This window comes from Palaemon carinicauda, chromosome 26, assembly GCF_036898095.1.
Source record: "Palaemon carinicauda isolate YSFRI2023 chromosome 26, ASM3689809v2, whole genome shotgun sequence".
Lineage (NCBI taxonomy): Eukaryota > Metazoa > Arthropoda > Malacostraca > Decapoda > Palaemonidae > Palaemon > Palaemon carinicauda.
Window position 1 is genome coordinate 77,981,916 of NC_090750.1, and position 72,089 is coordinate 78,054,004.

Here is a 72,089-nt window from a genome sequence, read left to right on the forward strand (position 1 = left end):
CCCCGGGAAAATTAGCCTAGGATCGAGTTCCCCCCGGGAAAAGCAGCCCTGGCTGTTATTCCCCCAGCGGGAATTTCAGCCCTAAGATATTTAGCCCTCCCCCCCCCACCCCCCAAGGCCATTTCTCCCCCACCCTCCCATATACAGAAACTATTTTGATGAATTAAATAATCAACGGTAAGTTTGACAAAATATTAGGAATATATATATATATATATATATATATATATATATATATATATATATATATATATATATATATATAGTGAAACCTTACTCTTCTTTTGTACTGTCCTGCAAAAAATAAAAAAAGTACAATTGATGCTAAGAAGCACTATGCATGAGAAAGGAGATGATACCAATTCAGTTGTGTTACCAGAGATTATGGGGGAACCGAGTGGGAAACTGGGGTTTTTAGGATGAGAAAATGTCATAAACGAGTGATTTACAGCAATAATAATGGTCAAAAATGCAAAATAAGAAAAAGATAACCAGTTGGAGAAATATATGGATCATGTAAGTGGCTGAACATAGGCCAAACATGATTATTTAACATAATTGAGATTTGTAAAAGGGTACAGAACCTAACAAACCCCCCTAAACTAACCTAGCAGTTCCCAGGTCACAACCCCTAGCCGGGGCCAAGCCCCCAGACCCCCTTCCCAGATCACAGTCCCTAGCCGGGGGCAAGCCCCAGACCCCCTTCCCAGATCACAGCCCCTAGCAGAAGTCACAAACCTTCCAAGGTCACAGCCCCTTGCCCATAGACCCCCTTCTCAGGTCACAACCCCTAGCAGGGGGCAAGCCCCCAGACCCCCTTCCCAGGTCACAGCCTATAGCCGGGGGCAAGACCCCAGAGCCCCAGACCCCCTTCCCAGATCACAGCCCCTACCCGGGGGAAAGCCCCAGACCCCCTTCCCAGATCACAGCCCCTAGCCAGGGTCAAGCCCCCGGACACCCTTCCCAGGTCACAACCCCTAGCGGAAGTCACAAACCTTCCCAGGTCACAGCCCCTAGCTGGGGGCAAGCCCCCAGACCCCCTTCTCAGGTCACAACCCCTAGCCGGGGGCAAGCCCCCAGACACCCTTCCCAGGTCACAACCCCTTGGACTATCCCAATATCCTAATATAAGCTTCAGCCTGTATCATAAATTCTTTAAACAAACAGGCATTTTTGTTGTTGCATTTGGAGATTTAAACTTACGTCTGCACAAATTTCTTGAATTGAGGATATATATACTAAAGAATTTGATTGTTCCCTCACATCCTTTGGAAATCAGCAAGTTTGTTTTCTAAGCAATATTGCAAGGGGTTTGATAAGGAATCACCAAGAAACTGAGCAGCACGTTTAAAATTCATTGTTCTTTTTATCCACGCAATACGTTGTGACCTAAATTTATTGCTTAAATGTAACCTTTCATTGTCTTACAATTTGTGCAGCTTTTCTATGGAATCCCATTGAATTTGATTCCCATGGCAAACCAAAAAAAAATAATTGCTACCTCCACCAATCAAAGGGGGAATCTTGTCCCAGAGGGGGGAATATTATCCTGGGACAAAGTTCCCCGGGGGGATATATATCCTGGGCCATATTTCCCCCGGGGGGAATTTCGGACAGGGGGGGGGGGGAGCAGACGTTCTGGCGAGTATCTATTCTTATGAAACTGGAATTGAAACCAGACACCTTTACCTCAACCTTTATGATCATTCAAACAATTGTTGTTGTTTCTCTCCTTAAACGTTTAGTTCGCTTGCAAGTCAAATACATCAGATACGTTAAACAATATTATATGAAACGATTCTTTGATTGGTATCCTATGGGCAAATCATAAATAACCATCTCTCTCACTCTCTCTCTCTTTCTCTCTCTCTCTCTCTCTCTCTCTCTCTCTCTCTCTCTCTCTCGCAGTATCTTTCCCAACCTTTCAATTCATCCTTTAATTCTTGGGACACATTATACCGTTGTTTATCAAATATCCTTTTTACGCCTACGCCTATAACCAAATATGTTTCTCAAGATCCAAAATTTCAATAGTGATATTCTTAATGCTTTGTTTTCTGAAATTTCCCGTTAGTTGGTAAACATAATATCTCAGGTGTTTTCTTTTCAAATTTGCAACTTGCCATAATTGAACATTGAATGATAAGTAACACTCCAGTAATGTTTCAGGAAATGATAAAAACTGCAACAATGTTATTTTTTTTCAGATACAACCATTTCATAATACCATAATTGTAGTCATCAAAATAACATAATTTCAATTATAAATTTTGCATGTATCATATCTTTAGTCAAAACTCTTTTAGTACTTTGGAAAAAAGCATGTATACTTAATGGATTCTTTAAACCTGTAATGAAACCAAGAAACAGCTTTACTGACATACATACATTTACTAAGGAAATGATGATAAGGTTTATTTTATAACTGATTTACACTCTAGAACGCACTTATTGACACACAAATTTGCAGGTGGATGACGCAACACAGCCGGGCGTTGGCGAAGACACAGAAATGTGACCATTTTCTTTTTCATTATTCGATTTGCCTATGTTGATTGCGCTGATTATAAGAACATCAAATAACACTAAAGTTATGCTCTTCTGGCATATATCTAATACTCCTTAAATGATTTGAATCTGTAACGAATAATGACATTCACCATTCAAGGAAATTCCATTTGGCAGCGCTCTTCCAAACTCGTCCCAGCAACATTAACTATGCTGATGATTGTTACCGTGGTCACTTGTACAGGGAAATGACCTACCATCCATGTGTTCGGATGTGAAAAGAAATTCTAAACACTTTCATAAGTAAACTCAGGTTGCTTCCGCTAGCATATGAAAAATTCAGACCATTTCCCGATAAAAAATATTTATTCGTAATAGGGAAACAATTGTTGGACAATTTACCAACTACCAATTCTCTAGCCTGTACCTTCCTAGCTCATTTTTTTTTTACCCACGTGTTCGCCAATAATAGTCTATATTAGTTGGAAAACGGTGCCTCTGATGCCATCTATTGGCGGTAAAGTAAAGTAAATGTAAAGGGAGAGGGGGGTGGAGGAGAGAGGTAGGGGAGCGTGTTAAAATGCCATTATGAATGTAACAATATTTTTATTCTACGGAGTTTCTATTAACAATACATGTCATACTATGAAACTTATCAATTATATTTGGTTTCCATCAGAAGGTAGTTGGAAATTAGATCAAATAGCTGTGTAATTACTCCATTGTCTCACCGATTTCAAGACGTGGCACATTATCTGGTGACCCCCCCCCCCCACCCCCCAAATGTAAGTGAACTAACCATTGTTTGCTGAGCTAATATTTCTGTGACATTTATTGTGAAAATTGTAATTTCTTAAGAATTAAGCTGTGGCCAGACAATAAGGAAAACCAAGGTCACGTGCGTCTGATTTATGGCAATTTTGTGCCCAAATAACAACAGATATGAAGTAATGAAAATTATAATGAGGGAACGATGGGGATAATTAGCGATTTCTTACTGTACTACTAAGGCCATCTACTGGCCATGAAAATGAGCAATGTACAGAGCTCTTTAATCCTTGCGTTCTGGAACCTTCCATGACGTCATTTGGGTTTGAAAATAGCCCAAAATAGCTTACTTAATTGGAACTGAATATAACTTATATCTGCCACACATGTTTTTATATAAGTACCAATCTATCACTTTTCCAATTGGATAGCATTATTCACATGAATGGAATAAGGGACATGCGCTGCCATCTTTTGACAAGAAGTAGAAACACTCAGATTCGATCTAAATTTGGAGACATGTGTGATTACTAAAACATGAATTTTTGATAAACTAAATTTTAAAAAACTACCATGACAAGTATAATTCCAATAATACTATTTTCTTTTTATTTTTATTATATAAGATGTGGTAATCATATGTAAAATACAAGTATGTATTCAAAGTATATACAGCAGATTCCATAATCATGAAAGTAAAGAGTTGGAACTCGGCCATGGAAGTAGAAAACCCAAATTTAACCAAAATATATTCATGTCCGCAGCAAATACATTGTTACCCAATCATAAGTCCAATTATAGATACCAATCCCCTATAAAGTATGCCTTGTTACATTGAGTAAAGTTGTACTAGTCAGGGCCACCCATACCAGGCTGGTTTGCTGTGAGTGATCAGACAAAATGCTCCCACCTTCACCAATCGCCCTGGGCAGCGTGGTGATGAAAACTGGTCAAATCGCAGACATGAATAAAGACATATCTGAGGCCTTTGTCCTGCAGTGGTCTAGAAACGGCTGCATTTGCTGTTGTATATGAAAGGTTCCTATGGTATTTTGATCTACTGCAAGGTGATAGTTATGATATCTAAGAATTTCTCCTTAGAAACTTGACAAAGAAACTCGCCTGGCTAGGATATTTTTGGGGCTTTGCTTTCAAACTCAGATGCCAGATAATACTCTTCTAGCCACAATAAATAATAAAAAACACTACACACGAATCAATACAAACTAACTTATAGATAGAAAAAGCTATAACACTTGACGACATAAAGAAAAACAGCACATTTTGAAAACAATGATAATTATGGCCTTGAGAATCCCATTAAAATATGCAGTATTTTTTTTCCATAAGTATTAATTTCCTTATAAGAATGCTGCTTATAATCAATAATACCAGATAAGAACACTATTCCTATTTCATGGTGATACCACATGGAGCCAGTTTTGTAATAAAAGTAGCCTTATTAGTAAGATATAAACTTAATAAGTACATCTATATCAATGCAAATAAGATATAATAAACCAGGCCTCAAAAGAAAACGACCAGAATAGGAGAGAGATAGAGAGAGAGAGAGAGAGAGAGAGAGAGAGAGAGAGAGAGAGAGAGAGAGAGAGAGAGAGAGAGAGAGAGAGAGAGAGCTCATTGGTCAGTAACATCCATAGCAATGACGTCATTCAAATATGCATCCTTTTTTCGAGTCTTTCTGATGGTCGTTTCCACATCTTTTGATCAGAGTCTCTGGCAGAGGTCGCTCGTATTGCAACGGATTCTCAGTGATGCAGAGATAGGCCTCTACGGCAGGCCTGTCAGAGAGGGGTTTTGAACAATGGGATCACTTTCTAAAATATTTTTTCATTACTATGTAAAAGCAATAGAAACAGATTGAATGGAAATTTGATGTATTTATACGTCAATAAAGGTTTTGAATTGAAAATTGTATATGAAAATGAAAGGAAACTAAATACGAAATTAGAGTGAGAAAAAAAAAGATGAAAAAAGCAAGTATAGTTAACTTGATTGCAATGAATCTTGAAACAAGTAGGAAAAAACTAGTGATATTGGTAACGGATTCTTTTTTTTTTTTATTTCATGGTTTATTTTTTACTCTCTATTTAGGTTGTTCATAAACCCATTTTTAAGTTGAGGGTCTGTCATTCTTTATCCAATTTTGGCAATGTACAATTTCTATACTCTATCTTTCTCAATCTTGTTTTCTGTTCCAAGAATAACTGTCCAAATCAGGTCAGGAGGCGCAGCTGCATCTGTGATATCAGACAAATATGCAGACTTTTTTCTGGCACTTTCGATGGTCAGTCTTCACAACATTCAAATGATATTCTCTCTCTCTCTCTCTCTCTCTCTCTCTCTCTCTCTCTCTGCTATGCATTTAGTCAGTACCATCTGCAGTTGTGACGTCAGACAAATATGCAGACTTTTTATGATCTTTTCGATGGTCAGTCTTTACAACTATTCAAATGGTGGTCATGTGAAAGTAAAATGTCCAAAGTTGTATTGCGGCGAAGATGACCAGTGGAAAGACGGCTAAAAACTCTGCATATTTGTCTGACGTCACAGATACATCAGACGTCACGAGCGGAGGAGGAACAAGTGAGTGACGTACCGAGTCTTGGATGTTTCACAGTGGGGGGGGGGGATGTTTAAAGTTCCTTTTAATTTATATTGTAATACAAATGTTGAAGAAGTTATCAATTGTTAGGAAATTGTTTATATTTCTTATGTATGGATCTTAATCTCCCCTATATAATGAAGAGCAAGTGTCTGCACATACATACATACATACATTTATATATATATATATATATATATATATATATATATATATATATATATATATATATATAAAAATTTCCAGTAACGCTCAGTGGCATCACCTCGGTCTCTGAGATGATGCTGAGATTGTACTGGCTGAAAATGAAGTGACCCCAAGAATACTTACAAGATTATTTTGTAGAATATTGCATGAATGGGAGTTAGAGGTGTTGGTGAAAATGGCAAAAAAAGGAGCCCCGATTGATTGCAATAATTAGAGAATCTTCACACCGACGTCAGTTGTCAAGAACATATAAAATATGCTTATTCTAGAGAGAGTAGAAAGAAAGATTGGCGAAAAGCTGAGAGATGAACAAGCAGGATATCGAAAAGGTAGAAGTTGTACTGAACAAATTTTCATCTTAAGACATATACAACATTACACAGGATATAGAAATCCACTTTTGATGGCGTTTGTGGACTATGAAAAGAACTTTGATAGTGTGCACTATCCTGCGATATTATAGAAATCCTATTAAATATGTATATTTGATCAAGTCTGTTCATGAGCATAGCTAGTGCAAAGTTAATGTTAGTGGAGTCCTATCAAATGATTTTAAAGTCAACAGCGGAGTACTTCAAGGGAATGTGTTGCCGCTTTTGTTGTTTATCCTTCTCGTGGATTTAGTAATGCGTAGAACAGTTGGAAATAGGGAGAAGGATTGGAGTGGATTGGTAATAGGAAATTAGCTGACCTAGAGAATGCTGACGATGCTGTCTTTACTAGCAGGACACCACATGATTTACAGTGCTTGCTGACCAGAATGCATGAAATATCACATGAGATTGGGCTCAACATAAATAGAAGAAAGACACGATGAGAACGGAATATGTAATGGAAAATGAAACATCATTGGAAGGAGAAAGGATTAATGAGGTAGAATAATTTAAGTATTTAGGAACTATGATCTCCAATACAGGGCCATTCAAATTGTAGTTTAGTGAAAGATTGAAAAAAAGCAAATCAGACAATGGGTAGGTTAAGTAAAAGTTGAAAATCAAATCGCCTGAAATTACATATACCTAGAGGGGCCTTCAGTATATTTCAGACCTCCGCCACGGCAGCTTATTTCTCGACCTTGACCTAGGACTTTCAATGAATAGACTAACCAAAACCGAAGCACTTCTTAAACATAAAATCTATAAAAAAATATACACCATTATAATTTTTCTGATTAAATACTTTTACAGTATATATAAAAGTCTTTCATCCACTTAAATTGTTGCAACTCAAACCGCCATCAACCTAGTTCATAAGTAAATAATGAGTTTTATACTTATATTTTATTGGATAGATGAAATTCCCTAATATTCTTGTAAATACTACGAAAGTTTAGTACGTAATGTTATTTTTCTAGCAGGAATACCAAGACAGTATAACATCTTTTCTTTTTTAAACCTCTGAATCTAAGTATGATTCTTAATTTAATCCTATGATAGCTATATCGTGCTTTGAAATAAGATCATGGTGATTGATATAAAGACGTTATCATTTATTTTATGGTAGGGATGATATTCAATGGACGATATGTTAAAAATTATAGGCTGAGGCTATCGGTGTTTTAAGTATACATATATATTCATTCCTCTATTCATTTAAGAATATATATATATATATATATATATATATGTATATATATATATATATATATATATATATGTATATATATATATATATATATATATATATATATATATATATATATATATATATATATATATATTGGGGGTAATCAGGAATGGGAAGAAGCCTAAGAGGATAGATCCTCAACCGAGTCAAATTCTTAGGGGTAGATCCAAAGCAGGATTTTCGGAAACCCGAGCCTTAAAATCAAAGACGAACTACACATCACTGCCATTACTCCTCAAAATTTCTTTTCTATTTAAGTAGACTCAAATATTCTATGCAAAGTTTATGAGTTTGTTGATAAATTTGTAATTTCTTATAAAAGTTTTTAATTGTCAATTTAGTAATTTTTAATAATAATTATTATTACAGATAGGCCTACACTGCAACGCCTAAAACTTATAGATGCAGAAGTCATGACTCCGTTTTCTTTCTTTCCTCGGATGTTCGAATCGTATTTCTTATAGAAATTATTTTTCTCATTAGTCTTTTTTATTTTGGGAAAGAGAGATAATGAGAATTATCATCGATCACTTTAATGTTTCTAATTCGTGGCATATGAGAGAGAGAGAGAGAGAGAGAGAGAGAGAGAGAGAGAGAGAGAGAGAGAGAGAGAGAGAGAGCATACATTTACCTACCTAGACGAAAACTTACCGTGCAGCAAATGTGAATTAAATAATCTTCCTTTGGGAGATATGATTATTTTGACAGTGTAAAAGGAAGATGGCATCATCCAGGGACTTTGACACCAGGAAGCAAACCCACCATCACTTCACTATGACCTTCGTCACAACTTGGGTCGTTTCTCGAAGCTCATTGCTAAAGCTTAGGACTAGAGATTTTGGTTAAGTCAAGTTTTACGGATGGTACAGTTGGATCATCAGTCCCGTGATGGTCGAGGGTCTAGAGATGGTGTTTTTGCTTTCTTATTATTTAATCCTCTGTAACCCAGATGGAAATAATAATAATAATAATAATAATAATAATAATAATGCTAAGGGAGAGACCAATAGCTTCAAAAGGGAGAACTTCCATGTACAGAATAGGAAATAAAAAAGGGACAAATGAATAAAGAAAAATAACAGAAAAAGTGAAAATCAAAATTGAAATCTCATCGACGTAATCCTTTGCCCAAAAGAGTTGAAAACATTTAAAAGGAAAACATATCGAGGCTTTTATTCTCTAATATCGCAATTAAATCTTCTTCAACCGAACGAGGAGGCAATTGAGAAAAGACGGGTTCTTTGGACATATGCAAATAAGTTAGGCAGCTGGTTGACTGTTGAGTAAACTTAAGCCATTTTCTAAACTTTCATTCTAGTTAATGTGGCTCTCTCCTTTGAACCTATATATTTCTTCCTCTTTTCCTTCTATCTTTGTTTTTATTCTTCAAGTAGCTTATTTAAATTGTCTATAAATATATGAAACACTTTCTTGTTGCTGCACCTTTACTCCGAGAAACTTCCACAGAAGAAAATTTGCCCCTCGAGTTTAGGGACAAAAGAATTATATAATTAATTAGTTATCCCGTATTAAAATGATTAAATCCTCTAGTAAATATATACTGTTTTGATAAATGTATAATTTACATCAATTTTGAAATAGAATTTAATTTTTAACAGTTTTATAATAAAGAATCACATAGAAATTTAGAATATCGATATATTATGAAATTATTTTGATTGCTAGTGTGCATGCAAATATTTGTAAATTAGGGACTTCTTTCTCGTTCTTCACCTCTTTTATTTTTGGTATAGACCATTTATCTCTTATCATTATAACAATCGTTACTTACACACCATGGCGTAGTACATTTATATATGTAAGCTATTAACCTCTTTGAAGCTTTTTGGACTTACTACTTGTCGTGACTACTATTCTTCATGATAATTGCTGAATAAGATGTAAATTGGTTTAATATCTAGGTCTAGGCTTTTTACTTACAATCCAGAGATAATTTTTAACTTTCCGTTTGACAATAAACAAAAACCTTTATCGTCTTGAGGAAAGTTAAAAATATATATATTTATCCAATTCTATCCTGAAGTCAGTTGCAATAAATCCTAATCGACAGTTTTATAAACAAATTTTTAGTTTTTTTTTTATTTGTTTCTCTTCAGATTCGTTGCTTTATCCAGTATTCGTTCCACAGCTGAACTCTGCTAGGATTTTCCAACATATCAACTCTTTTGTCTCGTTCCTTTTACTTCCCAAAATATTTCGTATTACTTTCTTTGCCCAGGTCACAAACATCATCTCTGTATTTCTCCTGAAATGGGGGAGCCTATAGGTCTATCCACTGAGCCATCAGGTAGACCTATAGCTCCACCACACTCGCCATCCCTAACTCACAAGGATGGTGAGGTTGCAGACACTCAAAGAAACTATTCCGCTTGAGAGGGACTCGAACTCCAGTCTGACAGATCGCCAGGCAGGGACGTAAGCTAGCTTCAACTAAAAAAATTGGGAAAGAATAATGATGGGACTAACACTAATAGGTAGAAAAATAACAAATAGATAAGAGAGCAAGCTAAAGTAGAGGATATTCTAACATGTAAGAAAGAGAAATGAGAATGACAGATGGACAATAAGAATAACAGAATGAGTCCCTAGAAATAGCAAAAAAGCAGAGGAGGGAAGAGAAGACGATGGATTGTGAGCTAAGAAAATTTGCAGATACAAACTGGCATAGAAAGTCTATAAACAGACGGCATTGGAAGGATATGTCTGAGGCATTTGTCCCGCATTGGACTAGCTACGGCTAATGATATATACACAGTATATATATATATATATATATATATATATATATATATATATATATATATATATATATATATGTGTGTGTGTGTGTGGTGTTTATGCCAGTATTTAAGGAAATAAGTTGGTTTGGGGGAACGTGTCTCTCAATGAAGGGAGGGGGGAGGGGAGGAGAAAATTAGATAAGGTTGTAAGCCACTGGATTATGATGTGCTTATTTCATTTAGAGTTCCATCCTCACATTCTAATAAACAAGTTAACAACTCAACTCATTTGACCAAAGTTTCCTCACATTGTCTATATAGACCGTCAAATTTCTCTCTAATTATAAAAGCAAAGTTATTCACGCTCCATGATCATGAGAACAATGATTCTCACCAGAAATATGTATAAAAAGCCGCTAAAAAGGTATTTAGACCAAGTAGTCTATAACCAACTGCTATATGTTGTTTATATTGATACATAGGGGTTTCGTTTATTAATAAAAATGGTTGATACCAAATATAATAGTCTATGGGTACAAATGTATTAAGAAAAGGATGTACCTATAAATTTTATTCATTCATGCAAGCCACAGGCTCTAGCATTATTAATTTGAAATTTACTTTACCATTGAAATAAGGATCCGATTAATAATGCACGCGTAGTACGTATCAAAAGAATTTCATAATATATCGATATTTTAAATCTCAATGTGATGTTTTTATTATATAACCGTTAAAACTTGAATTCTTCTATGAAATTGATATAAATTATAAATTCATCAAAACAATATATTTACAAGAAGATTTATTTATTTCTCTATATAGAATAACAAATTGTAATAGCATTTTGTCCCTAAAATTGAGGGGTGATTTGCATCCGATGGAGTTGCTCGGAGTTCAATGAGCGGCAGCAAGAAGGGAACAGGAAGGAAATCCTAATAGTTTCAAATTAGCTTTAAATAAGCTACTGGCGATAAAATCAGTTACATAAAAGGAAAAGATGAAGAAATAAATAGGTTCAAGGACGAGTACCTTATTAACTAGAAAGATAGATTAGAAAATGGCTTAAGAGAGTTTGCTCAAGAGTCAGCCACCTGCCCAACTTATTTGCATAGGCCTAAAGAACCACGTCATTTCCTAATTACCTCCTCGTTCAGTTGAAGAAGATTTAATTGTGAAATCAAAGAATAAAAGCCTCGTCATGTTTTCCTTTTAAATGTTTTCAACTCTTCTGGGCAAAGGACTACGTCGACATTTCAATTTTGACTTTTTTGCTTTTTTTTTTTGTTATTTTTCTTTATTTATTTTTCCCTTTTTATTTCCTATTCTGTACAAGTGAAATCTTGGTAACTGTTTGTGAATGTTCGATGAATATTCTAGACTGGATATTCCAGTTAAGGAATGGAAATATTTATAGGCCTAACAAACATGGAGTATTGATGTTGAAGGTAATCAATAACTCTATTATTAGTGTTAGCTAAGCTACAACCCTAGTTGGAACCAGAGATTGCTATACACCGAAGCGATCCAACAGTGAAAGATAGCCCAGTGATAAAGGAAATAAGGAAATTATTAAACTATATGAGAAATAATAAACAATTGAAATAAGATATTTTAAGAACAGTAACAGAATTATTACAGATTTTTCATATACTGTATAACATAAAAACATTTTCTACAAGTTTAAACTTTTGAAGTTTACCGATTCAACTACCAGATTAGGAGGATCATTCCACAACTTGGCCAACATATTTCTGACTCATTTGATTAGAAAATTATCTGAAATTCATGAATAGCTGTGATCTTTGATATTATAGGCAACTAAATTTAAATGATTAACCTTTGTAGCAAATTAAGATTATTTTTGTCAACAAATTTCTAAATATAGTATAAAATATTCGAGTCTACTTAAATGTAGGAAATTTTCTGATGAGTAATGACAGTGATGTCTGCATCGACCCAGTGTTCGCTTAGACTCGGTGTCGACAACATCTCTTGGATTATGTGCATCGTAACCTCCCGAAATTTTCACTGTGATTCCCGTAGAGTTCAACCACAATGTCCGTTTTTCATTTAGGAAAAAGGGCATGGAATTACTATCCTTTAAAAAACAGACACTGTGAAGACTACTTTAATGGCCAAGCTTGTGACTGTGATAGCTGTGTGGCTTACCAGCAGCGCCGAGCTTACATCTTTAACACCATAGCAGAGTATAACTATGTTGTAGACCCAGAAGTTTATAATCACCACGTCTCCTGCAACTGTGAGGGTTGCAAAGATGCCTCTGACAAACTTGTCCAGTATGATGAATTCGTTGTTGCCACTGAAGAAAGCAAGAAAAGAAAGAAGACTTCTACATCTTCAACAGCTCCAAATTCAGCCCCACCATCGTCATCAGTGACTCCAAGGACTGAGAGCACAGACTCGTCCTTGTCTGTCCCTACAACTCCTCAGCAATCAGGTGCAACTGCAGTCATCCCTTCTACCAACGAGCCTGAGTCCTCCAACGCCATGGAGACCGAACAAGGGGCCCACTCCATGGACTGCAACTGCACAGATTGCCTCCAAACACTCCTGCAAGAAGCCACTGCCATTCAAGAAAACATTCCAGCTACGCAGCCAAAGAAGCCTCTGCCTAAGTTTCGACTTGCACAGGCAAACCACGAGCTCTCTTATGCCTCTGTTGCTGCCATGGCTGCCAAGCCTGGCATGAAACTCACTGCTAGACCTAACAGGAAAGGTGATCTTATCATCTATCCCAAGGACATTGAGACAGCCAGATTCCTTCAGGAAGACTCCACCTTAACACTGCTGGATCCTGCTTTTATCAGGAAGAAGGCAGTCATTACTAGGTATCCTGTGACGATGCCTATCTCCATTGTAACCTCATGCAGCAATATTGACTGTGCTGTTCGCTGCACAAGCAAGGATGACGTTCCTGTTCAACGCCTAATAGCCACCTTTATAGGTCCAGTTCCTTCCAAACTGAACTTAGGAGTCTGGGGTACTTTCCCCATCGAGGAATACACACCTGAGCCCCTTCGATGTTACAGATGCCAACGCTTTGGACATCATAAAGAAGAATGCAGAGGCCCCATTATTTGCGGTATCTGCAGCCAGCGACATAGCACAGAAGTGTGCATAAAGGCCCATAAAGAAGGGCGACAAACCACATCCAAGTGCCCCAATTGTTCCAAGCCACACCATGCTTGGAATAAGCGCTGCCCAGAGCGACTCAAGAGGATAGCAGCTATGAAGAATACATCCTCTTCAAACCAAAACAAACCAGCTCCATCCCAGCCACCTAAAGAACAGAGAACTCCTCGCCAGAGAAGACCAACTCAGCCAACTCCTGCTCCTACTTCTACATCTACAATAGCTCCTGCATCTACACCTACAACTGCTCCTAAAAAGGACCAGCAACGACCTGCAACTGTTCCTAAGAAGGATCAGCACCGACCTGCAACTGCTCCCCAAAGGGACCAACAACGACCTACAACTGTTCCTAAGAAGGATCAGCACCGACCTGCAACTGCTCCCCAAAGGGACCAGCAACGACCTTCATCCTCTTCCCCTTCCCAAACCTTGACTCAAGCAATTGAGTCTCTCACCTTGCAAGACCTCATACCTATCGCCTTCCAGATCCTTACCAAAGTCCTCTCCCTCTCATCAACCTCCTCCTTCCAGCAACTCCTGCAACAATTCCAGTTCTCAGCCACTGAGCAGAGATAATCCTTCCCTGCTTGCAATCCTCCCCTTCCCAATTCCCTATTCCTAAATGGAGAATAGTTATTACAAGGCTGTCTTCCTCATAAGGAAACAGCTCTTGTTTTTCCTGTCTCCCACCCTCTTTCCCTGTTAACCCTCCTCTTACCTTATCCTTAGGGGGCCGTTCTCGTGCCAGCTGACCGAGCGCAGCACAGTTTTGGCCCCCTCCCCCTTATCCACCACAAGAGCAGGAATAAACTTCTTTGTTTAAACCTACTCCTTTACTCTCCTACTAAAATTTCCTTCACTCCTCTCCCAGTCTCTTTTACTTACTGGCACTTACTACTATCAATACTTTATCCTCTGACTAAAAACTTTCTTTCGTGGACCTAAAAGGGAGACCCCCTTTTCGGGTTACTATCTACCCCTTGTCACGTCTTGTACCATTCCATTCCATTCCATCCTTCATTCATCATCCTTACATATCATTTCCTTTACCTATCCTGTACCTGACATTCCTTTTCCTATTTTACCTAACGTTCCTTTTATTAACATAAATTTTACTCCTTGGAGTATACCTTTTACAAACCCAATCCTCTTACGGGCTGCCCAGCGGCAAGAGCCCGTGTCATGCTATATGCATGGCAATCTACACACACACACACACACACACTGCATCGACCTGGATAATCTAAAGTAAAGAGGCTCGGGTTTCCGAGAGTCCTGGATCGGGTCAAGCCCTAAGAAATCGACTCCGTTGAGGATCCTTCCTCTTGGGTGTCTTCCGATTCAGGACTACCTCTCGGTTTGGGGTTCCGAGACAGGGCAGGATAGAAAGAGAGTATCCTGTCACTGACGTCCCCCGATTATCCAGCAAACCAGCAACAGGCTTCCTTTGGTCTGCTGTTGAATTCTCCTCTCTCTCTCTCTCTCTCTCTCTCTCTCTCTCTCTCTCTCTCTCTCTCTCTCTCTCTCTCTCTCTCTCTCTCTCTCTCTCTCATCAAGTTTTCCTGTTCCTCTACCACATTATCATCACAAACTTTGTTTTATGGCTTTTCCTCATTAAGATTTCTCTAAAAAGCAATTATTTAACAACAAACAACTGGAAAGTAGGTCCTACTGCTAATGAGGAGGAGGAGGCTATAAGAAAAAGCAATAACTTTTCTTCATTGGCAAGATCTCTGGCCATGCCAAATGAGGCATGGCTATCTTAATCAACCATGCTAATGAGAGAGATGAACTGATTAGATTTTATTTCGTAGAATTTGCAGTACAATAAGAAAAGTTCCTGTTAAATTATCATGTATGTGTTCCAATAATGACCCTACAAATTAGTTAAGACTAATATCATTTTTGAGATTTCCATATACAGTATAATCTATGATTATGAAAATCAAGACTTGGATAGTGAATGGAATTCCCTTTTAAGTGACAATATTGACATTTTCAGTTCTGACAATATCTACACAGTCATTTCTAGTTCAAGTTTATCATACATATTCTATTCCTTTAAATGCTGACGGTAAATTTATTTTCTCTATGGTAAACTAATATGCAATTTCTCTTTATCTGTGACAAAATCGTAGATTTCTTTTGTCAAATTATCATTATTCTAATCGCAAAATAATTTTACTGAATTGGGAAGTTGTTGGGCTGAAAATATTACGGATCTCAACAGAAGGAATATTAATATCAAAAGACATCTCTTCTATAAACTGTAATCTTAAGTCGTGTTTTTATGAAAATCAATACAAAATATCGAAATTTGTATCCATAATGAATATTTGGTGTTAAAATTAGTCTAAAAGGACTCAGAGAAACCACTGGTTAAATTTCGTATGCTTAAAAAGGAAATACAGGGAAGCTAAGGCATATGAATACAGTAGGGGCCTACACCCAACCCAGTCCTTTGCGTTAAATGATACAGAATCCCAATATTATGTAAAAAGTTTGTTCACTGAATCTCTTTAAACTGGCCTTTTGAACGTGATACGACAATTATATATATATATATATATATATATATATATATATATATATATATATATATATATATATATATATATTTATCAAAATGTGTCAGATATGTCGAGAATTATAAAATGTTGGAAGCCACTGAACTGTGTACTCTCAATTCATTTAGGCTTCCATTCACATTCTCACAATTGACCAAAACATTCAACCATATAAGGTACTTTAAAATTTCTTTCCAACAATAAAATCAACGATAAAAATAAAAGGAAATTTAAGGAGAAAATACAGAGATGCTGTTTGTGACCTGTGTAAATTAAATACAAAACATTTTGGAACGTGAACAGAACGAGTAACTTAACAGGGTATGTTGCAAAATAGGAGAAGACGGCCTTAAATTTGAAACAAGAAATTAGCTAGAAAATCATAAAAGTTGCTAACTTGCTATAACTAATTTCATGGTGAATGTGGATAAAATAATTACTCTTAAACTTCTCTTCAAATGAAACAGTAAAAAAATTCTTTGTGATAAAAGAAAACAATTAAGCCTTGGTTTGGAAGAAGGTCTAAGACCAATTTTATACTATAAATTAAACTCATACAAAGATTTTGCTTAAGATGATAAATTTTGTATTGATTTACACCAAAAATAAATAGAAGAGTTTAGAATATAGGACGGACGAGTAAACTATAATGTTCCTCGCGTAGTACTCATCAAAATAATTTCATTATATATCGATATTTCAAATTTCTATGTGATTTTTCATTTATAAAACCCTTTAAATTTAGATTATATTCCAAAATTAGTTCAAATTTCATATTTCTCAAAATAATATATACATATATTTAATAGGGATTTGACTAATTTCTATTTCTGTACATTATAAGCATTTTATTCTTTAAAATCGGTGGGGAGGGGGGGGGGGGTTAATATTCTTCAGTGCATCTTCCTCAAAAATTTATAGACGATTTAAATCAGCTAATTGAAGAATAAAATCACTTAGATCAAGGCCCGAGATGAAGAAATGAGGAATTGTGCCGCAGTAACTAAAAAGAAAGATTAAAAAATGGCTTATGAGAGTTTGCACAACAGTCAGCCACCTCCCTAACATATTGCGTAGGGCCAATAACCTACGAAAAACGACCCAAGTTATGATGAAGGTCAATGTGTAGTGATGATGGTGATGTTAGGATTGTGCCTGTTGTGAAAAATTTGATTGTACTGATAGATTGTAATTTGTCAATGAGGAATTAAATAGTGAATACAGTGAAAGTGTGTAACTATCACCTGAGAAATATAGCATTTATTAGAAAATATTTAACAGAAGGCAGTACAAAAATTGTAGTGATGAGTCACGTAATATCAATATTTAAGATTTGTTTGTTGACTCAAAAGGCACTTACAAGTGATAAGCCTAAATATCTTTGTGATTGCTTGGTACCTTACCCTCAAGCAACTAGAGCTGCTGTAAGAGTTAAACATGCCGATGACCCATATAGACTATTCGAAATCAGAGTGAATCATGCAATAGGAGGAAGAAGTTTTTGTTATGCTGCACCGAGACTCTTCAACGACCTCCCACTTATGTCAAAAATAGCAAAAATGTGGCAGCTTTCAAGAAAAACCTGAAGACTTATCTCTTTGGAAAGTGTTACAATAGTAATCAGAAAACTATTAAGCCTGAATACAAATGCTAGCGAATAACTAAAAAGATACAGAGCAAAATATAAACTGGAAAAAAAATTATTTTCACACATCAAGGCCCATCTGAACAGACTCTTAGTGTCTAATGGAGGGCGAGAAATAAACCCCTAAGAGTAAAAGTAAAGTATTTTTCTTTTAGACTGTCAGAATAATTATATCTAGTAAAGAAAGAGGAATTGATTTACATTTGCTAAATACTAAGTTTTCGTCTAGCTGAAGGCATTTCCATGATTGATAAGGAGCTCTCTCTCTCTCTCTCTCTCTCTCTCTCTCTCTCTCTCTCTCTCTCTCTCTCTCTCTCTCTCTCTCTCTCTCTCTCTCTCTCTCTCTCTCTCTCTCTCAATCCCATAATTATCAAAAAAATTTTCCAGATGGAAACAGGTAGTCAAATGCTTGGTACAGGGTGGCGAGTGAATTACAGAACACATGATATGATAAGGGTAATTTCAAACAAAATTCTACCTTACATAATGTATCCCAGAGATCTTTTCAGATCGAACAGAAATCGGCTTTTGAAATATTCTCATTTAAAACTTCCCCTTTATCATAATCAAAATAAATAAAAAATCAGAAAATCGTCCTTTAATGACCCACGGTCTTTGAACCTTTTCTCAATTATCTGTTTGTGTTGCACACTTGGGTCGTTTGTTGCTCAGTGAGGCTTACAGTCAGAAAAGGTCTCACCAGAGGAGGCTTACAAGAGTTGCCTCTTTGCAGTATATCGACTCTGCAGATGTTGCAAGGCAACAATAGCGAATCCACTTGCAACGAGGACCTTTAACCGATAACGGCCGCGCCTTTTAAAGTCCGCTGAAGAGGTCCCTTTAAAAGGGTCAGGTAGTTGTTGCTCCGCCAGGATTTGGTAGTCGATCATTGAAGTTTTCAATTCCTACCTAATATATGATTTACTTTTTTTTTTCTTTTTTATTCACGATTAGCGTTCATTGACGAGCTTCAGAGATTCGTTTTACAACATTAACTAAAGTCTTATATTATCTCCGATTCTCCGTAGTTTACAACTTGGATGGAACATTAAGTGCAGACAGTAATACAGAAAGAACATCAATTCAGAGAAACTGTCTGAAAAGTATTTTCACATGGCGAGTATATGACCACTTTGTTTTACTCACACCACCAATGAGCAAAATAGCTCATGCAGTCAAAGATCGAAAGAAAAACGAAAAGTTAGAGAAAACAATGTTGGTAACTGAAAACTGCGGGAAAGCATAACACCGCCTCTCGAGTTATGGAATGTTGCACGAATTACAAAAATGTCTATCGGCGAAAAAGTTCTGGTGACAAGAAGTGAACCAGTTTTATTATTATTATTATTATTATTATTATTATTATTATTATTATTATTATTATTGTTGTTGTTGTTATAAAACAAGAATGGAATTTTTCGCGAGTCCTAAAAGAATTCGGAAGAAAATCTTCTCGGATTTCCAAATGGCCTTCAGAAGAAATAGCCATAGACTTAGCATGGAATTCTGAATGTCTCCGGAACGGAATCTCAGAACGATTCCGGAAGACAACTTTCCCGAATTTCCAAAAGTCTTCAAAGGACATAGCCGTATACTTAACATGGATTTCTGAATAACTCCAGAACTGATTTTTCCAGGAGCAGTCCTGAACAACTCCTCCCCGAGCTTCAAATGACTTCTGAAGACCTGATCTTCATTTTTTCAAACGTAGCCTGCAACGCCTCACATGATCTGTACGTAGGTGGCGAAATCTAACCAAGGAATAGCGCGTCAATAGGAGTACGAGGAAATGAGTTGATGACTGGGAGAAGGATTTCACTTAACTCACAGAGATCGCGTTCCGGCGGAATAGGAAGCTGCTGGTAAGAATTGTGTTACGTCTTCGGAACACCATCAACTACAGATGGTTTTGGTTGCTGCCGAAGTTGCCGATCGTTCGTTTTATATCGCCCGACCTATAGAAAGACACGGGATCTTCCGTTAGCAGCTGAGCTTTGAAGATCATAATGTATGTGCCTTGAAGGCTCCTTTACTTGGGCTTTTGCGACGACGATGTCTTATTAAAGGAGACTCTTGGAAAAAGTACGAGGCTTTGTATCGGTGCAAAAATCGAATTGCGGGGAATGAGGATGGAGGCAGAATGGTTCAACTGAACGGTGAGTGACGAGTAGTTCTTCAACAGGATTGTCCCAAAATTCGCCATTGAAGTAAGGACATATCCAGACGACATTGGTAACTATATCATGTTGCTCGTCAATTACATTGGCATGACAGTGTATGCGGAGAAATCGATAGTATTCATCTCTATACTCATTGCCCTGATAGGTAAAGAATAAATGCCTTCGATTTCCCTGAAGAATCTGACGAAGTGAGGACTCGCGGCACTGAAATCTCTTTTGAAATCTAGAAAGACACTGACGAACTAAGGAAAAGACAATGAAATCTCGAAAGAAACATAATCTAATGAAAGATCTTGAAAACTAGAAGACAGGAGGGAACAGCGAAGAGGAGCCTCTAATGCCAGAGGTAAGACACCTAAAAATAGAGAGCCTCTAATGCTAGAAGTAAGGCACCTCAAAATATAGATCGAAGACCCTCTAATGCTAAATGTATGGAACCTAGAAATAGAGGCCTATGTCAAAGAACTTCTAATGTTAGAGGTGTGGGAGGTATAAAGAAAGGTTAAAGAACTTCTGATGCTTGAGGTAAGGGAGCTGAAAAGAGGTCAAAGAACTTCTAATGCTAGAGGTGTGGGAGCTATAAAGAAAGGTTAAATAACTTCTAATGCTTGAGGCAAGGGAGCTGAAAAGAGGTAAAAAAACTTCTAGTGCTAGAGGTGAGGGAGCTAAAAAGAGGTCAAAGAACTTCTAATGCTAGAGGCGTGGGAGCTAAAAAGAAGAAAAAGAACTTATAATGCTAGAGGTGTGGGAGCTAAAAAGAGGTCAAAGAACTTCTAACGCTAAAGGCGTGGGAGCTAAAAAGAGGTAAAAGAGCTTCTAATGCTTGAGGTGTGGAAGCTAAAAAGAAGTCAAAGAACTTCTAATGCTAGAGGTGTTGGAGCTGAAAAGAGGTCAAAGGACCTCTAATGCAAGGGGTGTGGGAGCTAAAAAGAGGTCAAAGAACTTCTAATGCAAGGAGTGTGGGAGCTAAAAAGAGGTCAAAGAACTTCTAATGCAAGGGGTGGGAGAGCTAAAAAGATGTCAAAGAACTTCAAATGCAAGCGGTGGGGGAGCTAAAAAGAGGTCAAAGAACTTCTAATGCAAGGGGTGTGGGAGCTAAAAAGAGGTCAAAGAACATCTAATGCAAGGGGTGGGGAAGCTAAAAAGAGGTCAAAGAACTTCTATTGCAAGGGGTGTGGGAGCTAATAAGATGTCAAATAACTTCTATTGCAAGGGGTGTGGGAGCTAAAAAGAGGTCAAAGAACTTCTAATGCAAGGGGTGGGGGACCCAAAAAGAGGTCAAAGAACTTCTAATGCAAGGGGTGTTTGAGCTAAAAAGAGGTCAAAGAACTTCTAATGCAAGGGGTGGGGAAGCTAAAAAGAGGTCAAAGAACTTCTAATGCAAGGGGTGGGGGAGCTAAAAAGAGGCCAAAGAACTTCTAATGCAAGGGGTGGGGGAGCTAAAAAGAGGTCAAAGAACTTCTAATGCAAGGGGTGGGGGAGCTAAAAAGAGGTCAAAGAACTTCTAATGCAAGGGGCGTGGGAGCTAAAGAGATGCCAAAGAACTTCTAATGCAAGGGGTGGGGGAGCTAAAAAGAGGTCAAAGAACTTCTAATGCATGGGGTGGGGAGCTAAAAAGAGGTCAAAGAACTTCTAATGCAAGGGGTGGGGACCTAAAAAGAGGTCAAAGAACTTCTAATGCAAGGGGTGGGGGAGCTAAAAAGAGGTCGAAGAACTTCTAATGCAAGGGGTGTGGGAGCTAAAAAGAGGTCATAGAACTTCTAATGCAAGGGGTGTTGGAGCTGAAAAGAGGTCAAAGAACTTCTAATGCAAGGGGTGGGGGAGCTAAAAAGAGGTCAAAGAACTTCTAATGCAAGGGGCAGGGGAGCTAAAAGGAGGTCAAAGAATTTCTAATGCAAGGGGTGCAGGAGCTAAAAAGAGGTAAAAAAAATTCTAATGCAAGGGGTGGGGGAGCTAAAAAGAGGTCAAAGAACTTCTAATGCAAGGGGTGTGGGTGCTAAAAAGAGGTCAAAGAACTTCTAATGCAAGGGGTGAGGGAGCTAAAAAGAGGTCAAAGAACTTCTAATGTAAGGGGTGTGGGTGCTAAAAAGAGGTCAAAGAACTTCTAATGCAAGGGGTGGGGGAGCTAAAAAGAGGTCAAAGAACTTCTAATGCAAGGGGTGTTTGAGCTAAAAAGAGGTCAAAGAACTTCTAATGCAAGGGGTGGGGAAGCTAAAAAGAGGTCAAAGAACTTCTAATGCAAGGGGTGGGGGAGCTAAAAAGATGTCAAAGAACTTCTATTGCAAGGAGTGTGGGAGCTAAAAAGAGGTAAAAAAAACTTCTAATGCAAGGGGTGGGGAAGCTAAAAAGAGGTCAAAGAACTTCTAATGCAAGGGGTGTTTGAGCTAAAAAGAGGTCAAAGAACTTCTAATGCAAGGGGTGGGGAAGCTAAAAAGAGGTCAAAACTTCTATTGCAAGGGGTGTGGGAGCTAAAAAGAGGTCAAAGAACTTCTAATGCAAGGGGTGGGGAAGCTAAAAAGAGGTCAAAGAACTTCTAATGCAAGGGGTGGGGAAGCTACAAAGAGGTCAAAGAACTTCTAATGCAAGGGGTGTTTGAGCTAAAAAGAGGTCAAAGAACTTCTAATGCAAGGGGTGGGGAAGCTAAAAAGAGGTCAAAGAACTTCTATTGCAAGGGGTGTGGGAGCTAAAAAGAGGTCAAAGAACTTCTAATGCAAGGGGTGTGGGAGCTAAAAAGAGGTCAAAGAACTTCTAATGCAAGGGGTGTGGGAGCTTAAAAGAGGTCAAAGAACTTCTAATGCAAGGGGTGGGGGAGCCAAAAATAGGTTAAAGAACTTCTAATGCAAGGGGTGTGGGAGCTAAAAAGATGCCAAAGAACTTCTAATGCAAGGGGTGTGGGAGCTAAAAAGAAGTCAAAGAACTTCTAATGCAAGGGGTGTGGGAGCTAAAAAGGGGTCAAAAAACTCCTAATGCAAGGGGTGGGGGAGTTAAAAAGAGGTCAAAGAACTTCTATTGCAAGGGGTGTGGGAGCTAAAAAGAGGTCAAAGAACTTCTAATGCAAGGGGTGTGGGAGCTAAAAAGATGTCAAAGAACTTCTAATGCAAGGGGTGGGGAAGCTAAAAAGAGGTCAAAGAACTTCTAATGCAAGGGGTGGGGGAGCCAAAAATAGGTTAAAGAACTTCTAATGCAAGGGTGTGGGAGCTAAAAAGAGGTCAAAGAACTTCTAATGCAAGGGGTGTGGGAGCTAAAAAGAGGTCAAAGAACTTCTATTGCAAGGGGTGTGGGAGCTAAAAAGAGGTCAAAGAACTTCTAATGCAAGGGGTGGGGGAGGTAAAAAGAGGTCAAAGAACTTCTAATGCAAGGGGTGGGGGAGCTAAAAAGAGGTCAAAGAACTTCTAATGCAAGGGGTGTGGGAGCTAAAAAGAGGTCAAAGAACTTCTATTGCAAGGGGTTTGGGAGCTAAAAAGAGGTCAAAGAACTTCTAATGCAAGGGGTGTGGGAGCTAAAACGAGGTCAAAGAACTTCTAATGCAAGGGGTGTGGGAGCTAAAAAGAGGTCAAAGAACTTCTAATGCAAAGGGTATCTAGACCAAGTAGTCTATAACCAACTGCTATATGTTGTTAATATTATTACATAGGGGTTTCGTTTATTAATAAAAATGGTGGATACCAAATACAATAGTCTATGGGTACACATGTTTTAAGAAAAGGATGTGCCGATAAATTTTATTCATTCATGTAAAATTGCCTTGCATTATAAAAGCCACGGGCTCTAGCATTATTAAATTTAAATTTAATTTAATTACTATTGAGATAAAGCTAAATATACAATGCACGCGCAATGCGTTTCAAAGCAATATCATAATATATCGCTTTTTGAATATCTATGTGATTGTTTTTATTATATCACCGATAAAACTTGAATTCTTCTATGAAATTAATATAAATTATAAATTTATCAAAACAATATATTTACAAGATTTATTTTTTTCTATATAGAATAACAAATTGTATAAGCATTTTGTCCTAAAATCGAGAGGTAAATTTCATCTGATGGAGTTGCTCGGAGTTAAATAAGCGGCAGCAAGAAGGGAACAGAGGAAATTCTAATAGTTTCAAATTAGCTTTAAATAAGCTACTGGTGATAAAATCAGTTACATAAAAGGAAAAGATGAAGAAATAAATAGGTTCAAGGAAGAGTACCTTATTAACTAGAAAGATAGATTAGAAAATGGCTTATGAGAGTTTGCTCAAGAGTCAGCCACCTGCCCAACATATTTGCATAGGCCTAAAGAACCACGTCTTTTCTTAATTACCTCCTCGTTCAGTTGAAGAAGATTTAATTGTTAAATCAAAGAATAAAAGCCTCGTCATGTTTTCCTTTTAAATGTTTTCAACTCTTCTGGGCAAAGGACTACGGCGACATTTCGTTTTTTACTTTTTTGCTTTTTTTTTTGTTATTTTTCTTTATATATTTTTCCCTTTTCATTTCCTATTCTGTACAAGAGAAATCTTGGTAACTGTTTGTGAATGTTCGATGAATATTCTAGACTGGATATTCCAGTTAAGGAATGGAAATATTTATAGGCCTAACAAATATGGAGTATTGATGTTGAAGGTAACCAATAACTCTATTATTGTTAGTATTAGCTAAGCTACAACCCTAGTCGGAACCAAAGATTGCTATAAACCGAAGGGATTTAACAGTGAAAGATATCCCAATGTGTAAAGGAAGTTATCAAACTATACGAAAAATAATGAACAATTTAAATATGATATTTTAAGAACAGTAACAGAATTATTACAGATCTTTCAAATACTGTATAACATAAAAACATTTTCTACAAGTTTAAACTTTTGAAGTTTACCGATTCAACTACCAGATTAGGAGGATCATTCCACAACTTGGCCAACATATTTCTGATTCATTTGATTAGAAAATTATCTGAAATTCATGAATGGCTGTGATCTTTGATATTATAGGCAACTAAATGTAAATGATTAACCTTCGTAGTAAATTAAGATTATTTTTGTCGACAAATTTCTAAAACATGGCATAAAATATTCGAATCTAATTAAATGTAGAAAATTTTCTGATGAGTAATGACAGTGATGTCTGCATCGACCTGGATAATCTAAAGTAAAGAGGCTCGGGTTTCCGAGAGTCCTGGATCGGGTCAAGCCCTAAGAAATCGACTCCGTTGAGGATCCTTCCTCTTGGGTGTCTTCCGATTCAGGACTACCTCTCGGTTTGGGGTTCCGAGACAGGGCAGGATAGAAAGAGAGTATCCTGTCACTGACGTCCCCCGATTATCCAGCAAACCAGCAACAGGCTTTCTTTGGTCTGCTGTTGAATTCTCCTCTTCCTTCTCTCTCTCTCTCTCTCTCCTCTCTCTCTCTCTCTCTCTCCTCTCTCTCTCTCTCTCTCTCTCTCTCTCTCTCTCTCTCTCTCTCTCATCAAGTTTTCCTGTTCCTCTACCACATTATCATCACAAAATTTGTGTTTTATATATATATATATATATATATATATATATATATATATATATAAATGTGTCAGATATGTCGAGAATTAAAAAATGTTGGAAGCCACTGAACTATGTACTCTTAATTTATTTAGGCTTCCATTCACATTCTCACAATTGACCAAAACATTCAACCATATAACAAAATCAACGATAAAAATGAAAGGAAATTTAAGAAGAAAATACAGAGATGCTGTTTGTGACCTGTGTAAATTAAATAATACAAAACACTTTGGAACGTGAACAGAACGAGAAACTAAACAGGGTATGTTGCAAAATAGGAGAAGACGGCCTAAATTTGAAACAAGAAATTAGTTAGAAAATCATAAAAGGTTGCTAACTTGCTATAAACTAATTTCATGGTGAATGTGGATAAAATAATTACTCTTAAACTTCTCTTCAAGTAAAACAGTAAAAAGGTTCTTTGTGATCAAAGAAAACACTTAAGCCTTGGTTTAGAAGAAGCTCTAAGACCAATTTTTATACTATAAATTATACTCATACAAAGTTTTTGCTTAAGATGATACATTTTGTATTGGTTTACACCAAAAATATATATAAACTGACAAAATTCATTTAATGGTAATGTATATTGTTGCTCGCGTAGTACTCACCAAAATAATTTCATGATATATCGATATTTTAAATTTCTATGTGATTTTTCATTTACAAAACCCTTTAAATTTATATTATATTCCAAAATTAGTTTAATTTTATATTTCTCAAAATAATATATACATATTTTTAATAGGGATTTGACTCATTTCTATTACTGTACAGTATAAGCATTTTATTCTTTAAAATCGGTAGTGGGGGGGGGGAAGGGCGTGCTAATTTTCTTATGTGCATCTTGCTCAAACATTTATGGACGATTTAAATCAGCTAATTGAAGAATAAAATCACTTAGATCAAGGCCCAAGATGAAGAAATGAGGAATTGTGCCGCAGTAACTAAAAAGAAAGATTAAAAAATGGCTTATGGGAGTTTGCACAACAGTCAGCCACCTCTCTAACTTATTGCGTAGGCCCAATAACCTATGATGGGACTTATTGATTATAACGACTACGAATGTTCCACTACTCTTTGTTCTATGCACAATCATTCACTTCTTCTTCTAAGCAGAAACTTTAACCAACTATTGTCTCTCAATCCCGTTGGACTAAGTTTTGACGTTGTTACGGTTTTTAGAATGATTTATTGTTAATTTATTCTCATCATTACTTATTTCCTTATTTCCTTTCCTCACTGGGCTATTTTTCCCTGTTGGAGCCCTTGGGCTTATGGCATCTTGCTTTTCCAACTAGGGTTGTTGCTTAGCTAATAATAATAATAATAATAATAATAATAATAATAATAATAATAATAATATGGATAGAAATTTTGATGTTTTGAATGAGTTAGATGGAAAACATAACCGAGTTTTAAAGTATATAAATAAGAATTCTTTTGATACTTATATTCACAGAGTATATTAAGGTCACATTTGCATTCAACAACTTGAACTGAATACATAGTATGAATACAGTTAGCATTCAGCAAACACTTGACTGATAAAGAAGAGAGTAAAACAAAGGAACTTGCAAAACCTCATACTTCTTGTTTCAGCAAATCTATGCGCAATGAGAGAGAGCTAGGAAGGAGAGAAAGGGGGGTGGGGGTGGATTATTGGTAGAAAACACATTCTTCAAGTTCAGGAACAAAAATGGAAGGAGTGTTAGTTGGAAGAATTTTATCTGGCAATCCTTATCAGATTTTGAAGGATTTATATATGCACAATACCTACAAATGATACGTTAACTTTACGCTATATATAATTTGACCAATTCATTTTTTTTTCTTTTCTTTTTTTATTTTTATTTTGCCGACATCAAAAGCTGCGAAGAGTTGCCCTTTATACATTTTACAATGTATAACATCCTTATAATTCACTTCACTGGGTATTGTATTGTATATCACGATGATCAATAAAAATGTACTTGTCAAGGACACCCATACTAGGTTGGCTGCTGTGAGCGATCAGACAAGTCTTCCACCATCATCAATCTGCAGTAGCCAAGCATGGTGATAAAAATTTGCCGAACGCCAGACATGAGCAAGCACATATTTGAGGCCTTTGTCCTGCAGTGGATTGGAAATGGTTGCATTTGTTCATATATATATATATATATATATATATATATATATATATATATATATATATATATATATATGTATATATATATATTTATATATATATATATATATCTATATATATATCTATATTTATATATATATATATATATTATATATATATATATATATATATATATATGTATATATATATAAATTTTGCACATTTAGACATGTTTTTCATATCTAAATAAGATATATATTTTAATACCTAAATGTCTGGATTCTCTCTTATACCTCGGGATCAGAGATCCAATGGGGTATAAAAACTGTCAAATAAAAAAATCTATGGAATTAAAAGCCAATTTCAGGAGAAAATAAAGAGATGCCGTTTGTGACCTGTGTAAATGAAATAATACAAAACATTTTGGGAACATGAACTGAACGAGAAAAAGACAGGATTCGTTGCATAATATCAGAAGACAGCTGAGATCTCGAAACAAGGAAATAATTGGAAAATCATAAAATGTGGCTTTGACTAATTTCATGGTGAATGTGGATAAAATAATTGTTTTTAAACCCTATATTAAGAAAGAAAATAATGACTTCCTTATCAAAGAATATTATTAAGCCTTGGCCAGTAGAAGGCCTATGACAAGATATATACTATAACATATGATGACGCGTAATTTCCGTAAAGTTCATCATTTTTTTTATTTGTTTACACCAAAAATATGTGTTAAGAAGAATGGTAATAAAACTGTTGGTCGATGCATTGCTTACGCAGTACTCATCAAAATATTTTTATAATATATCCATATTTCAAAAAATTATGTGATTTTTTATTAAAAACCCATCAAAATTTAAATTCTGTTACAAAAATATTATAAATTATACATTTATCAAAAAGATATATATTTACTCGGGGATTTAGATATTTCTGTATGGGATAACTAATTGTATAAGCATTTTTGTCCCTAGAATCGAGAAGGTTAAGTTGCTTCTGTGCAACTTGCTCGGAATGAGAAAGGAGCACAGGAAATCCCAAGTGTTTCAAATATTTAGACAATTTAAATAGGCCAATTAAAAAATAAAATCCTATAGACTAAAGCCAAAGATGAAGAAATAAGGAAGAATCTCATTAACTATCCACAAAAGTTGAATCGGCAGAAATTCTAAAGTTCAAACTTGCAGAAAATGTTTTTATGTTGAACAGGCATAACTCTTTTCATAGTTTATATACGAAAGATTTGCTATAATTTTGTTCATTAATTCTCACATAGTTTCTTTAGTTCCTTATTTCATTTCCTCATTGGGCTATTTTTCTCTGTTGGAGTCCATGGGCTTATACCATTCTGCTTTTCCAACTAGGGCTGTAGCTTAGGTTGTAATAATAATAATAATAATAATAACAATAATAATAATAAAAATATTATACGTAAACAATTCAAAATATTTTGAAGTTTACAGCAGGAACATTATGATTTTAAAGACATTGAGTTGTGCTTCCAAAAACACAATTCAAAACATTATTTGTATTCATAACCTATATTTGATGCTGCTCTTAGACCAAAGGGATCGAAAGAGAACGTTTTAAAAACAATTGAAAACAGGGAAGTCAAACACTGTAGATTTATATAGTCGTTTGGGTTACAAGTGAAGTTTCACCAAGTTTTTAATTAGACATACGAACGCACAAACAAAACTATTCACATGGAAAGGATAATTTTGAATTGAATTTAATCGGGTAGTTGAATCAGTAGAACTTCAAAAGTTCAAAGTTGGAGCAAATGCTGACCAGGCTGACATGAGTCTTTTTATAGTTTATATATGACATATCTGTTTTTGACGTTGTTAATAGTTTATATAGGACATATCTGTTTTGACGCTGTTACTGTTTTTAGAATGATATATTGTTAATTTATTTTCATAGCCTTTGCAACGGCGCCTCCATAGTTTATCTTGTTAAACCGTTTTGTCATTTCCTGCTCATCAGGTTTAATACTTCTTTTTTCTTTTCTTCATTTGTTTCACTAAATAAAAATAATCCTACGATTTTCTTTAGGTCTTCCTCGTATGGTTGTTGTAGCTCAATTACTTCATTCCTTTCTTTTCTATATTCCCGGCAAAACAAACAAAAAAATGCATCAAATCTTCCTCCTCATTTTCACAAAAATTAGTTTACATTTCCTCCCATTGTGTCTATTTACAATATTTAGTTTTAACGTATTAGTTCTTGCTCTAAAACATATCACTGAAGCAAATGCATTGTCATAAAGTAACTTCTTTAATTTCTTACTTCCACATTCTATCTATTTCTAAGCTCACTTTACTTTCTATTCCTTCTTTCCATATTTCAGCATCCCACTTTCTGGTTTCCGACTTTTCTACCTTGTTCATTCTTCTTATTTGTCTTTTGTCTATATTTGATTATTCTAAGCACTTTGCAGGTTATTTCCACCATCTTCTTTCTTTTTCTTGAACATCCAGGATAATTAGAGTTAGAGTTCTCGTGCTTGAGGGTACACTCGGGCACACTTCTATCTAGTTTCTCTTCCTCTTGTTTTGTTAAAGTTTTTATAGTTTTTTATAGGAAATATTTATGTTAATGTTGTTACTATTCTTAAAATATCTTATTTTTCTATATTTCCTTTCCTCACTGGGCTATTTTCCCTGTTGGGGCCCCTGGGCTTATAGCATCCTGCTTTTCCAACTAGGGTTGTAGCTTAGCATTTAATAATAATAATAATAATAATTGTTCTCAGAGGAGGTTGCCTTAGATTGATCACACTTCACTTAGAAGTCAGGTGCGTTGTAGTTTTATTTTATCAAAATTGCAAGATGCAACAGAGATGTTTGGATAACAATCTTCAGATGCACGCCATCTAATAGTTCAATAAGCTGCCCTTGTAATACTAAGAAAATAGAATCGAACAATTGACATTATTTCTATAAACTATTAACTGGCAATCACGCAATTGGATGCTTTCTCTACAGTATTTCTGATAACGTCAAAATTCCATTTCCCCTGGGTTAATATTTGATCCCACTAATAAATTTCATCTTTCCTTCTGTAGATGACTCTCTCTCTCTCTCTCTCTCTCTCTCTCTCTCTCTCTCTCTCTCTCTCTCTCTCTCTCTCTCTCTCTCTACGGGCTATTAACCGGCTACCTATTTAGCTCCCACATTCGCAACTTTTCCTTAAATTGCTCTCTCTCTCTCTCTCTCTCTCTCTCTCTCTCTCTCTCTCTCTCTCTCTCTCTCTCTCTCTCTCTCTCTTTACGGGCTATTAACCGGCTACCTATTTAGCTCCCACATTCGCAACTTTTCCTTAAATTGCTCTCTCTCTCTCTCTCTCTCTCTCTCCTCTCTCTCTCTCTCTCTCTCTCTCTCTCTCTCTCTCTCTCTCTCTCTTTACGGGCTATTAACCGGCTACCTATTTAGCTCCCACATTCGCAACTTTTCCTTAAATTGCTCTCTCTCTCTCTCTCTCCTCTCTCTCTCTCTCTCTCTCTCTCTCTCTCTCTCTCTCTCTCTCTCTCTCTTTACGGGCTATTAACCGGCTACCTATTTAGCTCCCACATTCGCAACTTTTCCTTAAATTGCTCTCTCTCTCTCTCTCTCTCTCTCTCTCTCCTCTCTCTCTCTCTCTCTCTCTCTCTCTCTCTCTTTACGGGCTATTAACCGGCTACCTATTTAGCTCCCACATTCGCAACTTTTCCTTAAATTGCTCTCTCTCTCTCTCTCTCTCTCTCTCTCTCTCTCTCTCTCTCTCTCTCTCTCTCTCTCTCTCTTTACGGGCTATTAACCGGCTACCTATTTAGCTCCCACATTCGCAACTTTTCCTTAAATTGCTCTCTCTCTCTCTCTCTCTCTCTCTCTCTCTCTCTCTCTCTCTCTCTCTCCTCTCTCTCTCTCTCTCTCTCTCTCTCTCTTTACGTATATCATCTGATGCTTTAATAAATTCTTCCAATTCCCATTTCATCTGAAGCTCCGTCAATAGTTTGTGGTAAAATAACCACATGGATAACAATACAGTTGTGCTGATGTATTCTATAGACAATGAAAGTAACATTTTGAGTTCGACGTGCGCGCAGTGAGCTGCTCGGCTTCATACGTATCAAGTTATATGATACGTATATTATTATTATTATTATTGTTAGAATTACTATTATTATTATTATTATTATTATTATTATTATTATTATTATTATTATTATTATTATTATTATTATTATCAAAATTATCATTATTATTATTATTATTATTATTATCATTATTATTATTATTATTATTGTTAGAATTATTATTATTATTATTATTATTATTATTATTATCATTACCTCTCCTAATCGTATAGACCTTGGTGTGAGAGACATGCTTATCGATTTTAAAATTCTTTGTGAGCCAATACCTCCCATATCTTAATTTCACGTAGTACTATTTTCAATCCAATATTTTAGTGTATTCTTTTTACTTGATGCATAATGCTATTTAACGTCTCTCTTGGGTATATAGTCGGGAAAATACACCTGAATATTTCCTATCTCTTGATAGTTTTGAAACAGGAAATAAGGGAGCAAGTGTACAGTTATGACATTAGATAACACGTAAACTATTAGCCTTATTACATACGTACGAGTGAAAACCGAGCTATAGATGAACGTTGGAAGGAACGTATAAACGTTTACAGTCGATTCTCATTAACTTGCATAATGCATTGCGTAATTTAGCCGCATCATGCCAATGGCATACGCAATAAAACTACATTTGCGTAGGAAAGTTTTGGGTGCTATTATAGTATGCTATCTACCGCCGATTTTGCTATCTACCACCCCTTTCTGACTATAGTATGATACCTACCATCAGTCCCTAAGGATACGGTCTACTTGCTAGTCCGCCTCTAATAAGGAGGATCACTACCGACTTGGTAACCTAACCTAGCCTAACCTAACCTACAAACTGCTTATAATTATGCGCCCATGTTGTCCTGCCAATAAATATTATTAAACTATAATTAAAGTCCAATGAGGATAACATACTGGTGGTAAGTAATCCGTTTGATAATCCTCATCAAACAGGAGGATTAACGTTGACGGTAGATAACATACTTCGTGGTAGATACCATACTCTAATAGAAATTCGACGGTAGATAGCATACTATAGTAGCACCAAGTTTTGTTTAGTGTGATCAATCCTGACGCCAAAAAGGGGGACCTTGACCTTCCACCATAAGAGGCATAATGATATTGACTAACTAAAATATAATCTTCCATATTTTGAAATCTTATTGCTCATTGTATTATACTTTGGTTAGTTTAGCATAGTAATTACTAAGTGAAAAATAGCATCTTTAAGTAATGGCTTTAAATGTTTATCGCTATATTTGACTTCTAAATATTAAATTTTCAAAAGTCAGTCACTGATTTTAGTTTGATCTTGTGCTCGATTGGAATTCCCTTAAATCATTCAGTCTTTATAAATAGCTAAGTTCTTCAATTATGTAGATACAAGTAATAGAATGGCAATGAAAGGCGACACACGCACATCTCCATTAACATCAAGAGCCTGGCGAGATTAAATATATAAACACACACACACACACACACACACACACACACACACACACATATATATATATATATATATATATATATATATATATATATATATATATATATATAAATTTTCGTGTATTTTTTTACTTGATACATAATGCTATTTACGTCTCTCTCGGGTATTCTAAGGAATAATAATAATAATAATAATAATAATAATAATAATAATAATAATATTATTATTATTATTATTATTATTGTTATTATTATTATTATTATTATTATTATTATTACTATAATAATGTATCTGTCTTCTTCTTCCTCTTTGTCTCATAAAAGTGGGAAAAGATGTAGACAAAGAAGAAGAAGACAGATACATTATTATAATTATTATCATTCTTATAATTCGTCTTCGTCTTCGCCGTTTTCGTTTTCATCTTCACCGTCTTCGTCTTCGCCGTCTTCGTTTTCATCCTTGCCGCCTTCGTTTTCACCCTCGCCATCTTCGTTTTCATCTTCACCGTCTTCGTCTTCGCCGTCTTCGTTTTCATCCTTGCCGCCTTCGTTTTCACCCTCGCCATCTTCGTTTTCATCTTTGCCGTCTTCTTAGCGAAGCTTTTATTGTCTTCGCAGAAAGACGAAGGATGTTTCAGAGCCTTGTCAGGAATGCATTCAACATTTCTACTGACGATGAGTGACACCTTGGAGTCGAATCCGGACCCGAGAGTGTTTTGAAGACTATTTCGAATCGTGAAGTCTGTTATGGAATTGTCTTCTTCTTCTCCTTCTTCTTCTTCTTCCTAGCGAAAGTCTTATTGTCTTCGCAGAAAGACGTTGAGTCTTTTGAAGACTATTTCGGGGCGTGAAGACTAGCGGAATTCTGATGACTGGGAATGAAGTAAATCAAAATAAGGGTACCTGAATGCACTTTAAATCGTTAACAAGTTAACAATGGAGAAGTTACAAAACTACAATGTATGTTTATTACTGTCACTGAGAGAATTCTCAGAATATAATATGTTATATTATAACGAGAAGGAAGACCTAAAAGCTGCCGAAGTCGTAGAAAACGGGAGTCTTCCGAAAACAAAAAAATATGAGGTAAGGAGTTTCGTTGAAAAAATGAGAAAGGGCTGCCGTATGGCTGCTCTTTCTCATAGCCACCCTTATTTGGGCCATTCCTGCCCTTATTTGTTCCATTCCTACGCTTATTTGGCTACCACCCACCCTTATTTGGGCCATGCCTAACCTTATTTGGCCCATGGCCACCCTTATTTGGGCCATGGCCAGCCTTATTTGAGCCATGCCCACCCTTATTTGAGCCATGCCTATCCTCCCCATCCTTATTTGAGCCATGCCTACCCTTATTTGAGCTATGCCCACCCTTATTTGAGCCATGCCTATTCTGCCCACCCTTATTTGAGCCATGCCTACCTTTATTTGAGCTATGCCCACCCTTATTTGAGTCATGCCTACCTTTATTTGAGCTATGCCCACCCTTATTTGAGCCATGCCTATCCTGCCCACCCTTATTTGAGCCATGCCTACCCTTATTTGAGCAGAACATCTAAAATATCTCCAGAAAAGGAGATCAGAAGAGGACAACCAGTCAATGGAACCTTCATTGAACAAGAAATCGTTGATCATATAAATAATGGTATTCCATCATGGGTTGCATTGAATTATTTTAGTCCACCTTCATCATGGGTTACAGTAAATACTTACAGTTCACGGCAGCATAGATTTGACGATGTTATAGTGGACTTTCACAATAAGGAGGAAGAGCAGGCGAAGACGATAACTGACCCCAATCGCCAAATGGAGCAAGAGGAGATAATAGCAAGACTGAGGAAAGAACTTGAGCGTGTAAAAGATCGTGCAGAGATTATAGACGAAAGGGTGGAGAAAGGAAAGAGAAAGACTAGAAAACAAAGCAAAAGGCCCAAAAGGGAGATTCAACGAGAAGATCAAATATACGCTCGTTTGATGGCACTCTACGGAAAGGAGGAGGATAATAAAATAAAAGAGAACACCAAAAATAAGAAACAGAAGAATGGAAAGGAAAATCCTGAGAAAAAAAATACAAATAAGCAAAGAAATACTCAGAAAGAGAAGAAGAATAGAGAAGAGAAGCAGAAGGAAAATGAAAAGGAGGAGGAGAAGAAGAAGAAGAAGAAGAAGAAGAAGAAGAAGAGGCTAGTACGTAGAAAGACTGTCCACGATAGAAGGGGTCCAGACAAGCTAATAGAAGATTTGAAGAGAAGCAAGAACCGTGCAAAGGATTGTGTAAGGAGACTTAAAAAGAAGCTCATCACAATAACCATAGAGAATAAAAAGAAAATTGAAAGTCTTGAAAAGGAGCTTCTACGAAAACAGCAAATCAACGCTCATTTGATGGGATTTTATGGAAAGAAGGAAAATAAGATAACTGCAAATAGCAAGAATCAGAAGATAAAGAATGGAAAGAATCAGATAGAAAAGGAGATTGGAAAGAAAGGGAAGATTAAGAAAAAGCAGAAAACCAAGAATCAGAGGAATAAGGAGGAGAAGAGGAAGAGAAAAAATAAAGAAAAACCAAATAAGGAGAACGAAGAGAACACAAAACACGAAAAGGTAAAAAAGGACAGACAACAACTGACAGAAAAGAGCTATGCCTACCCTTATTTGAGCCATGCCTATCATGCCCATCCTTATATGAGCCATGCCTACCCTTATTTGAGCTATGCCCACCCTTATTTGAGCCATGCCTATCCTGCCCACCCTTATTTGAGCCATGCCTATCCTGCCCACCCTTATTTGAGCCACGCCTATCCTGCCCACCCTTATTTGAGCTATGCCCACCCTAATTTGAGCTATGCCCACCCTTATTTGAGCCATGCCTACCCTGCCCACCCTTATTTGAGCCATGCCTATCCTGCCCACCCTTATTTGAGCCATGCCTACCCTTATTGGAGCTATGCCCACCCTTATTTGAGCAGAACATCAAAAATCTCTCCAGAAAAGGAGATCAGAAGAGGACAATCAGTCAATGGAACCTCCATTGAACAAGAAATCGTTGATCAGGTAAGTCGTTACATTCCATCATGGAATGCAAAGAATCAGATAGAAAAGGAGATTGGAAAGAAAGGGAAGAAAACCAAGAATCAGAAGAATAAGGAGGAGAAGGGGAAGAGAAAAAATAAAGAAAAACCAAATAAGGAGAACGAAGAGAACACAAAACGCGAGAAGGTAAAAAAGGACAGACAACAACTGACGGAAAAGATAAACAATTCATGTATTGACAAAACATCAAAAATCTCTCCAGAAAAGGAGGTCAGAAGAGGACAACCAGTCAATGGAACCTCCATTGAACAAAAGAACCGAAGATATGACTTTGTTGTAGTGGGCTATCAAAACCCCAAAGCTCCCATCAGAGTCTTACGTATGAAGTTCGACTGTGGCAAGTGCCACTTAAACTACATTATCAATCTAATTATTAGAAGGGTTCATATTCCAGAATTTGATTGCGGTTACGGTATTTTCGTAACTTTCGATACACAAAGGAGTGAACAGTTTCAGAAAGAATTAGAGAAGAGCAGGGAGGATAAGAAGGAGGAGTTAAGGAAAAAGAAGAATGAAAAGAATAAGGAGGAAGAGCAGGTGGAGAAGATAATTGACCCCAATCGTCGAAAGGAGCAAGAGAAGATAATAAAAATATTGAGGAAAAAAATTAAGCTTGTAGATCAGATTGCAGGTAATCTTAACGATAGGATTCTGGAAGAAAAGAGAAACGCTCGCAGAGAAATCGAAAGGCTTAAAAGGGAGATTGAACGAGAAGATCAAATATACGCTCGTTTGATGGCGCTCTATGGAAAGGAGGAGGAAAAGAAACTAAAAAAGAACAATAATCAAAAACAGAAAAATAGAAAGAACCATGAGCAAAAAAAGAAAACAAATAATCAAACAAATAATCAGAAAGAGAAGGAGAATGAAAGGGAGGAGAGAGAGAGAAAACAAAATCCCAAAAATAGGAAAGAAGAGGAGAATGGAGAGGAGGAGAAAAATCCGATAATCAATAATCAAAAAGGAAAGAAGAATGGAAAGGAGGAGAAAAAACTGGAAAACAATAATCAAAAAGAAAAGGAGAAGTAAAAACTGATAACCAATAATAAAAAAGGAAAGAAGAATGGAAAGAAGGGGGGAAAAATAACAATAATCAGAAAGAGAAGGAGAATGGAGAGGTGAAGCAGAAGGAAAATGAAAAGGAGGAGGAGAAGAAAAATAAGCAACATAATAACAAGAATCAGATGGAAGAGGAGGATAAGAAGATAATTACCCCCAATCGTGAAAAGGAACTAGACAAGAAAAAAGAATCATTGAAGAGAGAAAAGAACCGTGTAAAGGAGTGTATAAGGAGACAAAAAGATCATGAAAAAAAATATGGAGAATAAAAAAAAAAAATTGAAAGTCTTGAAAGGGAACTTCTACGAAAACAGCAAATCAACGCTGGTTTGATGGAGCTTTATTCATATTAAATCTGGTACACAAGGTCGAAAATGGGAAAAAACTCATTGATCCAACCTGACAATTTAGAGGATTACAAAGTAACTTCTTTCCTGGTGGAATAAGTAGAGGAAAGATGTCCCACTTGTTCCAGCATGCAGTGTTCCTTGATAAAGATTCACCTGTACTGTTTCTTTATCATGTGGATGGATGCAGAAAAAACAAGTGTGACCTCTTTTAGTATGCAGTGTCCTCTGAAGGAGATTCCACTGTACTGGAATAGGGGATCAGGAGTTTTTGCGAATATGATAACTAAGGACCTTAAGAATCAAGAACTTTCAAGAGATAAACTGTCAATGGCAAGTGCATTCCAGCCTTCCAGGTCAAAAGAAATAATCTACAAGAAGGACTCAGCAGAGGGAAGAAGTCCCACTTGTTCCAGTACGCACTGTTCCTTGATAAAGATTCACCTGTACTGTTTCTTTATCATGTGGATGGATGCAGAAAAAACAAGTGTGACATCTTTTAGTATGCAGTGTCACCTGAAGGAGATTCAACAGTACTGGAATAGCAGATCAGGAGTTTTTGCGAATATGATAACTTAGGACCTTAAGAATCAAGACCTTTTAAGAGATAAACGGTCTATGGCTAGTGCATTCCAGCCTTCTGGGTCAAAAGAAATAATCTACAAGAAGGACTCTTCTTCTTCTTCTTCTTTGTCTATATCTTTTCCCACTTCTATGTGGGGTCGATGTTTCTGGTCAGCTTTCTCCATCTACCTATGTCCCACACCTCATCACCGGTTAATCCATTTGATGGAAGGACTCAGCTGAGGGAAGAAGTCCCACTTGTTCCAGTATGCAATGTTCCTTGATAAAGATTCACCTGTACTGTTTCTTTATCATGTAACAAATGCAGAACAAACAAGTGTGAAGTCTTTTAGTATGCTGTGTCCCCTGAAGGAGATTCAACAGTATTAGAATAGTGGATCAGGAGTTTTTGCAAATATGATAACTAAGGACCTTAAGGATCAAGAAATTTCAAGCGATAAACTGTCAATGGTAAGTGCATTCCAGCCTTCCGGGTCAAAAGAAATAATCTACAAGAAGGACTCAGCAGAGGGAAGAAGTCCCGCTTGTTCCAGTATGCAAAGTTCCTTGATAAAGATTCACTTGTACTGTTTCTTTATCATGTCAACAAATGCAGAAAAAACAAGTGTGAAGTCTTTCAGAATGCTGAGTCCTCTGAAGAAGATTCCACAGTATTGGAATAGTGGATCAGGAGTTTTTGCAAATATGATAACTAAGGACCTTAAGAATCAAGAACTTTCAAGAGATAAACTGTCAATGGCAAGTGCATTCCAGCCTTCCAGGTCAAAAGAAATAATCTACAAGAAGGACTCAGCAGAGGGAAGAAGTCCCGCTTGTTCCAGTATGCAAAGTTCCTTGATAAAGATTCATTTGTACTGTTTCTTTATCATGTCAACAAATGCAGAACAAACAAGTGTGAAGCCTTTTAAAATGCTGAGTAATCTGAAGAAGATTCCACAGTACTGGAATAGTGGATCAGGAGTTTTTGCAAATATGATAACTAAGGACCTTAAGAATCAAGAACTTTTAAGAGATAAACTGTCAATGGCAAGTGCATTCTAGCCTTCCCAGTCAAAAGAAATAATCTACAAGAATGACTCAATAGAAGGAAGAAGTCCCAATTGTTCCAGTATGCACTGTTCCTTGATAAAGATTCACCTGTACTGTTTCTTTATCATGTGGATGGATGCAGAAAAAAACAAGTGTGACATCTTTTAGTATGCAGTGTCACCTGAAGGAGATTCCACTGTACTGGAATAGCGGATCAGGAGTTTTTGCGAATATGATAACTTAGGACCTTAAGAATCAAGACCTTTCAAGAGATAAACGGTCTATGGCTAGTGCATTCCAGCCTTCTGGGTCAAAAGAAATAATCTACAAGAAGGACTCTTCTTCTTCCTCTTCTTTGTCTATATCTTTTCCCACTTCTATGTGGGGTCGATGTTTCTGGTCAGCTTTCTCCATCTATCTATGTCCCACACCTCATCACCGGTTAATCCATTTGATGGAAGGACTCAGCAGAGGGAAGAAGTCCCACTTGTTCCAGTATGCACTGTTCCTTGATAAAGATTCACCTGTACTGTTTCTTTATCATGTAACAAATGCAGAACAAACAAGTGTGAAGTCTTTTAGTATACTGCGTCCTCTGAAGGAGATTCAACAGTATTAGAATAGTGGATCAGGAGTTTTTGCAAATATGATAACTGAGGACCTTAAGGATCAAGAAATTTCAAGAGATAAACTGTCAATGGCAAGTGCATTCTAGCCTTCCTAGTCAAAAGAAATAATCTACAAGAAGGACTTAGCAGAGGGAAGAAGTCCCACTTGTTCCAGTATGCACTGTTCCTTGATAAAGATTCACCTGTACTATTTCTTTATCATGTGGATGGATGCAGAAAAAAATAAGTGTGACATCTTTTAGTATGCAGTGTCACCTGAAGGAGATTCCACTGTACTGGAATAGTGGATCAGGAATTTTTGCGAATATGATAACTAAGGACCTTAAGGATCAAGAACTTTCAAGTGATAAACTGTCAATGGCAAGTGCATTCTACCCTTCCTTCCCCGTCAAAAGAAATATTCTACAAGAAGGACTCAGCAGAGGGAAGAAGTCCCGCTTGTTCCAGTATGCAAAGTTCCTTGATAAAGATTCACTTGTACTGTTTCTTTATCATGTCAACAAATGCAGAACAAGCAAGTGTGAAGTCTTTTAGTATACTGCGTCCTCTGAAGGAGATTCCACAGTACTGGAATAGTGGATCAGGAGTTTTTGCAAATATGATAACTAAGGACCTTAAGAATCAAGAACTTTCAAGAGATAAACTGTTAATGGCAAGTGCATTCTAGCCTTCCTAGTCAAAAGAAATAATCTACAAGAAGGACTTAGGAGAGGGAAGAAGTCCCACTTGTTGTAGTATGCACTGTTCCTTGATAAAGATTCACTTGTACTGTTTCTTTATCATGTCAACAAATGCAGAACAAACAAGTGTGAAGCCTTTTAAAATGCTGAGTAATCTGAAGAAGATTCCACAGTACTGGAATAGTGGATCAGGAGTTTTTGCAAATATGATAACAAAGGACCTTAAGAATCAAGACCTTTCAAGAGATAAACGGTCTATGGCTAGTGCATTCCAGCCTTCTGGGTCAAAAGAAATAATCTACAAGAAGGACTCTTCTTCTTCCTCTTCTTTGTCTATATCTTTTCCCACTTCTATGTGGGGTCGATGTTTCTGGTCAGCTTTCTCCATCTATCTATGTCCCACACCTCATCACCGGTTAATCCATTTGATGGAAGGACTCAGCAGAGGGAAGAAGTCCCACTTGTTCCAGTATGCAGTGTTCCTTGATAAAGATTCACCTGTACTGTTTCTTTATCATGTAACAAATGCAGAACAAACAAGTGTGAAGTTTTTCAGTATGCTGTGTCCCCTGAAGGAGATTCAACAGTATTAGAATAGTGGATCAGGAGTTTTTGCAAATATGATAACTGGGGACCTTAAGGATCAGGAAATTTCAAGAGATAAACTGTCAATGGTAAGTGCATTCCAGCCTTCCAGGTCAAAAGAAATAATCTACAAGAAGGACTCAGTAGAGGGAAGAAGTCCCACTTGTTCCAGTATGCAGTGTTCCTTGATAAAGATTCACCTGTACTGTTTCTTTATCATGTAACAAATGCAGAACAAACAAGTGTGAAGTCTTTTAGTATACTGCGTCCTCTGAAGGAGATTCAACAGTATTAGAATAGTGGATCAGGAGTTTTTGCAAATATGATAACTGAGGACCTTAAGGATCAAGAAATTTCAAGAGATAAACTGTCAATGGCAAGTGCATTCCAGCCTTCCGGGTCAAAAGAAATAATCTACAAGAAGGACTCAGCAGAGGGAAGAAGTCCCACTTGTTCCAGTATGCACTGTTCCTTGATAAAGATTCACCTGTACTGTTTCTTTATCATGTGGATGGATGCAGAAAAAAACAAGTGTGACATCTTTTAGTATGCAGTGTCACCTGAAGGAGATTCCACTGTACTGGAATAGTGGATCAGGAATTTTTGCGAATATGATAACTAAGGACCTTAAGGATCAAGAACTTTCAAGTGATAAACTGTCAATGGCAAGTGCATTCTAGCCTTCCTTCCCCGTCAAAAGAAATATTCTACAAGAAGGACTCAGCAGAGGGAAGAAGTCCCGCTTGTTCCAGTATGCAAAGTTCCTTGATAAAGATTCACTTGTACTGTTTCTTTATCATGTTAACAAATGCAAAACAAACAAGTGTGAAGTCTTTTAGTATGCTGTGTCCTCTGAAGGAGATTCCACAGTACTGGAATGGTGGATCAGGAGTTTTTGCGAATATGATAAGTAAGGACTTTAAGAATCAAGAACTTTTAAGAGATAAACTGTCAATGGCAAGTGCATTCTAGCCTTCCCAGTCAAAAGAAATAATCTACAAGAAGGACTCAGCAGAGGGAAGAAGTCCCGCTTGTTCCAGTATGCAAAGTTTCTTGATAAAGATTCACTTGTACTGTTTCTTTATCATGTCAACAAATGCAGAACAAACAAGTGTGAAGTCTTTCAGAATGCTGAGTCCTCTGAAGAAGATTCCACAGTATTGGAATAGTGGATCAGGAGTTTTTGCAAATATGATAACTAAGGACCTTAAGAATCAAGAACTTTCAAGAGATAAACTGTCAATGGCAAGTGCATTCCAGCCTTCCAGGTCAAAAGAAATAATCTACAAGAAGGACTCAGCAGAGGGAAGAAGTCCCACTTGTTACAGTATGCAGTGTTCCTTGATAAAGATTCACTTGTACTGTTTCTTTATCATGTCAACAAATGCAGAACAAACAAGTGTGAAGTCTTTTAGTATACTGCGTCCTCTGAAGGAGATTCCACAGTACTGGAATAGTGGATCAGGAGTTTTTGCGAATATGATAACTAAGGACCTTAAGAATCAAGAACTTTCAAGAGATAAACTGTTAATGGCAAGTGCATTCTAGCCTTCCTAGTCAAAAGAAATAATCTACAAGAAGGACTTAGCAGAGGGAAGAAGTCCCACTTGTTGTAGTATGCAAAGTTCCTTGATAAAGATTCACTTGTACTGTTTCTTTATCATATCAACAAATGCAGAACAAACAAGTGTGAAGCCTTTTAAAATGCTGAGTAATCTGAAGAAGATTCCACAGTACTGGAATAGTGGATCAGGAGTTTTTGCAAATATGATAACTAAGGACCTTAAGAATCAAGAACTTTCAAGAAATAAACTGTCAATGGCAAGTGCATTCTAGCCTTCCCAGTCAAAAGAAATAATCTACAAGAATGACTCAATAGAAGGAAGAAGTCCCACTTGTTCCAGTATGCACTGTTCCTTGATAAAGATTCACCTGTACTGTTTCTTTATCATGTGGACGGATGCAGAAAAAAACAAGTGTGACATCTTTTAGTATGCAGTGTCACCTGAAGGATATTCCACTGTACTGGAATAGGGGATCAGGAGTTTTTGCAAATATGATAACAAAGGACCTTAAGGATCAAGAACTTTCAAGAGATAAACTGTCAATGGCAAGTGTATTCCAGCCTTCCAGGTCAAAAGAAATAATCTACAAGAAGGACTCAGCAGAGGGAAGAAGTCCCACTTGTTCCAGTATGCACTGTTCCTTGATAAAGATTCACTTGTACTGTTTCTTTATCATGTCAACAAATGCAGAACAAACAAGTGTGAAGCCTTTTAAAATGCTGAGTAATCTGAAGAAGATTCCACTGTACTGGAATAGGGGATCAGGAGTTTTTGCAAATATGATAACAAAGGACCTTAAGGATCAAGAACTTTCAAGAGATAAACTGTCAATGGCAAGTGCATTCCAGCCTTCCAGGTCAAAAGAAATAATCTACAAGAAGGACTCAGCAGAGGGAAGAAGTCCCACTTGTTCCAGTATGCACTGTTCCTTGATAAAGATTCACCTGTACTGTTTCTTTATCATGTGGATGGATGCAGAAAAAACAAGTGTGACATCTTTTAGTATGCAGTGTCACCTGAAGGAGATTCCACTGTACTGGAATAGGGGATCAGGAATTTTTGCGAATATGATAACAAAGGACCTTAAGGATCAAGAACTTTCAAGAGATAAACTGTCAATGGCAAGTGCATTCTAGCCTTCCCAGTCAAAAGAAATAATATACAAGAAGGACTCAGCAGAGGGAAGAAGTCCCGCTTGTTCCAGTATGCAAAGTTCCTTGATAAAGATTCACTTGTACTGTTTCTTTATCATGTTAACAAATGCAAAACAAACAAGTGTGAAGTCTTTTAGTATGCTGTGTCCTCTGAAGGAGATTCCACAGTACTGGAATGGTGGATCAGGAGTTTTTGCGAATATAATAAGTAAGGACTTTAAGAATCAAGAACTTTCAAGAGATAAACTGTCAATGGCAAGTGCATTCCAGCCTTCCAGGTCAAAAGAAATAATCTACAAGAAGGACTCTTCTTCTTCTTCGTCAACATCTTTTCCCACTTCTATGTGGGGTCGATGTTTCTGGTCAGCTTTCTCCATCTACCTCTGTCCCACACCTCATCACCGGTTAATCCATTTGATCGAAGGACTCAGCAGAGGGAAGAAGTCCCATTTGTTCCAGTATGCAGTGTTCCTTGATAAAGATTCACCTGTACTGTTTATTTATCATGTCAACAAATGCAAAACAAACAAGTGTGAAGTCTTTTAGTATGTTGCGAATATGATAACTAAGGACCTCAAGGATCAAGAACTTTCAAGAGATAAACTGTCAATGGCAAGTGCATTCTAGCCTTCCCAGTCAAAAGAAATAATATACAAGAAGGACTCAGCAGAGGGAAGAAGTCCCGCTTGTTCCAGTATGCAGTGTTCCTTGATAAAGATTCACTTGTACTGTTTCTTTATCATGTTAACAAATGCAGAACAAGCAAGTGTGAAGTCTTTTAGTATGCTGTGTCCTCTGAAGGAGATTCCACAGTACTGGAATAGTGGATGAGGAGTTTTTGCGAATATGAGAAGTAAGGACTTTAAGGATCAAGAACTTTCAAGAGATAAACTGTCAATGGCAAGTGCATTCCAGCCTTCCAGGTCAAAAGAAATAATCTACAAGAAGGACTCAGCAGAGGGAAGAAGTCCCACTTGTTCCTGTATGCAGAGTTCCTTGATAAAGTTTCACCTGTACTGTTTCTTTATCATGTGGATGAATGCAGAAAAAACAAGTGTGATGTCTTTTAGTATGCTGTGTCCCCTGAAGGAGATTCCACAGTACTGGAATCGTGGATCAGGAGTTTTTGCGATTATGGTAACAAAGGACCTTAAGCATCAAGAACATTTAAGAGATAAACAGTCAATGTCAATTGCACTCTAGAATTCCGGGTCAAAGGGAATAACCTACAAAACGGACTCAAAAGAAGGAAGAATTCTTACTCGTTCTAGTATGCAGTGTTCCTGATTAAAATTCACCTGTACTGTTTGTTAATTATGTGGATGGATGCATACAAAACAAGTGTGGCGTCTTTTAGTACACAGTGTCACCTGAAGGAGATTCCACTGTACTGGAACAGTGGATCGAGAGTTCATACGCTTATGGTAACTAAGGACCTTCTAGATCAATATCGTTTAGGAGATAAATAGTCAATGCCAAATTTATTCCAACCTTTCAGGTCAAATGAAATAATCTACAAGATGGACTAGGCAGACGGAAGAAGTCTTATTTCTTCCAGTATGCAGTGTTCATTCACACAGATTTACTTGAACTATTTCTTTATCATGTGGACAGATGGCAAAAATACAATTGTGAAGTGTCTGAGTACGATGTGTCAACTGAAGGAGAGTAAACTGTACTAGAATAGTGGATCTAGAGTTTGTGTGCTTATGGTAACTAAGGACCATCTGGATCAAGAGCATTTAAGAGATAAACTGTCAATGACAAGTGTATTCCAGCCTACCAAGCCAAAGGGAATGATCTCTAAAATGGACTCGGCAGAGGGAAGAAGTCTTACTTGTTTCAGTATGCAGTGTTCCTTGATAAAGATTCACTTGTACTGTTTCTTTATTATGTCGACAAATGCAGAACAAACAAGTATGAAGTCTTTTAGTACGCTGTATCTTCTGAAGGAGATTCCATTGTACTGGAATAGTGGATCAAAAGTTTGTGGGTTTGGTTACGGTACCTATGGACCTTCTGCATCAAGAGCCATTGAGAGACAAACAGTCAATGTCAAGTTTATTCCAGCCTTCCAGGTCAAAGAGAATAATCTACAAGATGGACTCAGCAGACAGGTCTCACTTGTTTCAGTATAGTATTCATTGATAAAAGATTTACTTGTACTGTTTCTTTGTCATGTGGACAAATGCAGAAGTAACAACTGTGGAGTCTGACCAGAAACATCGACCCCACATAGAAGTGGGAATAGATGCAGACAAAGAAAAAAAAGAAGAAGGAGATTCCAATGTTCTGGAATAGTGGAACAAAAATTCGTAGGTTTGGTTATAGTAAGCAAGGACCTTCTGGATCAAGAGGATTTAAGAGATAAACTATCCATGACACGTGTATTCCAGCCTTTCGTGTCAAAGGGAATAATCTATAAGTTGGACTCGACAGAGGGAAGAAATCTTACTTGTTCCAGTATGCAATGTTCCTTGAGAGAAATTACCTTGTACTCTCTTTATCATGTGGAAAAATGCAGAAGAAACTGGGAAAAAATCTTGAGACCTCACTAAAAGGATAACATTGTGTAATAAGCTAGTAGCAGCCTGACCAATCTGTGTGGTTTGAGGAACTAGCAATTTATCTGTCTAGGTAAGAATAATCAGTTTAAATATAGCATTGATAATTCAAACATAACATTCTCAATACCCACGTCGTGGGGAGTGTCAGGGACGTGTACAAGTATGAAAACTATACTAGGTTACACACGGGAAATGGTTATTACCTGCAGATTGGTGAAACCACCATGCATTCTCTCCCAAGAGAGGGTAAGATGAAAGAAAAGAAACAAGCCAGACATTGTTATCATTCATACAGACTGATCCCGGGGAACTATACTCTGTTTCATCCTAGCTGGCAACTGGAGCCGAACCACAGTTTGAAAGCTAGTCGCTGATTGGCTGTTGATTCAGACATTCTCCCTTCCCGTTGACCAACGATAAAGCAAAACATTGCATTTGTCCGTGTACATGATGGTCATTTTTGCTTTATACGTCACTCTTCTTCTTCTTTGTCTGCATCCTTTCCCACTTTTATGTGGGGTCGATGTTTCTGGCCAGCGTTCTCCATCTACCTCTGTCCCACACTTCATCACCGGTTAATCCTTTGTATCAAAGGTCATCCTTGATACAGTCCATCGACTTTCGCTTTGGTCTCCCTCTCGTTCTCGTTCTCTATACCTCCATCTCCATCACTCTCCTCCCAATAAACTTCATCTCTTATGACACGACCATACCACCTCAGTCTACTTTCTTGGATCATATCTGATAGTTCTTTATCTCCTGAGGTACCCCTAATTACTACACACACTTTTTTCCAAGTTTTCCATCCTGCTTGTATTATGTGGTTTATTTCTGCCCCCAGATCACCATCCCCCAGATCATTATGTCTCGTGATGAGTAATGGAATATTTTGATGACAACGTGCAATCGTGGTAGGGCGGGATACAGCGACAAAACGTCACGCAAATTTGCAATAATATCTTTGTACCGTGATATCATTGCAAATTTTGGTGACGTTTTGTCGATGCATCCCGCCTGATCACGATTGCACGTTGTCATCAAAATATTCCATTATTCATCACGAGACATTTTTAATATAAAAAAGTTGTATTTGAAGTGAAACGAGCTCTGATAAAACTTTATACAACTTTTTTTATATACTATTTTCATTTACGTTTGCATAAAATTTGTAAGAAAAACACATAATATAAAAAAGTTGTATAAAGTTTTATCAGCGCTCGTTTCACTTCAACTCTTATTTTTTCGTATATTTTTTTTATAAAGGAGAATGCTGCCAGGTTAATAGGCCAGAACCCCGAAGGGCTAGGCCTCACACAATCACAATAATAATATCTAAGTTCGATATCAGTAACGGGGAAACCCACCTTGAGTAGGTAAGGACCAACAAATTAATTGTTTTAACAAAATTTAAAAGGTTAGAATATGGCATCACACAACTGTCAGCACACCAACAGGAAAAAAGGACTCACCCTTCGCAAAGTGGAACACTAAAGGAATACCGTAAACCAACTAGAGAGTATATGTAGCACGATGGCCAGACGGACAGGCCGTTAAAGAATAGGCCTGGCCAGATACCACAAGATGAAAGAAGAATCCCAGGCACTAAAGAAAAGGCATTAGCCAGGCAGCGAACCAACTGAACAAGAAAAATGAGCAAAGGGGCTCTCTAAAACTGCCTTCTTAGCCCTGAGAAACTCTGATATTTGTAGCACGATGGCAGAAGCCCCAACTGCCAACTCTAGGCTAGGCTAGCCGAAACTGATACGAACTCACAAAAAGACTGAAATAATAAATCGTATGAAATTATAAATAAAATTGAGTCCTTGGCATCACAATGCTAAACAACAACTAGCTAACGTGAAACTTAACCAAAAAATTTAAGTAACCACGACAAATAAGAGGCCATCAGGGACTAAGCCTGACACCATGCTAGCAGGACTCAAAGCGCTCTGGCTACCTCTAACCAAAAGCTAAATTATAAGTTCACGAAGGGAGCTAAAACCAAAATTAGCATAAGCAAAGATAAAGAGTGGTAGATACTCAACTTTGATGAAGAAGAGGAAGCCATATCACAAAACAATTCTTCAAAAAACTGTGAAAAAAGTGCCCACAAAAATTAACCGCGCTGTAGCCACCAGCTCCGTTCAAAGGAATAAGAAGCGGGAGCGTATAGGAGCAGTGGAAGGTGATAGGATGTGTAACAGCTCCTTAATTATCCAACCCCTTAGTGGACTAGACTGGGTAAGGTATGTTTGGGGTGCAGATATTTATGGTTATCTTAGGATACGTCGCTAATTATACACGCTATCTTCGGATAGTCGTTTCCGGGGGTTGGAACCCTGTGATACCTGATGGTAATTCTCTTCTAATATCAATCACAGAAATATTATACTGTAGAAGTTGCCAGAACGAACTTCCATCAGGACGACATGGCTCGAGCCCAAAAAAATGTCTCATGATGAGTAATGGAGTAGATGATGAATATTACCTTGAAAAAAATATCCATATCTTAAAAAAATATACGAAAAAATAAGAGTTGAAGTGAAACGAGCACATTAAAACTTTATACAACTTTTTTATATTCTGTTTTTTAATTACAAATTCCATGCAAACGTAAATGAAACTACTGTAGGTGGATTTTGTAGAAAAATTCCTCTTGAATGTCATGAACCTAAAAAATAATGCAAGAAGGGAAAATATTGATGAAATATTTGTCTTTGTACCGGGATATTATTGCAAATTTTGGTGACGTTTTGTCGATACATCCGGCCCGACTACGATAGCACATTGTCATCAAAATATTCCATTACTCATCACGAGACTTTTTATTCTTTTCCTTAGTACCTCACTTATTTCCCTACTATTGGCAAACGGGGACGCACTGCTGTAGTGCGTTTAAGGTAATATTTTTAAACTCCTCATTGGACAAAGTAACCGTTGATCTGGATCAGCGGTTACAGAACGAAGACTTGCAATCTGAAACGGCCCGAATCTACGATCCATTATCCCTGGATTTTGAGTCATGGCAATAAACTCAGGGACGAAGCAGTGTCACCTCCCCCAATCCCCTTGAATGGGCGACGTCATAGAGAGAAGGTTATTATGGTCTCAGTGTTCTTCTTTCCGGATATGTTCTAATAAAGAGTTCAAGAGTACAAATTATATGATCACGAGACTTAAGCTCATGTTCACGAGATTTACGCACACAATCTCGAGATAAACGATCTCAGGTTCCTTCCAGAGTTCCTGGGCCTGGACATTTCAGCTCTAGGAACTTGCCTGTGAAACCTTTTAATCACGGCATAAACATGAAGTCATATTGACCGTCCAAGAAAAATGAAAAAGGTCCGGGATCCTGGGTGCTGGGCTAGCTTACCGATCCGGTCTTCTGTGATGTCAGACAAAACTCGCCTCTTTTTATGCAACTTTTGCAGAGTTCAATGCTTGCAAGATACTTTTCAGCTACGTGTAACACACGCCTAGCCAGCGACATCCACACCACTGAGTTATTGCAAGCGCTCTCACCCAATAAGGTTTTACTATACATACAGGTAGGCAGTGCTTTAATGTCGACATATTACGGGAATTATAATCGCAACGTTTAATTAGAAAGGCGAACATATTTAGTTGAGGAAAAATAAATTAAAATGCTCATGTGAATGCCTCGAATTCTCTGTATCCCTTTCTTAGAGTCATGTATGTCTTTGATTGGATTCAACCTAATTCGAAAAGGTATTAGTTTTCAATTTTATATATATATATATATATATATATATATATATATATATATATATATATATATGCATTCAAGAATATGCTATAAATGTTTCAAATTGCTATAATCTGAGTTTAGGTGACACAGTTCTCTCCCCTGATCGCTATCTATTTTGCACTCTACTTAGGCTTAGGAATATATGTCAGACGGAAATACAGAAGTATATAGTAAATTACAATATATTCTTTCCTCTATGACTTTTACTCATAGTTATTGTACCTAACGAAGGCAAATGATAGTTGATTTCTGACACTATTCATATTAGCATTTTCTCGCATATCAACAAAGTAAAATGAAAAGAGTATTTTCTTTATTCAACAATCCATAGCTATGTGAGGACTGTCTCTGTCGCCTCTACCCACAGAAAGACGAAATAGTCAAAATTCATCTCAATGTTGGATTTCTCTTCTTAGATTTTCCTTCATATTAGACTAAATAGCCTCGTGTTTATACATTATACTAGAAGTTCATGTAGTTATATTCGTTAATCATTATTCAAAATTGTTCTCTTATTTCATTTCTTAGGAATGCTAACTACACTATAAAATCAGCAAGATATAAATTCTGTTGTGAGCATATCTAACATGGGGAAAATTTTGATGTATTTACATTGATAGTATCAAAAGACCCCGATAAATCACTTTTAATCCAATAAGCGTCATATCAACACAAATGACTATTAATCTATCTATATGGGCATAGAGATATATAGACACCACCCAAAAAAAATTCTTATTCTCTGTGGTTGAATGATAAAATAACTACTCTTTCCTGTCCCTTATCAACCAAATTTCATTTTCCAAAACATTGACAAAATGTAAGATTTATCAAAATCAAAAATATTAGAAGTAAGCCTTAGGCATGTATAAAAAATGAAAAGGAAGGATTGCTTAAAATCTGCAAAATCGGTATCGAAGCTGATGTAGGGAAGAACAAAAACATATGTGAGAGTGACGAGATCTATCTACGGGTTCAGTCATGGCTTTGCCAAACTGGTTGACGGTGACGTCACACAAAACTTGGTCCTTTTTTTCAACTCCTTTTACCGAGATCAATTTGTGCAAGAAGCTGCTCGCGAACGAGTGGCAAAATTTCAGCCAATCACAGACACTCAAACATCATCAGGCTCCTTTGCGAGAGTTCTCATCCAATGAGGAGATGAGAAGAGGGAGGGTCTAAATGACGTCACTGAATCCACCAGGCTTTTTCTTTTAGACCCTTAGCACCGTAGAGACAGAGGTTAGCAGTACTAAAAAGATTATAATTTTCATATTTACTGTAATGGAAAAAATATTCAATTTCACCATCTTTATTATCAATGTAAATTTTTTTAACTAAGAAGGGATCAGCAAATATAACTTATACAATTAGTGTTTTTATCAAATTCTAGATATGACTTTTATTGTGAAAATCTCTCTCTCTCTCTCTCTCTCTCTCTCTCTCTCTCTCTCTCTCTCTCTCTCTCTCTCTCTCTCTCTCTCTCTCTCTCTCTCTCTCTTCATCAAGACTACATTAGTTGAACGAAGGCATTGCACTTTAATATAAAAGGTTATGGTAGTGAAAGTTTTCAGATACAAAAATATTTATCCAAAAAATTCGTTATCTTAAAATTTTTGCTACCCTAGCCTTTGTATTCAAGTATAATGCCTCGTTCAGTCATTGTAGTTCCGGTGAAGGGTCACGAAAAAAAGAGAGATTCGGAACCAGGTTCAACACCAAATAATAAAAGGAGAAACGCAAATGTAGTTTTCTGTTATCTCACAAACAAAAGGGAGCTCAATTTGTCAAGAGAGATAGTATTCGATTTTTTTTTCTAGACGCCACTAAGATATTATCTATTCAGCATATATAAGCTCAAAGTAACATGCCCAATTACCATATATATATACATTATATATATACATATATATATATATATATATATATATATATATATATATATATATATATATATATATATATATATATATATATATATATATATATATATATATATATATATATGTACAGTATATATGTGTATATATATATATATATATATATATATATATATATATATATATATATATATGTGTACAGTATATATGTGTATATGTATATATATGCATAGGTATATATGTATATGCATATGTATTTATATGTGTGTATATATATAAATACATACAGTATTTATATATATATATGTATATATATTTCCATATATATATACATGTATATATATATATATATATATATATATATATATATACATATATATACATATATAATATACATATATATGTATATATATATATATATATATATATATATATATATATATATATATATATATATATATACAGTATATATATGTATATATAATGTATATATATATATATATATATATATATATGGATATATATATATATATATATATATATATATATATATATATATATATAAATTGCACTGTATACAGTACTAGAAATGCAGGGATGACCAAAAAATAATTTCTCAAGAAACCTTTTATGTGAAATAGGCAAAGAAATCCCCATAGAGTTGATGAACATTGACTACATGCAAAAGAACATGTGCTTATATCTAAATAATTGAAATTAAAACTGTAGATTAAGTACGGAAAGTAATATAATAAAAGGTATCAGTGTTATATTCTTTAATGACTAAACAATTCTTTCGCTGAATTACATCAAGAGAAATTGCATTTATCATATTGTTCTCTTTAAAATTAAATACCCAGGGACAGTGAACTGCATGATATAGAATAGTCGATTTCATACTTCAATCCTATTTAAAATGATCATGTATGTATCTATAAATAGCAAGCTACTTGCTTTCACATCGCATAAAAACCCGTAAGCTTTTTACAGCAAACTTATTCTCTGGTCTAAGCGCTGGGATCTAGTCTATTGTGACGTCAGACCAAACTTGGTTCTTTTTATGCTCTTTTCAACAAGATCAATTTCTGCAAGACGTTTCTTGACAAAACTATTCAACGACTCGCCCAATCAAAAACACACAATTTCTATTACCCTGCAATCGTAACCAATCAGAAGCCTCTGCTATCAGACATAGGTGGAATCTATCTGACGTCACAGGCTGGTTATAGAATTGAGCTTTGACTGCGTATGATAAACTTGCCGGCAACTTGCAACACGTGGCAAAGAGAGAGTCTTGCAGAAAATCACATAAACTGTTCCGACCTTTTTCCAGAGGCATACAGAACAAAATAATGAGGAAAAAAAATATTTTAATAATTTGCTCTTGATGTGCTTATATCACATATTTTGTAAGTAATATTTTTGTTCTTGCGTTTTCAGAGTATGCCTGAGAATTGTCCTTTTTATTGCATATCTAGCAAGTTTAAATGTGCATTTTATGATTTATCAAATACTTTTAACTGACAGTAGTTACAAACAACTGAAGAGCCCTTTGTGATTGAAATTCGATTTCTTTATCTAAAAGTTTCTCCATAGTGAAAATTTGATATAGGCATACTTAATAATAAATCCTGAAGACAACTTAGAGATAATAATAAACAGAAACGTTCAAGGACCCTTTTGAAAGTGGACAAAACCCACTTACAAAAGTGCTCGTCTAGGCAACACACGCCGTCCAGATGTGATTTGCACAAAATTGATCGCGACAAAAGTAGCATTTCAGTTATCAATCAATTGATACGATGAAAAGAGTGAAAGTGGAGTCCAACATGGCTTATCGTCGAGTGATACAACAATTATACAGGAAAAAAAACAGAGTTATGTTCTGTTCGCCTCTCTCCATATATATATATATATATATATATATATATATATATATATATATATATATATATATATATATATATATATATATACAGTATGTGTGTGTATACACATATTATACGTAGGCTTACATATGGCACCAGCCACTCATTGAGATACAACCGCTAGATAGTTATTGGCTCCTTTGACTGGTCTGACAGTACCTCATTGGATCCCTCTCTCTGGTTAAGACTCATTTTGTCCTTGCCTACACATACATCGAATAGTCTTGCCTATTCTTTCCACATTCTCCTCTGTCCTTATACACCTGCCAACACTGACGTCATAATACAGTTTGAGGAAGCCGATTCCAGCAACGGTCCTCATCCGAGAGATAATTTTCGTTATCTTCCATTACCAATATGAAATTTAGTTCAGACCAGAGTCATCTAATTACTATTTATCTATTGATGCAGATAAAGTTTATGACTTTATTGAAGAATCCGCTATTTTTTATGAGTTACAAATAAAACTGACACAGTAACAACGAAACGAAATTAAAACTGGATTTAATGTGGTAAATTCTTACCTAAAGGAAACAAAATCTAAGTAGGTTTCTAAAAAGAATTTAAACAAAGCACTTAACTAAACGGTAATTATACATAGGGCATTCAACTTTTTTAAAGATTTGACAATGCAAAGCATAGTTTTTCTAAAAAACTTAAACTAAAACCATAGTGTCTACTGCGTTTTCTACATGGAATCTATGGATCATTATCCGAAGACAGTAAATAATCTCAAGAAACATCAAAGTAAAAAAGTATTCTATTTTCAAAATTTTTTTTTCAAATATCTTACTACCATGATACTCAATTTTTTTCAAAACATTGATATATATATATATATATATATATATATATATATATATATATATATATATACACACACACACACACACACACATATATATATATATATATATATATATATATATATATATATATATATATATACATATATATTCAAGTACCACGATAAATACTAACTTATTGTTTTTACAAAACAGAGTGAAAATGTGTCTCTACAAGTACGATATAAAGAACAGAAATAAAAGTATTAACATAAAAATAAATCTTGGGAGGAAAATTCATCCATTGGATGCAGAACATCAAAGTCGCTTTAATTAATCCATGACTGAATCGCGTAGAAAACCTTCAGTAACTGACTGAAATAGAGGAAGAGTGAGATGAGATGAGATGGAAGCAGAAGGCATCCCGTGACGTCAGACAAAACTTGACGCTTTTTAGGCTACTTTCTCCGTGATCAATTTGTGCAGAAATATTTTCGACCGAGTGTTGCAAGAGTTCTCGACCAACCATAAACATTCTTTACGAGCAACGGTTATTGTGACAAGACCCAACCAATGAGAAATCTTGCTTACAAAAGTGGGTGGAGCAGAGATGAGAGACCCAACCAATGAGAAGTCTTGCTTACAAAAGTGGGAGGAGTGAAGAAATTTAATGAATAACTTATACATTAATGACGAGTTTACTCTTTGCAATAGTTACGTTGAAGAAATATTCGGAAATTATAAACTTATGTATGAGAATTGATAAAAAAAATAAAACTTATAAAGTCTCCATTGTGGGAAATAAAAGCAAAATATGTTATCAGTTATAAGTTAAGCATATTGTATCTTTAATATTTATCCACATGTTATTCTCTATAAAGCCAATTACAAACTTTTGCCCTAAGTTTTGAGTGAACAGTTTGGCACTTTAGACTGGAAAAAAAATAGTATGTGGCCATGGAATATAAATTTCTTGAAGACTTTACAAAAAAAAAAAAAAAAAAAGTGGCCATGAAAGGCAAATATATTGAAGACTTACCAAAAAAATAAATGTGGCCATAGAATATAGATTTTACAAATAACACAAACTTAAAAAAGTAAAATTCACTTAACGCCAAATGTATATATAACTTGCAAGAACCTCCTTATACAATAACAGTTGCTACATGACAGAGGAAGAATCTCTACTTGTGACGTCAGACAAAACTTGGACAGAGGAAGAATCTCTACTTGTGACGTCAGACAAAACTTGGACAGAGAAAGGATCTCTACTTGTGACGCCAGACAAAACTTGGACAGAGGAAGAATCTCTACTTGTGACGTCAGACAAACTTGGACAGAGGAAGGATCTCCACTTGTGACGTCAGACAAAACTTGGACAGAGGAAGGATCTCCACTTGTGACGTCAGACAAAACTTGGACAGAGGAAGGATCTCCACTTGTGACGTCAGACAAAACTTGGACAGAGGAAGGATCTCCACTTGTGACGTCAGACAAAACTTGGACAGAGGAAGGATCTCCACTTGTGACGTCAGACAAAACTTGGACAGAGGAAGGATCTCCACTTGTGACGTCAGACAAAACTTGGACAGAGGAAGGATCTCCACTTGTGACGTCAGACAAAACTTGGACAGAGGAAGGATCTCCACTTGTGACGTCAGACAAAACTTGGACAGAGGAAGGATCTCCACTTGTGACGTCAGACAAAACTTGGACAGAGGAAGGATCTCCACTTGTGACGTCAGACAAAACTTGGACAGAGGAAGGATCTCCACTTGTGACGTCAGACAAAACTTGGACAGAGGAAGGATCTCCACTTGTGACGTCAGACAAAACTTGGACAGAGGAAGGATCTCCACTTGTGACGTCAGACAAAACTTGGACAGAGGAAGAATCTCCACTTGTGACGTCAGACAAAACTTGGACAGAGGAAGGATCTCCACTTGTGACGACAGACAAAACTTGGACAGAGGAAGAATCTCCACTTGTGACGACAGACAAAACTTGGACAGAGGAAGGATCTCCACTTGTGACGACAGACAAAACTTGGACAGAGGAAGAATCTCCACTTGTGACGACAGACAAAACTTGGACAGAGGAAGGATCTCCACTTGTGACGACAGACAAAACTTGGACAGAGGAAGAATCTCCACTTGTGACGACAGACAAAACTTGGACAGAGGAAGGATCTCTACTTGTGACGACAGACAAAACTTGGACAGAGGAAGAATCTCTACTTGTGACGACAGACAAAACTTGGACAGAGGAAGGATCTCTACTTGTGACGACAGACAAAACTTGGACAGAGGAAGAATCTCTACTTGTGACGACAGACAAAACTTGGACAGAGGAAGGATCTCTACTTGTGACGTCAGACAAAACTTGGACAGAGGAAGAATCTCTACTTGTGACGACAGACAAAACTTGGACAGAGGAAGGATCTCTACTTGTGACGTCAGACAAAACTTGGACAGAGGAAGAATCTCCACTTGTGACGTCAGACAAAACTTGGACAGAGGAAGAATCTCTACTTGTGACGTCAGACAAAACTTGGACAGAGGAAGAATCTCCACTTGTGACGTCAGACAAAACTTGGACAGAGGAAGAATCTCTACTTGTGACGTCAGACAAAACTTGGACAGAGGAAGAATCTCCACTTGTGACGTCAGACAAAACTTGGACAGAGGAAGAATCTCTACTTGTGACGTCAGACAAAACTTGGACAGAGGAAGAATCTCCACTTGTGACGTCAGACAAAACTTGGACAGAGGAAGAATCTCTACTTGTGACGTCAGACAAAACTTGGACAGAGGAAGAATCTCCACTTGTGACGACAGACAAAACTTGGACAGAGGAAGAATCTCTACTTGTGACGACAGACAAAACTTGGACAGAGGAGGAATCTCCACTTGTGACGACAGACAAAACTTGGACAGAGGAAGAATCTCTACTTGTGACGACAGACAAAACTTGGACAGAGGAGGAATCTCCACTTTTGACGTCAGACAAAACTTGGACAGAGGAAGAATCTCTACTTTTGACGTCAGACAAAACTTGGACAGAGGAAGAATCTCTACTTGTGACGACAGACAAAACTTGGACAGAGGCGGTCATTTGTAAGCAACGGTTATTGCAAGAGCTTTGAACCAATGAAGTACTTCTTTCAAAAGTGGTTGGGACTTTAATGACGTTATAAACTAATACTTGGCCAGCCGTTGCTATAAATAATGAGGATTTATAAGCTATATTTTCATGATAAAACTGTTTATAACACATTAATTTATAAATAATATCAAAACAATAAAAATACATAAAACTTCTCATCATTATCCTAGCTTCATTTATGCTTAATTAATCAGTTATGAAATAGCCTTATTACAAGCTTATTATATTACCGTGGGATAGACAAGTCGAGTCAAACCATGCTATATCGTGGACAAGTCTCTGTCCAATGAATATCAACATACCTACCAAGCAATAATATTTCTTTGACAATTATCTATAGCTTACAACATTAAATAATGAGAAAAAATTGTGAAAATCTCTCTCTCTCTCTCTCTCTCTCTCTCTCTCTCTCTCTCTCTCTCTCTCTCTCTCTCTCTCTCATATATAATACTGAAAATATAATTGCGCTGATCTATGCAATGCATTAAGAATAGATAACAGATGCAGGTAGTAGGTTGGTCAGGGCACCAGCCACCCGTTGAGATACTACCGCTAGAGTTATGGGGTCCTTTGACTGGCCAGACAGTACTAAATTGGATCCTTCTCTCTGGTTACGGTTCATTTTCCCTTTGCCTACACACACACACCGAATAGTTTGGCCTATTTTTTTTTTTTTACATATTCTCCGATGCCCACATACATCTGACAACACAGATAACCAAACAATTCTCCTTCATCCAAGGGGTTACTACACTAATTGTTCAGTGGTTACTGTCCTCTTGGTAAGGGTAGAAGGGACTCTTTAGCTATGATAAGCAGCTCTTCTAGGAGAAGGATACTCCAAAATCAAACCATTGTTCCCTCGTCTTGGGTAGCGCCATCGCCTCTGTACCATGGTCTTCCACTGTCTTGGGTTAGAGTTCTCTTGTTTAAGGGTACACTTGGGCACACTATTCTTTTTCTCTTCCTCTTGTTCTTTTAACGTTTTTATAGATTATATAGGAGATATTTATTCTATTCTTAATATATTCTTTCTTGTTTCCTTTCCTCACTGAGCTATTTTCCCTGTTGGAGTCCCTGGCCTTATAACATCCTGCTTTTCCAACTAGGGTTGTAGCTTAGCAATTAATAATAATAATAATAATAATAATAATAATAATAATAATAATAATAATAAAAAAATCTAACTTGCAGTTTCTCAGCAAAATAAAGTATATAGTACTCAGAAAAAAATAGTAAAACAGTGACCATGTAAAATACTTCACCAATAGTAATAAGAACAATAATAAATTACATCTTTATTATATCACTTAGTTTTATGGAATTATTCTCAGTTAGTCTGTCTTCCAATATCAAAAGGAAATTAAAACACACGGAACATGAAAAACCAAAAATCACAACTCCATCGGTTACTATTTCTTATATATTTAGTAAAAGTTATAATATTCGTATCGGAGATATATTAAACCTAATAAATCTTAATTTACGACGTTGACTTCAAAGACCAGAAGAATTAGGAGTCATAAATGTCTAATGATGCTCATCCATATTCGAATAAACGTTTGACCTTACCGTTAAGTCAATAATTAAAGAAGAAAAGAAGGCAGAAAGGACCAGATTGAGATATGATTGGACCCCATTAGAATAAATTTGGGGGAAAGGAAATTCTATGGAATAAAGGGGAAGGGAAGCAGATAAAGCGGTTATATATATATTGGGGAGAAAGGGTTTAGTTAGAGAAAGAATGGGGTCATACAGGGGAAACTTTGAAATGACTGACAAATTACCTGTAAATAGTATGATTTCTCGGGGCCACTTCGCCACCACGACCTTTCATATGGTAAAACGGTATTCATAGGCCTATTGAGCCGGCCCGCCCCAACACTCCTTCCCTGTGGTAGGTATAGGCCTATGTGAGTAGTTGATAGTCGGCCTATCATATACACCGCAATGACGGTGGGAAGGAACACTCGGGGGGTCCCGAGGCAGATGAAAGACGTCGGCTGTATGATTCGCAATGCTCCATTTCGCTTCCGTTTTGTTGTTGTTGTTGTTGTTGTTGGAACTAGGTCCACTTGAAATTTTTGGGATGGATAGATTCATGTGGCTTGCTTAAGCTCGCTTACACCGTTACCGTTTTATAATAGCTTGTTTGGTAATATGAAATCCAAATATTTCTTCAGCTAATCTTTTTTTTTTTTCGGAGAATATACTAAACTGTTTTTTAGATGATATTTTGGACCTTGTGAAAGTTATTTCTTGCATCTTTATACCAGGCTTCCATTCTACATTATCATATTTTTATGTAAATTTGTTTATGACAAATTTATTTAGCACCTTTCTACATTATATTTTTATGCAAATTTGTTTATGGCAAATTTATTTAGCAACTTTCTATGTTATATTTTTATGCAAATTTGCTTAAGGCAAATTTATTTACCACCTTTCTACATCATATTTCTCTGTAAATTTATTTATGACAAATTTATTTACCACCTTTCTACATTATATTTTTATGTAAACTTGTTTATGGCGAATTTACTTACCACCTTTCAGTATCATATTTTTATGTAAATGTATTTATGGCAAATTTACTTACCACCTTTCAACAACATCATATTTTTATGTAAATTTGTTAATGGCAAATTTAATTACCACCTTTCTACACTATTTTTATGCAAATTTGTTTATGGCAAATTTACCTAGCATGTACTGTATGTACCTTCAAAGGACACAAAACGTTATTCCACGACAAAGAAGGAAATACTAAATCTAAATTCCAGGCAATTATTAATTGTCCGACCCCATAAAGCGTAACAAATGCCTTAATTGGGAAGCCTATTTGGCAATTCATTCTCGAGAATGAGTTTCTCAGCCCTTAGGTCTAAATGTTATATGCTATTTTTCTGCGGCCCGCTTCACACCTGTATGGCAACGGCAACACATGCTTTTGTAACACGCGCACAGTTGCTTTTTTCATTGCATATTCATCAGTTTTATTTGAGAATGTTTCCTATTTTCTATTCTACATAATTATTAATTGAAGTCTATGAGATGAAATACGAATTTCTATGGATAAAAAGGTAAAGAAGGCATCCCCATATTTGGTGAGTTATAAAAAAAAGAAATATTATTATTATTATTATTATTATCATTACTTGCTAGTGTGATGCTTTGTTGGGCATTTTCTTTTTCTTTCATTAAGCACCACTTTAATATTATTTTAATTAAATAAATGTATCTCTTCAATCCTTTCAGTGCAAAAATATTATTTAATTCTAGACCCTCAGGAAAGTGGGTGATGGTAAAATGCCGTATAGTTCCTTAATTTTACTTCTGGAACTTTGATGTACATTAGCTTTACAGTAATCTTCTACATGGTTTTAAATACAGACTGAAAGTTTATAAATTCTTGAAGATTGGAGGCTGCAACCGTAGACTTCTGCTACCACATCAGCATTCGGTATGCGAAATACTTGACTTCTATTTATGCGGTTTGGGGATCGCTTCTTCATAGCTGTGTCTTCTCATGGACACGCTTCTTGGTAATTTCTCCTTCATCGAAGATCATCTTCTACCTCCCGGTTGGAAAGTAATTTGTTGGCAGTTAGGGAACTCGGTCCCTTCGTTGTCCGTCTTTGTAAATATCTTGTTGTTAACTTGACGTTTCGTTAGTGCCGGCCAAACTGTGCACCACGGGTAAGGCCTCCCCCATGACGGGGGGAGAGGGAGAAGGGACAACCGTTTAACGCGGTTACTTGTAGGGAAGAGCTGGTTCCTCGATGCGCTTGTTGCTTAAGTATCCCAGAACAAGGGCGTTGTAATTGCGTCACGTCATGTGACTCTTCTTGTGTTCTATTGGTCCCTTCTTCTGACGTAATGGTAACGTCATACATATGTCACTTCCGATTTCTCGGCAAGGTAACCGACGCGCATTCCAATTGCGTTGTTTTGGCCAATTTATCGCTTATGTCAGCACTTTTCACAAACAGTGCCTCTCGAGTACCCTCTCACTCTGATTTTATTTTTCTCGTCTCTCTCTCTCTCTCTCTCTCTCTCTCTCTCTCTCTCTCTCTCTTTATTTCAATGTCTCTCTATCGTTTAACTAACGAATAAAACTCATAAAATACTTGATCAAATACACATATCACCTTATTTAGTAGGAATTATTTTCCTTTACATGACACCACTCGGTCACGTACCTGAATTCCTGTGGAATTCACATCTTATTAACTCATTTCATGGTTTACCCAAAAATAATTCATCAATAATTCATCATCACCAAAAGAAATACATTTCAACACAATAAACCAAAAACATCATCATCAAATAATATGCATTTCAATGCAATAAATCAAAACCATCATCATCAAATAATATGCATTTCAATGCAATAAATCAAAATCATCATCATCAAAACAATATGCACCTTAGTGCAATAATCAAAATCATCTTCATCAAAAGAAAATCATCATCAATCATTTTTAAAATAATGCAATTGCATAAGTTTATCATCAATATATGTTTAGGAAAAACTTCCTGTTTCCTTCAAATAATTCAACACAATATTGAAACATATTATTTTTCTTAATTCTTGATAATGGAATATTTAACCCTTAATTCACTGGGTACGTAAGGCAAAATTAATAATGTCTTCTGTGTTCAACTGTGCAATCAATCAGGAAATGCCTTCACCTTTAACTTCTATTCAATTCATATTTTCCATTACCTATGACCTCAAAATCTTGGTCTTATTGATGTAAACACAAAAATCATTTCTTCAATGCAATGCAATAAATGGCAGAAAATAAATGTTCAAACATACATAACATCAATTCAAATCAATCAAAATATTTCTGCAACAAAAAAATATAATTATGTGTCATGCACATTATAACTCATTAAGAGTATTACTCATTTGTAATCAGTATCAATAAACATTTGTAAAACATCATTATGGTACCTTATTTACTCATCAACATTATCATGATAAATCATTGTTAATTAATGGCATCAAAAGAAATATTTCTCACCTTCTTCATAAAAATAATGAGTAAAATCAAAAACTCAAATATATCAATGTCTTAAATCATCAAACATCATAATCATTTCATAATAAAGAAACATATTCAATACATAACAAAATCATGTTTATAAATTTGAATCTTATTTGCACCTTGTCTGCGTATTATTTTTATCTCAAGAACTTCAATTCTCAACTATATATATTGTATTCAGAAGGACATTCATAAAATTCAATTGACAGGAAACTTAACATTTCAATGTTAAAACTTTTCTTTAAAGAAATCAATTGCAGACTGTCTCGATTAAAACACCTTATTTATCCTTTCTTCAAGGATTCATCTACTACACAGGCATAAAAATCAATTCGTGTGTTTCCACACACACTCTTTTAACTTCAAAATGAAAGGTTTAATTATTGTAATTCATCATATGTACTTAATTGTTCACTATTACCTGCATAATTATTATGGGCCTAAAATAACCCTTTGAGACATTCAACTTCAAAGTTTATTATTGGTGCACATCTTATCTTTTAATCACTTAAATCTTTCTTTCTTCATAATTATTTAAGTTAACTTAATCATCATCAAAACATAATAAAATTCATTGTATACATGCATGTTTATCATTGTTACACGTGTTACACAAAAAAAAATATCAATCAATGCATCGCCTATAAAATGCAGTAATAATTCTTTTGCTCTAATGGCATCATTATTTATTCAAACTTGCAAACAAACTCAATACATTTGTAAACCTTCAATCACCTATGGGTTCATATTTCACCTGTCTTCATTACCCATAACTTTTATCAAAAACTTTTCATCTTAGTTTGCAACTCAATATTCTCTGTGGTCCCTTAATTAATTGTTTGGAGACATTTATGATTTGGACCTTCTTTGTTGATTACGGAATACATATTCAAATTCTAGGATAACACACTTTACATAATTGAAAGATTTCACTCATTTGTTACCCTCAATATTTGTATGAGTGCCCAGATATTTTTATTTCATTTCCCAAGGAGTTTAGTAGTCTTTCTTAATCTACCTGACCAAAAAAAAATCTGTTTCCCATATACCGAGTTATTTCAAAGTAAATCGTTCTCTTTAAGTAATTGTTATTAGTCTTCTATGTTGGTCTATATATAGTTCGCAGGACATCCTCAACCCCTTGCCATTATTTTATTTGCCCCCTTTTCTCTATTTTAACTTGACTTATCATGGCTTATTTCACCCTTCTTACTACAAGAAAAATATTGCACAGTTTTCATTAATCTCTAATAAATTCGGGTGCATTTCCCAAAAGAATTTCTATAGACACGAATGTCTAGTTATTTATCCTGGTCTCAAATCATTCTGTTACAGACTCATCAACCCTTCTTTGTTAAATCAAATTCTATGTAGACCAGTATGTTTTTATCATTTGTCAAGTTCTGGGAACAGAGTCCCTGGTAGTCCGTTGGTACCACCACTATGGGATTGAGAAAATGCAATCGTAATTTCTAAAGGATTCTTACCCTTATATGACCTTTATACTTCTTATACGTAGGCTTTAATTTTACGATCTCAAACATCTATCTTAGGTCAAAAATTTATTTCATCATCAAATGCAGTCTTTGATTACTGGATGTCCTACTAACTTGAGCATGAGTTTTTGTTAGTATTTTGTTAGTATGTCAGGAATTTCTATTCATGAACAAGTTTTTCTCCCTATTCCTTGTATGTATTCCTTTAAGCAATATGCAATCCTGTTATATGATTCCTATTTTTGGGAGTAATTCATCTACATCATTTCTATTAACCTTTGGTTTCTCTTGTTCTATTTTAATTCTTCTTATTTCTAGGTTTCCTACCTGACAACTGAAACAAAATATTGGTAGTTATATTTCCTTTTAACATGTTCCTGTCCTTTTAAATAATCTTTCTTTTATCATCATAAACCTACCAACAAAGTGATTTATCCTGGACAAACATCCAGTACTTCAAGGCTCCTAAGATTCCTTTTATTTTTTCATCCACAATAGTCCTTCCTGGACTGCAAAATCACAATCATTCTCACGAGCAATAAGCACATATACTCTATGCCCTAAACAAATTTTTAAACTTCTCTAGACCATTATTTGGATAATCTATCCTACTCGGTTATTTTCATTTAATTTAAGACTACTCTCATGATACATTACCCTTCTTCGGGTTTTACCTTTTTAATGAGACATTTCTTTTTATATTTATGAGGCTTCACACATTATTTTTATAACTCCTGGGTAAGAGATCGGGTTAAGGTAATGTAGGATCAAAATTAATTTCTCTTCATTATTTATAGCCTTCTATTTCATTTGCACACTACATATTTTTAGGTTAACTTTATCTTAAGGCTTGGGTAATTTAGCAAATACTGCTTATTATCCCTAAGATCCTATCATTCCAAAAAAAAATCTTTTACATCTGTCAATCTTAGTGGAGCAGGATTTCCACTTTAACCCTTATTTCTCTACATATCTTAAATCTATCTACTCTGTTTACTTACCCTATTCAAATCTAGGGATGGGTCACTCTTTAATCTGCTCTTTATCCTGCTATTCTCCCTATTCTAGACTAGTTCTATTATTTTTATGGCTCTATATTCTTACTAAACTTAGTAACATCACTCTATAGGCTTATTCTTTCTGTCTCCAAATTTAGATCATCATTCTGTCAATAGTTAGAGGAGCTGAGTGAGCCCGTCGACTTCACTCTAATTTCTAACATTCTTCGAAATGCTAATAGCCGTGAATGGCTTGTATTCTTTGACCATGGTACTTACAATATTTTACTCCTCAATAATCGAGCCAAACATTTTTTATTATCGGGATAGACATGTCAGTTATATTCTACTTATGATGATCTAACTAGTCTAACTTCTATCCTCATTGGGTAATATATCTCGGGAGATTTATAAGGAGTCTTATTGATTCATTTTAACACTCACCGTGTTCGTTATGGGGCGTTGGCTGATAGGTAATATTTCATGATTCATACCGGTATTTAAAAAGTTTTAATAAGTTTTTGACAGTTTCTCTGGGCAGGTTCTGGCGCCGATGTTTCTATTCTTTTCTGCCTAACCTATCGCCTGCAATGGCTAATCTCTGCCTATTTCTCATCTATCCCTATTTCTATGCTCCTTATGGTAAATTTTTGCCCCTTTCTGATTACCTAACCGTAATCTCTACTCCTTTATTTTAGAAGTCATTCCCGCCATTCAGATGAGTTAATTTATCCGGAGTAGTATTAATTAATTAGTGTGCTTGTATTTTCCTTCATCTGAACTGCATTATTGTCTCTTTTGACAGACTCTGGCATCCTATTTTTAGTTAACCTATTTTCTTTATCTCTGCGGGTTATTTTTATTTAGGCATCATTATGACTTCTCTAGCTAAATTCTAGCTTTTTATATTTTCAGTACTGATCAGACTTTATTTATTTAATAGCATCATAGCTCATTTATTATTCATATGCCTATATCTTCATCTTAAACCTTTGTGCCTAACAACAACATATTTCTTTTAATTCTATAAGCCTATAGCTTCAATTGCCTATGACATTTATTTCTTGGAATTCCCTTTTTTTATTTAGGCTATTCTATTTTATTCACTGTATTTCTGTCGACATTCTATTTTATTTTATGGCGCCTGTCATATATTGACAAGGAGTATATCTATTCTTGGCTACTCTTCCTATTTCTCAACTTTATTTCTCCTTGTCTTTTTAATCAATTTCCATTTCCCTTTCTTAGTCTGGAGTCTGTTTCTCCTGTCAAATTCGTCTTATACAAAGTGGCCAGTTTTGTAAAAGACTTGTCTTTGACAAGTAGAATCATACCCTGACTATCTCATTTTTTTCTTTTCTTTATTTTAAGCCTGCACTTCTCACAAACAAAATTCTTACTTCATCATTGTATCGTTTTTGAACGATATCTTAAGGCTCTATTGGGAAATGTTACAAAAAATTACATCTTTATTCATCATTTGGCACATTTTGGCATTTAATTCTCTACCTAACCTGACGGTTCATACCCCTTGATTTTTACTTGTTTGCATTTCATTTCTGCATATCATTTTATTTTCACCCTTAAAATTTGGAAGCAGGTATTTCTCAATATTCTATCACTGTATTGCATCCTAGTATATCAACTATATTTGCCAGAGTCTCCATAAGATAAAATAGTCACTTGCAACGTGGATGTACCTCCGCTACATATGCCTATCTTTCCTATATAAAATTTTTCGTCTTCCTGACTTCCTTTCTATCCGGCTAATTATTTTTAATTCTTTTCTTTTCACTATTTGGAGGATTTGTATTTCACTTTCTTTGTGCCGGAGGGCTTTCTGAGAAGTGTCTTTGTTTAATTTCATGATGGGGTTCTTTATCTCTGTGCCTGCCTTTCTCCCTATATGTTTTCCCTTTTTCATTATTTTACCTAATTTCTATCCCCTTTTTATGTAATCTTTCCCTAGACCTAAATGTGTCATCTTTATTTCTTTAAACTGTCTTTGACCTAAATTTCTGCCCATTATTCTATTTAACTCTAGGGTAATTTTTTTTTTTTTTTTTTTTTTTTTTTTTTGCCTCGTTCCAGTCTGCTGTTCGAACTTCCCTGCATCTATTTAAATTACTCAAAATTTCTCTGGTAGGTTTTTGTGGCTATTAGTCCCTTAGGATTTTTCTTCCTGATTTCCTATCATTTTGCTATTTTCCCTTTTCTTTTGTAAAACTCATATCTAGGATGCTATTTTTCACATTTTTTTTTATTTAATGCCTCATTTATTTCTATATATAGGGAATTATCATTAGCAATAAACTTACCTTTAACAAAGGAATCCTGTTCCTTTTACTGTTGCTACGTGATCCTCCATTTATGTGGCAAATTCATTTACCGAGCCACCCTCATATTTTACCTATAGGAACTTTCGTAGATTTGTTAACCTGTCTGTCTCTTTGACCGATCGCCATAATTGCCTACATTATTTTTGAAACTCACTCAGATTTGCTGCATTTTTAAATTACTTACCATTCAAGGTTATGTGAGCATCACTTACATTTGTATACACGGTTAACATAGCCTGTTTAATTCTGCTGTCTCATTGTTTATTCTCAGACTAACTATTCTACTTTCAATATCAGCTAACCACTTACACACGGTATATTTCTCTAACCTTCTTTTATCTTGGTTATTCCTACCTATATTTCCACAAAAACTGTGTTAATTTCCCTACTGAATTCATATTAGCGGGGTTAGTAATGTTTGTTAATTCTTCAAACTCACTTTTTTATGGGACGTTGCTCGTTTGTATTTTTCACCTACTTGCGTAATTTTAAATCACATTTCCCTTTCATATATTCTTTGGGCTAACATCATTACCATCACTTTAAAAAATCATAATACATCTTATTTTACACAAGAAAAAATACAAAGTAATTCATGCATCATTCAAGAAACCCTAGCGAATAAAAAAAAATTCCTATTCTTAAACGAGAGACAAGTTTTTATTTTTTTTTTCACTTTTAAACTGAGAGACTTATTTAAGAGAGAGATTCTTTTACTCACATTTCTTCTTTCTTGTCCATTTGTTTTCATCTTCTTCGCTTAGGTAATGATTTCTTGTGTTTAGACTCTTGCTTTGTCTCACGTCCTCACTATTTTTCTGAGTTTCTTGATGTTTATTCTGCAAAGGTGTACAACTGGTATCTGGAAGAATATAGTCATTAATATATGCACTGAAAAATATCATCACGGCATTTTATCCATTTAAGCTGCCACCATTTGTGATGCTTTGTTGGGCATTTTCTTTTTCTTTCATTAAGCACCACTTTAATATTATTTTAATTAAATAAATGTATCTCTTCAATCCTTTCAGTGCAAAAATATTATTTAATTCTAGACCCTCAGGAAAGTGGGTGATGGTAAAATGCCGTATAGTTCCTTAATTTTACTTCTGGAACTTTGATGTACATTAGCTTTACAGTAATCTTCTACATGGTTTTAAATACAGACTGAAAGTTTATAAATTCTTGAAGATTGGAGGCTGCAACCGTAGACTTCTGCTACCACATCAGCATTCGGTATGCGAAATACTTGACTTCTATTTATGCGGTTTGGGGATCGCTTCTTCATAGCTGTGTCTTCTCATGGACACGCTTCTTGGTAATTTCTCCTTCATCGAAGATCATCTTCTACCTCCCGGTTGGAAAGTAATTTGTTGGCAGTTAGGGAACTCGGTCCCTTCGTTGTCCGTCTTTGTAAATATCTTGTTGTTAACTTGACGTTTCGTTAGTGCCGGCCAAACTGTGCACCACGGGTAAGGCCTCCCCCATGACGGGGGGAGAGGGAGAAGGGACAACCGTTTAACGCGGTTACTTGTAGGGAAGAGCTGGTTCCTCGATGCGCTTGTTGCTTAAGTATCCCAGAACAAGGGCGTTGTAATTGCGTCACGTCATGTGACTCTTCTTGTGTTCTATTGGTCCCTTCTTCTGACGTAATGGTAACGTCATACATATGTCACTTCCGATTTCTCGGCAAGGTAACCGACGCGCATTCCAATTGCGTTGTTTTGGCCAATTTATCGCTTATGTCAGCACTTTTCACAAACAGTGCCTCTCGAGTACCCTCTCACTCTGATTTTATTTTTCTCGTCTCTCTCTCTCTCTCTCTCTCTCTCTCTCTCTCTCTCTCTCTCTCTTTATTTCAATGTCTCTCTATCGTTTAACTAACGAATAAAACTCATAAAATACTTGATCAAATACACATATCACCTTATTTAGTAGGAATTATTTTCCTTTACATGACACTAGGCTACAACCCTAGTTGGAAAAGCACAATGTTATAAGCCAAAGGGCTCCTACAGGGAAAATAGCCTAGTGAGGAGAGGAAATAAGGAAAAAATATTTAAAGAGTAACAACATTCGAAAAAATATCTCCTATATAAAACATAAAAACTTTGACAAAACCAGAGGAAGAGAAATAAGATAGAATAGTGTGCCAGTGTACCCTCAAGCAAGAGAACTAACCCAAGACAGTGGAAGACCATGGTACAGAGGCTAAGGCACTACCCAACACTAGAGAACAACGGTTTGAGTTTGGAGTGTCCTCCTAGAAGTCTCTCTTCTACCCCTACCAAGAGGAAAGTATGCAATGAACAATTACAGAGCAGTAGTTAACCCCTTGGGTGAAGAAGAATTGTTTGGTCATCTCAGTGTTGTCAAGTGTATGAGGACAGAGAAGAATATGTAAAGAATAGGTCAGACTATTCGTTGTGCATATGTAGCCAAAAGGAAAATGAACCGTGGCCAAAGAGAAGGATCCAATGTAGTACTGTCTGGCCAGTCAAAAGACCCCGTAACTCTCTAGTGGTAGTATGTGAACAGATCTTTGATACACACACACACACACACACACACACATATATATATATATATATATATATGTATGTATATATATATATATATATATATACACACACATTCACATCTCTCTCTGTGTATGTATAATATATGCGTGTATTTCAGTATACAAAAATTATCAAAGTGATTATAGCAATGTGGCACATTTCTATACGAACAATCGTACCCTCATGACCTTAAATTGTACACACGAATATAGGCTCAAGCTGTTCTTCACCCCTTTTTCGTTCACTTTCCCGTTAGATCACAGGGGAAAAACCCTCAACTTTTATAGCTCTGGTCATGAAACTACCAGAAATAAAAAGACGCGAATGATAGCGGATTCTAAAATAAATTACCACTCTCACGTGTCCACACATCTCTTAGTATTAGCCCCGACTTTTTAGGGTAGGGCGGCTACTCTGTCCTTTGATCCTCAACCACACATGTGGTATAAAGAAGAAGAAGAAGAAGAAGAAGAAGAAGAAGACGAAGAAGAAGAAGGGAATAATCGTTGACCGTTGCAAGAGGGCAATTTGCAAATATGGCGTCTCTGTCCCGCTTCCTCTTTTTACAACACATCCCGCTACCTCTTTTCTTTTTTCTTTTTTTTTCTCTCTTCTCCGCTCCTGTAATTCTGCGGAGACTTTCATCTCGCCGCCAACTCCTATGAGAAACTTCGGAAGCATCCTTATCTTTGTTGCGTGCTGCCTCTTATGTTGCTCTTCCTTCTTGAAAAGGATGCTTTATCCCCCGCCAGAACCCTTAACAATTCTCTCTCTCTCTCTCTCTCTCTCTCTCTCTCTCTCTCACACACACACATACTGCTTCCTGTTTTTTGACATCTGACTGACAGGGGCGTTTACCTGCCTGACGGTTGTCTGCTCAGCTGACTGTCTCTCTACCTGTTTCGGTAGTTCCTTATAAATGATACAAGTTTTGAGGTTATTTTGGAAGTGGTTATGAAAAAATTTGCTATTCTGAATAACTATATATATATATATATATATATAATATATATATATATATAATATATATAATATAATATATATATATACATATACATATATATATACATATATACAGTATATACATATATATACACACACACACACATATATATATATATATATATATACAGAGAGAGAGAGAGAGAGAGAGAGAGAGAGAGAAAATACACGCCCATACAGTACACGTGTGATGTAGAGTTTGAACGCCAATCAAATGTAATAAAAATCGACTATCTTGTATCGTAGTTTGCTCTCTCTCTCTCTCTCTCTCTCTCTCTCTCTCTCTCTCTCTTCCCGTCTTCTTTCGCAAGTTTCTTTTTTTTTATTTTTATTTTTTTTGCCTAATTTTTTTGCTCGTTATTCGGCCACGTCCGGTTGGAGAGCGCGGGAAGGTCGGTCCAGTTTTTGCTTTAGGCCTCTATTGAAAGTAGATTTACCGAGGATATTTTGTTATTTTTCCTAGCGAAAGAATTCTCTCTCTCTCTCTCCTCTCTCTCTCTCTCTCTCTCATGGGTTAGGGTTGAGTTTTCGAAAGATGAAGACATGAAGATCATTGTAAATGCCTGGCTTATTCCCTTACTCTGATTAATTT

At 36.1% G+C, this 72,089-nt stretch overlaps 3 protein-coding genes across 3 annotated transcripts; 2 read left to right on the forward strand and 1 right to left on the reverse strand.

Annotated features, from left to right (window-relative positions):
• Window positions 1-33,611: 33,611 nt before the first annotated feature.
• LOC137620023 (putative carbonic anhydrase 2) lies at window positions 33,612-34,779 on the reverse strand. The gene is made up of 2 exons (XM_068350303.1): window positions 34,440-34,779; window positions 33,612-33,814 (listed from the first exon to the last, which is right to left on the reverse strand). Exons 1-2 carry the CDS (start codon window positions 34,777-34,779, stop codon window positions 33,612-33,614), a joined length of 543 nt encoding a protein of 180 aa, XP_068206404.1.
• A 251-nt stretch (window positions 34,780-35,030) lies between these two features.
• Window positions 35,031-37,343, forward strand: LOC137620024 (myb-like protein X). Its single transcript, XM_068350304.1, has one exon. It carries the CDS (start codon window positions 35,031-35,033, stop codon window positions 37,341-37,343), a length of 2,313 nt encoding a protein of 770 aa, XP_068206405.1.
• A 1,358-nt stretch (window positions 37,344-38,701) lies between these two features.
• LOC137620025 (zonadhesin-like) lies at window positions 38,702-58,024 on the forward strand. Its single transcript, XM_068350305.1, has 2 exons — window positions 38,702-38,755; window positions 56,039-58,024. Exons 1-2 carry the CDS (start codon window positions 38,702-38,704, stop codon window positions 58,022-58,024), a joined length of 2,040 nt encoding a protein of 679 aa, XP_068206406.1.
• The last annotated feature ends 14,065 nt before the right edge of the window (window positions 58,025-72,089 follow it).

Coding starts and splice junctions, on each gene's coding strand:
- LOC137620023 (XM_068350303.1), bottom strand. CDS start 34,779: ATGTTCTGCTCAAATAAGGGTAGGCATGGCTCAAATAAGGGTGGGCAG. Junction 33,815..34,439: donor TAGGCATGGCCCAAATAAGG/GTGGGTGGTAGC, acceptor TTCGCTAAGAAG/ACGGCAAAGATGAAAACGAA.
- LOC137620024 (XM_068350304.1), top strand. CDS start 35,031: ATGGAGCAAGAGGAGATAATAGCAAGACTGAGGAAAGAACTTGAGCGT.
- LOC137620025 (XM_068350305.1), top strand. CDS start 38,702: ATGATAACTAAGGACCTTAAGGATCAAGAAATTTCAAGCGATAAACTG. Junction 38,756..56,038: donor CAAGCGATAAACTGTCAATG/GTAAGTGCATTC, acceptor ATACAATAACAG/TTGCTACATGACAGAGGAAG.